This window comes from Camelina sativa, chromosome 20 (assembly GCF_030686135.1).
Source record: "Camelina sativa cultivar CO46 ecotype springtype chromosome 20, ASM3068613v1".
Classification (NCBI taxonomy): domain Eukaryota; kingdom Viridiplantae; phylum Streptophyta; class Magnoliopsida; order Brassicales; family Brassicaceae; genus Camelina; species Camelina sativa.
In genome coordinates, this window is record NC_141899.1 from 14,695,503 (window position 1) to 14,766,564 (window position 71,062).

Consider the following 71,062-nt stretch of genomic DNA (forward strand, 5'->3'; position numbering starts at 1 on the left):
TTGACATTACCAGAGCAGGGAGAACCCCATATGCTTTATACAAATACATCTAGAGTTGGTTTAGGGTGTGTGTTGATGCAGCATGGGAAGGTGATTGCCTATGCTTCGCGGTAGTTGTGGAAGCATGAGGGCAATTATCCTACTCCTGATTTGGAGTTGGCTGCTGTAGTTTTTGCCCTGAAGATTTGGAGATCTTATCTTTATGGTGCAAATGTGCAGGTGTTTTCAGATCATAAGAACCTGAAGTATATATTCACTCAGCCTGAACTAAATTTGAGACAGAGGCGGTGGGTGGAGCTTGTGGTAGATTATGATTTGAAGATAGCTTATCACCCTGGTAAGGCTAACTTGGTTGAAGATGCTCTGAGCCGGAATAGGGTAGCTTCGGCACAGGAGCAGAAGATGGAGTTTCTGGTAGGAGAGATCAGTGCGTTGAGGCTGTGTGTTGTGTCTGAGGAACCGTTAGGTTTGGAGGCGGTTGATAGAGTAGATCTTCTCAGCAGGGTGCGGTTGGCTCAGGAGAAGGATTTGGGGCTGGTGAATGCCACTAAGGATGTTGATTCAGAGTATCAGGTCTCAGATAATGGTACTATCTTGGTTCACGGTCGGATTTGTGTGCCCAATGATGAGGATTTGAGGCAGGAAATCCTGAGAGAGGCTCATGCAAAGCAAGTTTTCTATTCATCTAGGAGCGACTAAGATGTACCGTGGTCTAAAGAGGTACTATCACTGGGTCGGGATGAAGAAGGATGTAGCTAGTTGAGTCGCGAGGTGCGATGTGTGTCAGCTAGTGAAGGCTGAGCATCAGGTTCCTGGCAGGTTACTGAAGAGTCTACCCATTCCTGAGTGGAAGTGGGATATGATCACGATGGATTTTGTGGTAGGATTGCCAGTGTCTCGGACTTTTGATGCTATATGGGTCATTGTAGACCGGTTGACTAAGTCAGCAAATTTTCTGGCCATTAAGAAGACTGATGGAGCAGCGGTCTTGGCTAAGAAGTATGTGAGGGAGATAGTCAGATTGCATGGGGTGCCAGCGAGCATTGTGTCTGACAGGGATTCTAAGTTCACTTCAGTGTTTTGGAAGGCATTTCAGGCAGAGATGGGCACCAAGGTGCATATGAGTACAGCTTATCATCCTAGACAGATGGACAGTCAGAGAGGACGATCCTGACGCTGGAGGATTTGCTGAGGATGTGTGTGTTTGATTGGGGTGGCCATTGGGCAGATCACCTGAAGCAGGTTGAGTTTGCTTACAACAACAGTTATCAGGAGAGCTTTAAGATGGCTCCTTATGAGGCTTTTTATGAGAGACCATACCGTACACCGTTATGCTGGACACAGGTGGGGGAGATGAGCATGTTTGGAGCGGATTTTGTTCATGAGATCTCAGAGAAGATTTGGGTGCTCAAGCTGAACATGAAGGAAGCTCAGGATAGGCAGAGGAGTTATGATGATAAGAGGAGGAGAGATCTTGAGTTTCAGGTAGGAGACAGAGTGTACCTCAAGATGGCCATGTTGCAATGTCCGAACAGGTCATTCATAGAGACTAAGTTGAGTCCGAGGTTTATGGGTCCGTTCAGAGAGCTTGAGCGGGTTGGACCGGTAGCATATAGGCTTAAGTTGCCTGAGGTTATGCGTGTGTTCCACAAGGTTTTCCATATTTCTATGTTGCGGAAGTGTCTCCGTGAGGATGATCAGCTGTTGGCTAAGATTCCTGAAGATCTTCAGCCTAACATGACATTGGAGGCGAGACCAGTGCGGGTTCTCGAGAGGAGGATCAAGGAACTTTGGAAGAAGAAGGATGAAGGAACTTCGGAAGAAGAAGGTTCCTTTGATGAAAGTCCCACCAACATAGATTCGTCATTGAATCTCGAACAACCATCAGCCGTCTCCACGGCCTACACTCCTCCGACCGATTGACGGAAGGTCACCTCTAGGCGATAGACTCACGCTCGAGGCATTATTTGCTCTCGACTTTTTGGACTTTCCTTTACTCATAGGCCTAAACCTTAAGTTTTTTATTGGCTCCTCATCATACCTAAGTCTGCATGCCATAATGTTGGCTCCTCATCGGGCCTAAACCCGCATGCCATATATTAAAGGAAGTCCAATACTCTTCTCTCGGGTTGCCACCCTACAGCGCGCCCTCGGATTGTCATCCGAAGTCGATATACCATCCATACTCCCAAGCCACAAAGTCTCAGAATATGGTAGTACTAGGAGAACAAAAGTCCCCCAAGAGTCGCGAGCAAACAATTCTGAACACGTCTGAGTCCTATCCCTATCCAGGTTCCCTTCCTCTGGCTCGCGTAAAACATCGCAATGTCCTACCAACAACATATCCCCTCTCTGGGATACCTCATGACCACACAAGGATCATATGCATGCCACAAGACCAATAAAATTTCCTAAACAGGACCGCCATAAAGGCCAAACAAATTTCCTAAACAGGACCGCCACCAAGGCCAAACAAATGTCCTCAACAGGACCGCCACCAAGGCAAAACAAATGTCCTAAACAAGACCGCCACCAAGGCCACTCGTCCCGAAGGACCGCCACTAAGGCCACTTGTCCCGAAAGACCGCTACTAAGGTCACTCGTCCCAAAGGACCGTCACAAAGACCCCTTGTCCCGAAGGACCGTCACAAAGACCATACATCCCAAAGGATCGCCTCAACAGGCTCACTGGCTAAACAGCCCGCTACAAAGGCCACACAATTGGCTAAACAGCCCGCCAGAAAGGCCACACATCTGGCTAAACAGTCCGCCACAAAGGCCACACAACTGGCTAAACAGCCCACCACAAAAGCCACCCAATGTCTCAAAAGACCGCCACACACGGCACAATGACTCAAAAGTCCGCCACTAAGGCCACACAAGCCCCTCCAAGGCTCTTCACCACTAAAATGGACAAATTCTAACTCACATAAGACTTTCCATTTTTAGCACTTTCCACTTTTGGAAACTTCTTTTTCAGGAAACTTTCCTCCAAAAACCCTGCCTCACGGAAACTTTGTACCCCGAGCACCACCTCATCTTGTTACTGAGTCGCACAAACAACCATCCCAAGCGACCAAGTAAACAAGAGAGATGGGCTGGAATACTCCATTCCCGCTCCAGCCACGGATTACAGATGGGACCAGGCTAGACAAGCTCAAGTCCCGGCTTGCTTCTCAAACCACTTCTTAAACCTTGCCTTCATCCTCGCCTCTGGCTCCCAAGTCTGCTCCTCAACACCATCACAGTCCCAAAGGACTCTCATCAAAGGAATCTTCTTCTTCTGAAGTTCCTTGATCCTCCTCTCGAGAACCCTCACTGGTCTCGCCTCTAAAGTCATGTTAGCCTGAAGATCTTCAGGAATTTTAGCCAACAACTGATCATCCTCACGGAGACACTTCCGCAACATAGAAATATGGAAAACCTTGTGGAACGCATGTATAACCTCAATCAATTCCAGCCTATATGCTACCGGTCCCACCCGCTCAATCACTCCGAACGGACCCATAAACCTCAGACTCAACTTAGTCTCTGTCAATGACCTGTTCGGACCCTGCAACATGGCCATCTTGAGGTATACTCTGTCTCCTACCTGAAACTCAAGATCTCTCCTCCTCTTATCAGCATAACTCCTCTACCTATCCTGAGCCTCCTTCATGTTCAGCTTGAGAACTCGAATCTTCTCTGCGGTCTCCCGTACAAAACTAGGACCAAACATGCTCCTCTCCCTGATCTGAGTACAGCATAACGGTGTACGACATGGCCTCCCATACAAAGCCTCATAAGGAGCCATCTTAATGCTCGCCTGATAACTGTTGTTGTAAGCAAACTCTATCAGGTTCAGGTGATCTGCCCAATGGCCACCCCAATCTAACACACATATCCTCAGTAAATCCTCCCGCGTCTGGATCATCCTCTCTGACTGTCCATCTATCTGGGTATGATAAGATGTTAAGTAAAGTAAATATTTTTAATATGAATGATACTTTTTAATATTTTTTAAAGGTAAAGTAAATATTTACAAATCAATACTTTTGATTGTTTGATATATAAGTCTATAACCAAATAGCTAAATTAAAGCTTAATAAATGTAATAAAAGAAATAATTGTATCCAAATAAATGTCATGTTTTAAGACTATCATTCATATCTATAAATAGAGTAAGGATATTCAATCGGAGAATAAAACATAAACTAAAAGTTCTTTTTTCCTTCACCAAAAAAGAAAAATCAATTCAAAAGTTTAAAAGCATATAAAAATGAGAAAACTTAACATGTTTATTGTGTTTCTTGTGGTGATCCTTGTCAGGATGAGTGAACACATCCCATCATTTACTGTAGAAGTAAGCGAACCAAAAACACTATGGAATCAATGTGTTGTCAAGATTAGCCCAAAGTGTGCATTGGATGCAATAGCTCAAGTTTTCATGAATGGAGTCGTCTCAGATGCTTGCTGCAAGGAGCTTGTGACAGAAGGAAAAGAATGTCATGATACACTTATCAAATATATTGCCGACAGACCTAGTTTGATTGCACGTGAAGCCCAATATTTGAAAAAAGAGATGATTTGTGGGTTCATTGTGTTTCTATTACCAAAACCTTATAGATGGCTTAATGTTGTATGATTAAATGTTTTAAGATAAGACATTTATTTAAATAAAATTATTTCTTTCTCCTTTCTATATTGCTTTTAGGTTATGTAAACTCTATATATGTTGAATAAGCTTCAACATTGCTTGCAGCCTAAGATGCCTCTAACAAGTCGGTTAAGGATATGATAGGCAAAAGGAAAATATCTAGTTCAAGAAGTATTAGGAAAAGAGAAGTTTTCCAATTACATGTAGGGTTAGATTAGTCGAGTTATGACTATAAATATCTTGATCGAGCTATGATCAAAGGTATGAGCTTTGTGTTTAGTTTTGAGAGAGTTTCTAAACATTAATAAAAGAAGAGTTGTTCTTTTAATCTAAGCTTAAGATTCTATATTTGGTATCAGAGCTTTAGGTTGAAAACCAAGAGAAAGCTTTGACGGTGAAGGAGAAGAAATCGCCGAGCTATGGCAGAAGACTCCACCGCCATCACGAACGTCAACACACGCAAGGAAATAATTCCTTCGTCGATCCAATGTCCCACGCTCAACCCATCAAACTACACGGTTTGGTCTATGAGGATACATCATATGCTGTGAATTCATAAGGTCTGGGAAACAATTGATCATGGTTCAACTGATCCTGACAAGAATGATATCGCAATACGGTTGTTGTTCCAATCGATTCTGGAGGCGTTAATCTTGCAAGTTGGCAAGCCAGGTTCAGCAAAATCGATGTGGGAAGCAATTAAAACACGTCACCTGGGAGCAGAACGTGTTAAAGAAGCTAGACTTCAAACCCTAATGTCCTAGTTTGAAAGAATCAAGATGAGAGACACAGACACCATAGATAGCTTAGCTGGAAGGTTATCGGAGCTAGCATCAAAAGCGAGTACTCTTGGAGAAATAATTGAAGAATCGAAACTTGTGAAGAAGTTTCTCAATAGTTTACCAAGAAGCAAGTACATCCAGATAATAGCCTATCTTGAACAAGTACTTGACTTAAATGCCACAGGATTTGAAGACATTATCGGAAGACTTAAGACCTATGAGGAACGGATTGTCAATGAGGAGAATCACGGAGAAACTCAAGGCAAGCTGCTATACGCAAATTTCGAACAAAATTTCACGGGAACCAGAGGAAGAGGACGTGGAAGAGGAGGCAGAGGAAGAGGACGTGGCAGAGGTAGAGGTACCACACAAGATCGGACAAAACAAGCAGATCAAAATCAAACAAAAGAAAAGAAGGATAAATCTAAAGTGATTTGTTATCGGTGTGACAAACCTGACCATTATGCATCTGCATGCCCTGAAAGACCACAACACACACAAGAAGCAAATAAAGTGGAGACGAAAGAAGCCGATACATCACTTTATCTGCATGAAGTTGTGTTCTTAAATGAAGAAAAATTTATACCAAAGAATTATGAAACCAGAGCAAAGGAAGAAGGAGTCTGGTACCTTGACAACTGTGCGAGTAATCACATGACCGGTATCAAAAAATATTTCTCAGAGCTTAATGAGAACATCAAAGTAAAGGTTAAGTTCGGTGATGGTTCATGTGTTGAAATAGGAGGCAAAGGATCGATTCTATTTCAGAGCAAAACAGAGGAACAAATACTTGTCGCTGACATCTACTACATCCATGAGCTGAAGAGCAACATCCTGAGCTTAGGACAAGCCACAAAAGCAGGATGTGATGTAAGAATAAACTTTACACTTCATGATCCTGAGCTTAAGACAAGATTACTTTACACTTCATGATCCAAGCGAGAGGCTTTTGGTGAAGGTCATACGCTCAGCCAATAGATTGTATAGAATAAACTTGAAAATTGGCAAACCGATATGCTTACACGCAAGCATAGAAGACGAGAGCTGGAAGTGGCATGCGAGGTTGGGACATATAAGTTTTAAAACAGTCAAGATGATGTCCCAGCAAGAGATGGTCCAAGGATTACCAGAATTCAGAGAAGAAAAAAGATTGTGTGAATCATGCTTAGTTGGAAAGCAAGCAAGGCAATCTTTTCCTAAATCATCAATGTTCAGAGCTTCAAGACCTCTAGAGCTCCTACACGTTGATCTATGTGGTCCAATAACACCACCAACCATCGCTCAGAACAGGTATATTTTCGTCATCATAGACGATTTCTCAAGATACATGTGTACAATCTTGCTAAAAGAAAAGAGTAATGCATATGAGAGATTCAAGGTGTTCAAAAATTTAATGGAGAAGGATCTATGGAAAGCAATCATGACTCTTAGAACTGACAGAGGAGGTGAATTCACTTCAAAAGAATTTCATGATTTTTGTGATACAAGTGGTATCAAAAGACAGCTCACGACACCATACACACAACAACAAAACGCTGTTGTGGAGAGAAGAAACAGGACATTGATGGAGATGCCCAGAAGTATTCTCAAGGCTACGAAGGTACCAAACTATTTGTGAGGAGAAGCAGTACGCCACTCTACTTATTTGATCAACAGAATACCAACGAGAGCCCTTGAGAAGATGACTCCTTACAAATGTCTAAAGGAGAGAAAACCGAGTCTATCACACGTAAGAGTTTTTGGGTGTGTAGCATTCGCTAAGGTTGAGGCAACAAATCTTAAGAAGCTCGACGATAGATCAAAACCACTAGTTCACTTGGGGATTGAGCCAAGATCCAAGGCATACAGACTTTACAATCCGATAACGAAGAAGATAGTTGTGAGTCGCGGTGTGGTATTTGATGAGAAATCAAGTTGGAGCTGGAATAAGACACAAGAAGGACCAAGTAGGGATCCAGGAATGTTCTACATGAGATGGGGAGAAGTGATAGATGCAGGGGAAGGACCTGCAATAATCAACAATGATCAAACTCATGATCATGACGAAAACAGAGGTGATTGAGAACATCTTAATGAAGAACAAGAAGAACAAAACGATGATGATGAAGATTCTCTTAACGGAGGTAATGAGAACAATGAAAATCATCAAGAAGTACAACCTCAGCTAAGAAGATCGGGTAGACAAGTAAATCAACCATGTTATCTTGCTGATTACGTGCTTCAAGCTTCAGTAGAATGCGAGAGGCTTCTGTTGTCAATGAATGATGAACCAAGTTGTTACGAAGAAACATAGGGCTCATCAGAATGGAATCAAGTGTGCAAAGAAGAAATCGATTCAATTAACAAGAACAAGACATGGTTCTTAATCGATAAACCAAGTGGCATGAAAGTTATAGGTCTCAAATGGGTTTTCAAAATCAAGAAAAATGCAGATGGTACTATCAACAAGTACAAGGCGAGACTTGTGGCTAAGGGATACGTACAAGAATCTGGCATAGATTTTGATGAAGTATTTGCACCAGTTGCTCGATTAGAAACCATAAGACTGCTGATTGGACATGCAGCCTCACACGGATGGGAGATTCATCACTTGGACGTGAAGACAGCCTTTTTACACGAAGAGTTAAAGTAAGATGTCTATGTCGAGCAACCAGAAGGATTCAAAGTAAGAGGAGGGAACACAAGGTATACAAACTTTCAAAAAATTTGTATGGCCTAAAACAAGATCCTCGAGGTTGGAACACAAAACTAGATCAAATAATAAAGGGAATGAAGTTCCAAAAGTGTACTAAAGAAAGTGTAGTATATCGTCGTGAAGAGGGAGAGACTCTTCTTATAGTTGTTATCTATGTAGATGACTTGTTTGTGACAAGAAACACTCTCAAGGTCATAAATGATTTCAAGGCCGGAATGTCAACAAAATTTGAGATGTCTGATCTCGGAAAGCATACTTATTATCTCGGCATCGAAGTTCATCAAGGAGAAGATGGAATCAAAATTAAACAAGAAGGTTATGCAAAAAAGATACTAAGAGAAGCAGGTTTAGAATCGTGTAATCCAACCAAAGTACCAATGGAATTTGGACTTAAAGTTTCAAAAGCTGAAGATGAGGAAGAGATAGATCCTACACGCTACAGAAGGAATGTTGGATGCTTAAGATACTTGCTACACACAAGACCGGATTTGGCATTTGTTGTTGGAGTTGCTAGCAGGTATATGCAGAGCCCGCAGAAGTCACATGGAGTAATGATGAAGCACATACTACGATATCTAAAGGGAACAGTGGCATACGGCTTGAAATACAATCGAGGAGGATCAAAGAGTATCATTGGATATAGTGACAACAGTCACAACATTGATCCAGATGATTGGAGAAGCACCACGGGCCACATTTTTTGTCTCGGAACTACACCAATTACGTGGTGGTCGCAGAAACAGAGTACGGTTGCTGTAACGCCCCCGAACCGTCCTATGACCACGCAGGCCAATGGACAGCCACGGGACGCCACTATGGGAACTGCACCGAGGTGGTCCAGTTGAGGGACGGAAGCTGCAGACTTCCCAGCCGGTCCTCCCTAGCACAATTCCACCCGCAACCAAAACTACTTAGGCTTGGCAACCCTTGCGGCCTAGTGCGTTGTGTTGACCCGGACAGGGCCGAGTACCATTCGCAACTTGCCATGTTTTCCCCGAAAACCGAATATATTACTTTAATAATTTATTACATTGCAAATAAGTCATCAAAGCAATATACATAGATAGTCGGAAAATTTTACAGTAATCATTTAGGAAAATATAGGGTTTTACAAAAAACACAGAAAACCCTATCTGGTACTCTAATGTTTGCTCCAGCTCTAGACTCACTTAGGCTCCCTGCAAGACAAAATAATATCATGAGTAATCTAAGATTACACAGTGAGCCTGGGCACCCCTTTTTCCTAAACAGGATTCTACTTTCCCCATCCCGACTACCCCAGCAAGCAAAGAAAACAAGCAAGGCAAACTAGAAAGCAAGTAATCAAAGAAACACAACAGAAACAATAGCAGAAGCAATAAACAACAAACAAGCGAGAGAGGTTAGATCAACCCGACTCGACTCGGACGATCTAGACTCGCTACTTACGAAGAAAGACGACTAAAGGGAACAACGACTACTTGGACACTTTAGACTCTTAACTCTTACACGACTCGCAAAGATGACTAGAATAAAACAAGGGACACTTGAATACTCTAGACTCTTTCCTCCTATCAATCAAACAAATTAAGCATGCAAGCTAACCTCATCCAATTTTATGCAATAAAATTGCAAATAAACTTCACCATTTTAATCATGCATGCAATCGATTTTAAGCAAGAAATATTGCTAGTAAAATCCACTAAGTTTCAACATGCATACAATCCCCTTAACCAAATTTTAAGCAATCCGATTTACTTAAAATGCATCCAAATTCATCTCGCATGGTGATTCCTAGCTCAAATTCTATGTGCATTTAAACATGAATCTAGCATGAATCCTACCATATTTCGCATGCATCAAATTAAACTGATTCTAACATGAATCTAGTCTACATGCAACAAGCAAAAGGGAAACTTGCAAAGATCAAAAGATCAATGAAGCCCCTATATGCATTACCGCAGAACTCACCCTTACGCAACCGATGATGACCGGACTTAACTGCACCATGGATCAGACAATCTTCTTCTTCGCGTCAAACAGCATCCTGCTCTCATCCGCTTTCGTCCGTAACCACCGTCTCTTCTCGGCTCGCTCTTGACACAAACAGTGTCTCCTTCTCGGCTCACTTCGACGCAATCATCGTCTTGCTATCGTCTCTCTCTCGACGCAAGCAGCGTGTCGCTACGGTCTCCCTCTCGTTTCTCTCTTGGTTTTGAGAGAAATAAAAACTTTATGTGTTTGAGAGTTTTGAGAGGAATGAGAGTAAATGAGCAAATGAAGTCTCAAGCCCCCTATTTATAAGCTCGACCTCCCCTTCTTCTTTCCTTAGTGCGGTTTGACAAATGGCAATTTTTATGTTGCATGCGGCGCGTGCATGACACTCCCCAATCTCCAAGCAACATTTTCCTTGCAACACAAAATTCTCTCTGCATGCAAGCTAATTGGGCAACATCGTCCGACATATTCGGCGTTTCTCGGCATTTCATGGTCTCGCTTGGACACTCCTCTCGGTCATCGCTCGGACACTATCGGTCCTCTCGGCAATACTCAGATAGTTCTCTCGGTCTTCTCGGACAGTTCTCTTGATCCCTTCCGGACGTCTCACGATCTTCTCGGACATCTCTTGGTCCTTTCTCGGACTTCTTCCGGACGCCTCGGTCGGCTCTCGGACTACACTCGGACGTATCGGTCTGCTCTCAGACATCTATCGGACGTCTCGGACCGTACTCCTCGGACCACCTGGACATCTCTCGGACATCTCGGTCTTCTCTTGGACATCACTCGGACATCTCTCGGACGTCTTGGTCTTCTCTCGGTACTTAACCGTCTCTTCCGCGTATGCCATTTTCCACATAAACCGTTAACTTCCAATCGGTCTCAAGGTCTCAATCGCACATTCGGTCACTTCGGTCTTGGCTCGGCCATCCTCCGACTCGCGAATTTTTCCTCAGACTTCCTTCAGTCATTCTTCTTTATTCTACTTCCTCTTCCTTCCTAAGTCTTTTCCGTGCCATTTTCTCGAACTTTTATTTTGGGATTTTGGCCCTTAGTGAGGGTCACTACAGTTGCTCTGTCACCATGCGAAGCAGAACTTATGGCTGCGACGGAGGCAGATAAACAAGTTATTTGGCTTCAAGATTTGCTAAGTGAGATCACGGGAAGGAAGACTGAGCAAATCACCATCAAGATTGATAATAATCTGGCGATAGCACTCACCAAGAATCCAGTTTTTCACGGTAAGAGCAAGCACATCCATAAACGCTATCATTTCATACGAGAATGTATCGAGAGAGAGCTAGTGAAGCGGAGCATGTACCAGGAACGGAACAGAAGGCTGATATCTTGACAAAGGCTTTGGCAAGGATTAAGTTCAGTGAGATGAGAAGCTTGATAAGTCAGTTAAGGATATGATAGGCAAAAGGAAAATATCAAAGTCAAGAAGTATTAGGAAAAGAGAAGTTTTCCAATTACATGTAGGGTTAGATTAGTCGAGTTATGACTATAAATACCTTGATCGAGCTGTGATCAAAGGTATGAGCTTTGTGTTTAGTTTTGAGAGAGTTTCTAAACAGTAATAAAAGAAGAGTTGTTCTTTTTATCTAAGCTTAAGATTCTATAATATATGGGTAAAATTTCAAATTATATCAGTTTCATATATATATGATTACATATAAAAGTATATAACTCCCTCAAAATCCTTAGAACTTTATTCTTCTTGTTAGAATTGAGGAGAACAAAAATTATATGTAACTAGACATGTCAAAAAAAAATAACTACAAGAAAAAAAAAACACTATAATTACTAGTCATGGATAAATATAAATAGACAGTCTTGCTTAGAAACGGAGAAATAACTATATGTGAAGAGAAATTGCTAAATATTCAAAGATCTCAATAAAATTATTATACAAATCTTAATATAGATGAAGTTGTGAGATAAAAGTCCTATACCCTTAAAATTAGACATAACTGTGATTGCACATTTTTTTTCACACTCTATATTGTGTAGTATATACATTTTGTTAGTCTACATAAACACAACTAAATTAAAAACTCTTAAGACTAGCAAAATGAACCAAAAAATCCATAAGAGAAACACAAATTCAAAGCCAATAATGGTAGAGAAAACTTTCTCTTTCGGAGAATTAAAACTCTCTTGTGCCTACTAAATTGCAAAACAGTATGTTCAATAACTTGGGTAGCATTTCAGATCATATAATCGGTTATATAAATTAAAATATAATTTACTGTAGAAAATTATTTTAAAAGTATGTCTTTTTAATGTTTTTTAAAGGTAAATCTATACTATTTAAAGGGAAGCATTTTTAATAAGTAGACATAAATTAAGAGATTATTACATGAAATGCCACTGAAAACAGAATAAGGATATATAAATTGTATATCCAAACAGATATTAGATGTGATAAGTTTAGCAAAAAAAAATCGGAGCCAAACAAACTGATATTTAAGTGTATTATCCGATAATTGAGGTTTGCGTATAGGGATAACATAAAACTGAAAAAATAATTTAAGGAAAACAAAATTAATTTCTACTGAACACAAAAATAGGAACTACCATCTACACTATTAACAATGACAAGAGAATCTCCTAATCGGCACCAATATAATGTGATTTTGTAAAGGTAACCATATATGGATACAATTTTATTCTATGAATCTACCATAATCTTTAAATTAAAAAAAACAATAATTAATTATATTTTCCGCATATTTAGTACTTACCACAATAATAACAACTATAATGATATGTAATTCCCTAAATCTTTCATATCATAAACTGTGATTTTAAAAATTTAATCATATATAAAACCATTGATATATTAATCACAAAGTCAAAATTCCAAAATTTAAAGAATATTACCTAATATGCATATCAAGATTGTATAATAATCCATATATACTTCGAATAACTTTATGAGATTCCTATTTTGCTAAATTTATTAATTACGAATACGTTAATATCTAAAATTTATATACTCTCCAAAGTAGTTCTATTCAAATCATCGTAAATTTAGGAACTTACAAAATCTTTTGTTAAAGAATTTTATTCAGAAAATATATAGTTTCATTTGAATATATAGAAAATTAGGTGAATGAATCTCAAAGAATATTCTGAAACCGACGAACCTATCCTATAAATATATAAATCGTGTGAATTAGTGATCTATATCACTCTTAATTCACCAAGAACTATCACATATATCTCCAGAACCAAAATTATCTCACAATAGAGATTTAATATAAAAAATGAAGCACCAGCAACCAGCAGTAAAGTCGTCAAACATTTCAATACGTTTTCACGCGTTACAATAAAGATACTCCATATGTAGAAACAATACACTACACAGTTAGGAGAATCCTCTCTAAATTGTTCTTGATGATAAAATGTAAGTCTCTATATATGATAAATTATATAATCAATTCTATCTTTCTTATAACTTACTAACGTTATATGTTTTTATGTTGTTTGTTTACAGAGAACAAAAATGAATTTTGAAGTGAATAAGACAACTGAGTATAGCTTCTGAAGGTTACACTTATGCAGTATCTTATGAACCAACAAAAGAATTTTTATTTTTTTCATTATTCTTGTGATTTTAATTAGTTTTTGACTTTTTGTTCTTTGTGTTTAGTTTATAACTCATCCATCATCATCGTTTTTTTCCTTTTGTAGAGTTCATGGAACAAACTTTTCTATTTTGTTCTATTAAAAATTATAATTGTTTGTTAATTTTATATACTTATCATGTATGGGTCATGTAACTTAATTAGTGTCTATGGTAAGTCCTCTAAACATACAGATGAACAAAAAAATGTTTAATATATCAAATATGGGTACTTTCTTGAATCATCAGACTGTTTTCTATTTTTTTTTTTGGCATCATTAGAGATTAGGATTGATTGCTCAATCTTTTGGTAAAACACTCCTTATTATAACTTAATCATGTCATATGATATGTCTTTAAATCGATTTCTCTCTTTTATGTATAAATATGTAGGTCCCGTAATATGTATGATATAATTTTCTGTATATAGCAATCATAACTTTGGTAACAATATCTGAGATCTTGAAGAACAGTCGAGTGATGGACTCGCATCAGAAAAGAGTAAGTCAATTACTCAATTCTCTCTTCTTAATTACCATCAATCTTTATGTAAACCATTATCTTTCTTTTTTAAATCAAGAATTTGTTTCCTCTTTGGTGTTGAACAGTAGAGGTGTTCACATCAACCGTGTCAATGAAAATTAAACCAACGGAATGATGGTTTAATAGGTAAACGCAAGTTTTGTTATTGTAAGAGGAGAGGTTTCAATAACTGCATACTTTTACTGACATTCTTTTGGGTTTGAAATTGTTGTTTATTAAGATAATGGTTGGAAATTAAATCATACAAGTGACACCAAATACCAACGACAAGACTCTGGAGAATGGAAGCGGTTTCTAGAGACCGTAACAATGAAGAAGAAAAACGATTTCTCCTTTACTCTGTTTTTTTTTGTGACATATCAAATATGATACTCTTAAATATGATCGTAATTGTTTGTTTAGCTAAAAATATAATTCTTCACTTTTGCACCATTTAGCAAGTGTGTGTTTTGAATCTCTTACATATTCCCATATCATTTTTCTTTGGAAGAAAAATATTTTCTTATCTATTGGACAAAAATATACAATCTCAAATAGATAAATTTATATTATTAAAAGAAGCATTTTCTCTACTATTACATGTCCACTTTTTGGGAAAAAAATACAAAAAAGCATTTTGGTCAATACAAAAAAAAAAAAAATAGCACAACCATTACGAGGTAAGACTATCAATGTGGGTTTGTCACAATTTAGGTCATGAGATTAGGAATTTTAATTATTATTACAGATTTTATTCAATTTGATAGATAATTTTGAGAAAAATAAAGAAAATTTGTATAATGTCCACTAATTTGTAAAATTTAAATATTCAAACAAAAAGTACATGAAGTACGAATATCTCATCTAAATCTTCTACCTATTTCTTTATCTATTGGACTAAAATATACAATCTCGAATGGGTAAAGTATTATTAAAATTACTTTTATGAAATAGAATAAACATGATATATATGGAACATGACGGATTTTTTTCTGTCCTGATATAAACATTATATTTTTGTCTAACTTTTTTTTAATTGTAGTTATTTAGACTTTTCGTCTAAAAAAACATATATGATCATTCTTTTCGTCTAAAGAAACAAAACTATATCAAATACTATACTGATACGAGTCTGGATTATAAATTTTACTAATATTCGTTAAAAATATGTTTATAAACATTACCCCGCGCATACGTAATATATTGCAAACTGATAATAACCTTAATTTTTGAAATTAATCCCGCACGTATGTGCAGGTCCGAATCTAGTTAAATATTTACAAATCAACGCTTTTGATTATTTGATATATAAGTTTATAACCAAATAGCTAAATTAAAGCTTAATAAATATAATTAAAGAAGTAATTGTATCTAAGTAAATGTCATGTTTTAAGACTATCATTCATACCTATAAATAGAGTAAGGATATTCAATCGGAGAATAAAACACAAACTAAAAGCTTTTTTTCCTTCACCAAAAAAGAAAAATCAATTTAAAAGTTTAAAAACACATAAAATGGGAAAACTTAACATGTCTTTGGTGTTTCTTGTGGTGATCCTTGTTACGATGAGTAAACACATCCCATCATTTGCTGTAGAAGTGTAACACCCCGATCACCACCTCTTAGTGGACCCCATGTCCAATCTAAGTCCATTGGCCCACCTTACTTAATGGGCCTCACGTCCTTAATGGTGAATATGTTATCGGATGTTCTGTTTAATGGCTGGTTTGTTATGTTTTATTTGTGTTCGTATTCTTGATTTGCTTGTGTGTATAGCTCGTAGATGGGAGGATCGCTTCACTGGGTATTTTTGATAATACTCACGCATCTCATTGTGTTTGTGGTTCAGGTAATGAATGTGTAGCGTGGAATCATGGCGATAAGGAAGAGAATGATCTAGGGTCTCGGTTATGTGTTGTGGGTCTTGGTTATGTGTTATTTGTTGTGGAAACCTTGTTAGAAGCATGTTAGGATGATGGATTTAATTGGTTAGGATTGATATTGTATTTATATTAAATTGGAGTTGGTTTGGTTTGTCTTCCGCTGTGCATGTTGATTTGTTGTTGGTTTATTGTTTGGGTTGTAATTAAGTATTATGGGGTATTTAATTATATTATTATTAAAAAAAACAGGTCGAGTTGTTTCAGTTTGGTATCAGAGCCCTTACGGTTCTAAGATGGTTAAGTGGATGGTTTAGAGCGGCTTAGGAATTTAATTGGTTGAATTATCTTCCTATTGCTTGATGCATGATGATGTGTGATGAAATTGATTATGAGTATTTAGTCAATTTGTTGTGGTATGGAGTCCTAGTATCATCATCTTCGAGCCTTCAATGAGATTCCACGGTAAGTTGTTTTATGTGTTGTTAGTTGTGTATTGTTTTTAGCTTTTGTACGGGAGGTGCAGTTGGCTAATGACAAGTTGTTGGAAAGTGGTGGATCACGCCAGTATCGGGAAATACCGTTAGCGGTGACTTGTGAAAGTGGATGTATTGCAAATGGAGTTCGTTTGGATTTTTGACTTGTGTGTCATGTGGAAGGAATTTGCGCGGGACTTCAAAAATTGGAAAGTTTCTAAAAATGGAAAGTGTTTCGGGAGGTAGAAATTCTCCATTTTTGGAAAGGGTGCGGGGGGACATCCAAAGTGTTTGAGATGTTTAGAGTGAGCCCTGGGGGTGGCCATGACAGTGGTGATATTCTGGGAGAGATTATGGTGTTGGTAGGACATTGAGATGTTCTACGTGGATCACGGGGGCTGGTCCCGGTTGGAGAAATGCTTATAGACGTTATGACCGTTTGCTATATGGACGGGGGATCCTGAACAACTCATGAGAAGATGGGGGTTCTCCTGAGGGGACAGGGGGTTCCCTAGATACCCATAACTCGAAGGACTGCAGTCCTGAGGGTGGTAGAGGAGATGGGGGTTCTCCTGGTACCAAGATCTCGAGGGTGAGACCTGAGGGTGAGACGGTACTGCTCAAAGACGGAGGGTCTGAGACTGAGATCGGTATGGCTTGAAGATTGCGACCTAAGAGCGGATGAGTTGGGGGAAAAGGGTCAATAACGTGGGGATAAGCATTGTAACTGGATGTGGATTAAGGAGATTGATGGGGGTTCAATCTCAGATTTCCTATTGTAACCGGATGTGGATTTAGGAGATTGATGGGGGTTCAATTTCCAGTTTTCGGTTGAGACCAGATACGGATCTCGGGGTTGATGGGGGTTCAATCACGGGGGAGGAGTTTATGTGTGTTGACCGGGAGGTTCAGGTTTATGCTGGTCAGGTGGGGACCTGAGGGTGTGGCCGGTGTGCTTACTGGTGTTGCTGGAGGTCCAAACAGTGCTGTGAGTGTGGCAACAGGTTTTACTCAGTCCGAGATGACCGTATTGCGGATTTACTAACAATGTTGTTGGAGAGGATTTAATAAGATGATTAGTTCTTATTGAATCTTAATGTGGAATGGATTAAGGTATTATGCAATTCTGGAAATGGAAAATTTCTAAAAATATGAAGTTTCTAAATATGGTTAAGTGTTAAGGGAGTTAGATCTTTGTTATTTATGGAGAGTGCCGTTGCAAAAATAAAATAGAAAGTTCTAGAAAATGAAATTTTCCTTAAATAGGAAGTTCCAGAAAAGGAAAGTTTCTATAAATAGAAAGTTCTATGAATAGTTAGGACTTGTCTATTTTTGGAAAGGGGACGTGAAATGCCTGGAGTGGCGGGAATATTTAGAGGTTGACCTGAAGAGTGGTCATAGATGAGATAATCAGTTCTCATGGATTTTTGATTGGTGGTGTCACGGTGCTATGAGATATGCGGGTTCTAAAAACGGGAAGTTTTATGAATAGTTAAAGCTTACCTATTTATGGTAATTGCGGTTGCAAATAAATAGAAAGTTTTATGAATAGTTAGAACTTGTCTATTTTTGGAAAGGGCCTGTGTAAACACCAGAAAGGTTGAGAAGTTCTAGTGTGGGTCTTAAGAGTGGTCATGGGGTGGTGATATTCCGGTGAGGGAATATGGTGGTTGGAAGGACATTGTTATGTTTTACGCGAACCACGGGAGGTAGTTCTGGTCGGGAGATGCTTATAGACGTTAGGACTTGTTTGCTCATGAGGAGGTGATTAGTTCTCCTGAGGGGATGATTAGTTCCCCTGGAGATGATTAGTTCTTCTGAGGGGATGATTAGCATCATTAGATAGATAAAAATGGGATTAACAACTTTGTAGAAGAAATCAAATGCAAAAACTCAATAAAATCAAAGCTATCTGGATTACAAAGTCTCAAAACGTTTAGGTGGCTAGGTAAACCTTAAGGAAAAAAACAAAAACGAGATAAGAGATGTCTTGGGTAAAGACTTAACAAAATGTATATATAGTCAGACATGGAAAGCCCTAAAACACAAAACGACAAGGTAAAGAGTCAGTTTGGGAATCTCCTGAAGTGTGTAAAACGGAGCGTCTCCCTTCCTGACATTTGCGATCGAGTCGGTGTGCGTCCAGTGGCTCGATCGAGATGGCTCGAGTGAGGTCGAGTGATGAGCGTGGAGGCTGGCTCGAGTGAGGTGGCTCGAGTGATGGCGCGAAGGTCAGCTCGAACGGTGACTCAAAGGTTGGCTCGGACGGTGACTTGAAGGTCGGATCGAACGGATGGCTCGAAGGTCAGCTCGAACGGATGCGTTTCCGACGTCTCTTAGATACCTGAAATACTCCAAAATGCACAATGTATGCAAGGATGATGCAAAAACTACCTAAAATCCCATCCCAATACCCAAAATCGAGTTCTCACCTAGTCCTACTAGTCCGGATAACGTGAACTAGAACTACACAGGATCCTACTCTTGTCGGTTAAAACCTAACACTTTCTAGCAAGCTCAACTCGGAAAAGGCTTGACACTCAAGAATATAATTGTCTTGAAAGAACAATTGGTTAAGGGTGCGGGAACTGTTCCAAAGATGGGAATCAGCTACTTGGATTGACAAGGGTGGTAAAAAGGTGAAAGACAATCCAAGTATGTATATGGTATCCATGAGTTCAACTTCAATGCATAACAATATAATTGCAAGTTAGGATTAGGTTCAGATAGATAGGGAATGATATCAATTCAAAACATGCTTCAATCAAGACTAGAGTGCTATTTCAAGAATTCAAAGCCTGGTTCAGTCTTACATTTCAAGTTCAATCAACATGCATCCAATAACTAATAACAAGGGCCTTGATCCTATCCTATTGAATTCAGCATGCTACCAAGGTTACAATCATCATCAATCCCTGTGCTAAATGCAATAATCGTATATGAATAACACTAGACTCAATCCTAATATGCAAGTGCAAACTACATGAACACACTGTTTTTCTGGAAATTTTCGATTTTTTTCAAATTATTATGGTCTTTCTATGCAAATAGATGGATGCAGACTCAAACATGATATGATGCAAAATTTAAAATAAGAATCACAAAAAAACAACATCATATACATCATCTCAAACCCTCCCCAAACTTAAATTACACTGTCTCATGTGTAAGAAAACTTTGCAGGAGGATTTAAGAATCACAACACAAACAATGCATGAATGAAATGATATATACGAAGGAAAGGTAGGAATACCTCAGTAGTAGAAGAAAGAGTCGGAGCTCGCTCAAGGAGTCGGTGCGTGAAACTGACTCTGTCCCTCACCTTGTTCGGGATTCGCAGGAGTGACTTTAGCTGGTTGGTCTACTTGCTGCTCAACCGCTTGCGTGTCCCTCGCCTTGTTCGGCTGCTCGCACACTGCATGTCATCGACCCTGGACTCACCATGGTCTGATACCAACACAACTATCTCCATAGGCTGATAATCACATTGATGTTCGATCTGTTGCTCAACCCCGTAATTGGTGCAGTGATAATGTAGTGGGGGTTGTTGTAACAGTGAGTGTACTGGTTTAGTTCTCATACATGCTTGTAACGTCTAAACATCTTTTGCACTGTAATGAATGCTATCAAATGACAGAAAAAGCATTTTTAATTCCATACTTTCATGATTGGTCACACAAATTGATTACTCCTTATACTAGTGTTTGTTGTTTTTATTCTTCCTATCAATTTGGTTTTTTTTTTTGTTATTGAAGTCGAATCTTCGATTTGGAATATTGAAAAGAAGATAGACTTCTGCCTCTTCAGATTCGATTCAGACTTAGGACAACGTTGGTGTTGCTTCTGTTGCTTTTGGAACTTCTTACTATCATCTTCACCCTAACGATGCAACTCTCCTCTGGGATCGTCTTCCTGTACGCTTCTTTCTCTCTTCTCTTCTCTTCTCTGAGACTTGCTTTTTGTGTCTTGTTTTTGATCACTCGTTTTTGTAATCGAGAGGATTGATGAGCATAAGGGTACTTACTCCATTGTTCCTTTGCTTCTTGCTGGCCTTATTAGCATTTTATATTGGAGGTAACTCAAATTCCTTAAAACTCTCAACTGGTTTTTAATGATAACATATTGAAGTTAAGAGTAAGCTGACATGAGAGGCTGTTATATTACAGGTTTTTCGATGACATTAAACCATATGCTTTAGTACAGTTTGTTCATTGCATTGTCATTCCCTTGGATGGTTATTCTTTTACCTCCATTGTATACACATTCTACGTATTGGCTTTGGGCTGCAGGTTAGTGCTAAGGGTTTGTGTTGATATATATCTTCAGTTTGCTTTTGCAGTTATAGCTTTCTTACCTCTGGTTCTTATTCTAGATTCAGTTGTGGGATTAATCAGTTTTTGTAGCTCAATTGAAGAGTTGTAGTTAGACTGTTGAAAATTTTCTTGGGAGTTAACTCTTAGTTTGTTGTTTCCTTTCCTAGGTTGATATGTTTTCGATTTCACATACAAGATGTTACTCGTGGACTGGACCAGGGTCTAGGGGGAAGAATCTGATTATATCCAAGTGATGCTCCTTCAGTCACAGAAATTTAATTCTGGCATGGTTTGTGATTTTTTGTGTTCAGATTGATATCTTGAAATGATTGCAGAGAGAAGCATTCTCGGATTTGATGAAACTTAGAGATAAACAAGAGAAAGTGGAGCGGGTTTTATGAAACTTAGAGATCCATCTTCTGTTGCAGGTTTTTATTTCTATATTGGTTGTGTTCTTGCTTTTATTATATTCAGCATTCGTATTGTTTGGATATCTTTTGATGGCAAATATTAATGTTTTGATGGTATCTTTTGATGGCAGATATTAATGATTGGTTGTTTGTTGTTGTTATTCCTGTTGGTGCATAGGTACAATCATCTCTAACCTCGCAGATGTGGTTCTTTCGTCTCTCTACAACAACAAAGCCAAGAATGTGTTGCAGGTAAAAGACTCTTAACCGTCATTGTTTTAATATGTGAATTCCATTTTTGCAGTTTTTCATACCATCGAGCAGACTGCAGAGTATTCTAAATTGATGTTGGTTATTTGCTTGAGCTACAGGCTGTGAGGAACATTGGCTTTGTTGCTGAACTAGTGATGAGTGGAACGCCCATTGACGGCAAAAAGCTTGAAGCTTTGTTCACATCTGATGCATGGTTTGGTTCATTGCAATGGTTTTGGTCATTTGCTCTGTATCTCTACACATTGTTTAGTGATTTTGAGATTGAATCACATAAATTTTGACACTATTATAAACTTTTTGTTTTTGGGTTTCTTTGGTAAACATTGAATTTGAGTATTTCTTTTTAAGAACCCCCAAATTTAACAATCTTCAATGGACCCATCATATATTAAAGTTTTTTAAGAAGTTCTTAATTTCATTTTTTTCAAAATTAAGAATAAGATATGTTTTAAGATACTTTGTTTAAATTCTTTGATGGCAATGCCCTTAGATGGCTATATTCTTCGTTCCTTTATTTTTGTTTTGGTTACAACACAAATTCACCCAAAAAAAAAAAAGACTATTCAAATTTTAGAAAAAACATATAAACATGAGAAAAGTTAACATTCGTATAGTTAATATCTACAAATCAACTCTTTTGGGTCAATACGTCCCAACATTTTCCATAGACATAAGTGAATCAAAAACAATATAGGATTAATATGTTGTCACGATTAGCCCAAAGTGTGAAGTAGATATACTACCTCAAGTTTTATGAAATGGAACCGTCTCGGATTTTTTCTGAAAGGACCTTGCGAAAGAATGAAATATATATATATATATATATATATATATATATATATATATATATATATATATCATGACAGGCTTACCAAATATATTGCTAATAGATTTAAAATACATTGCAAGTAAACCCAAATACATTATTTGAAAAATAGAAATGAAAAACGATACGTTTACCTTTTTCTCAGGTGATCGAGAGGCATAAATAAATAGCCATTAAGTTTCTGTCTAAAACGATTATTCCAACATCACCATTAAGTTTCTGTCTAAAACAATGGGGATGAATTTTCTTGATTTACCGGAAGAATGCATCGCCGTTGTGATATCTTTCACCAGCCCCTATGACATTTGCCGTCTCTCTGCTGTCTCTAAATTACTTCGCTCGATAGCCGACTCGGACGCCGCTTGGGAGAGGTTTCTTCCCTCATATTCTCGTATGTATATCAATAATACTTTATCTAGTTTTTCGAACAAGAAGCTCTTCCTTTGCTTATGTGAATCTCCTCTTCTCATCGGCGATGGAAGAATGGTAATTCACATTATAATCTGTTCTCTTTTGTTTGTCAACAATATGCCTTCTGTGTTTTTATTTCCTTTATATACTGATTCTAGAGACTGATTGTTTAAGAAGAATGTGATGTGGATGAATGATGCACTCAATCAGTTGAACAAAATTTCTAAAGTTTTCTTTGAAATCTATATATGTAGAGCTTTTGGATGGAAAAGAGAAGCGGGAAGAAATGTTGGATGTTGTCTGCAAGGAAACTAGAAATTACTTGGGTTGATAGTCGTGAATTCTGGATATGGATGTCGACTCCGGACTCAAGGTTTAATTAGTTTCATCTCCATTTTTTGCTTCTTTTCATCTAAATCTCTTGGTGTTGATTATGATTAGTTTATAACAGGTTTAAGGAAGTTGCGGGGCTTCTAGCGGTGTGTTGGTTTGAAATCCGAGGCAAGATAAGCACATCCCTTCTTTCCAAAGCTACCATTTATGGTGCTTACCTTGTTTTCAAAGAACAAGAAATGAGAGCCTTTGGATTTGAGTCTCTACCTTTGGATGTAAGCTTTCGATCCACAAGAACCGACGTTTATAACGATAGAAGAGTGCTTCTTGAGTCAGGAATGCAAGAGTCTAGAGAGGATGGGTGGTTGGAGATTGAACTCGGTGAATATTATGTTGGTTTTAATGAGGAGGATCTCGAAATGAGTGTCTCGGAGACAAGAGAAGGTGGTTGGAAAGGTGGAATCATCGTTCAAGGGATCGAGATTAGGCCAAAAGAAGTGTTGTGATTCAGTAACTCCCTTTGCAAGTGAAATGTAGTTTGTTGTTTAATATAAAGATAGCAAATGTATACAATGCATACATCTACATTCGTCTTCTCATATCACTGTAATAATCATGCATAGTCATAGATGATGCATGATATTGGAATATATATATACCGGAAACGGATACACGAAAGTGTTGATCAAGTTATCAAGCCATTTGTATTTCTTTTTTTATTTGTCATGAATTTTCTGTGAATATAATCGGTTAATAAAGTATACCGGAAAAAAAGGCAACACTAAGGGAGGAAGTCGAATATGCAAGGTCAAAAACAAATTTGTTGATGTAAGGAATCGACAATATAAATAATACGAATATTATTGGGGATAAATCAGAGCTAGTCCTTTTATTAACGAAGCAAGAGTTTACAGAAAATGACAATTAAAGTGCTAAGTGCAGTTAATACGAGAATAATTGCTCGTTTATCTCTGATTGCCAAGATTTCGGATCTTGTGCATGATAGTAACATCTGGTATTTATAGTGGGTCGTTGACCTAGGGTCTCTTCTGCAAATAATGATTTTGCCTTTGCGGTCAGATGGGTTGATTTTATGACTTGAAGCCCTAAAATCTAAAGGATCTTCTGTTTGGGCCTCACCAAATGTTGGGGCAAAGCCCATATCCAACAAAATTACTATTATTAATTATGGAAATCATCCCATAGTGTGACGCGATTCTAATTCCAAGATTAATTGTACCTTCTTCTCACTCACACCACTCAAGAACCGAAGTTAAGATCCAATCCACCAGGCCACCACAGTCTTGCAATGTAAAAACTAATACAACGCTTCCACAGAAACCGAAGGAGCTCATTTCAAAAGAATAAATGGTACACCTCCTCCTAAGCTCCTCTGAACATTTGTTAGATAATGGGAAACACGAAGTCTAAAATTAACAGTGAAAGGCTTAACATTAAACCAAAAAACAAAAACCGTGAAAGATCGCAACAATTGAAGTCTACCTATGATGATTGGAGTCAAAATGTTTTGGTGGAACATCACATTAGGTAAAGGTAAAATCCCGTCTCTTTTGGATTGTTTGTCGATGGTTGTTAGCTTGTCATCCCATCAAATGATTGTTTTCAACAAACGATCCATAGCATCCTTGAACACATTGACTAGATGTATCTTGTCATAGAAAAGGTTGATACTAAGGGATAACAGTTAGAAGAAATGGTGGAGTAGTTAAAAGCAAAAAACGATAGCGGTAAACAACGGTACAAAATTCGATGGCGGTATAGCCATCCTATAATATGATGAGTGAAACTATTCCTTAATAGAAATGGTTACAAACTTACAATATATATAGGTTTTGCCTTAGGGTTTTAGTCAGACACTAACTACACTTATATAGCCTTTATCTACATTTCTCCTTTACACATCCTTTCACTATATTTATCTAACTCTTTGGTTGAATTGTTTTTGTCCCTTTTTTAGTTCGTTTAATTTGTAACTATCCAAACGGTACAGTTACCATTGTGATAACATACCTGAATCTATGGACCAAACTCGTCGCTGGCCGAATTCTCAAACTTTTCGATCTATTCTCGATTTAAACTGAGTTAACAAAAAAATGTTAAAGCACTCTTCTACACAATCAGAAAAATAAAAGCAAAATAACCATTTTTCTTTGGTTCGCAATTTTTCAGTTCGTAAATCGTAGCACCAAGCTTTCCCTTGTTTCTACGTCTGAATCATTTGTTCTTAAATGAACATGTGATTCGGTCCACTTTCCATCATGTCAGTATACTTTTTCACAAAATACAAAACCCCAAATTTTTAGATTTTTTTTAAGCGATAGAATAAATAAAATCGCCATAATATCCCTTTCATTAAAAAACAAAATGAGGGCATCTTTCGACTTGAAGGACACATTTATAATCAACAAGATCCAAAGACACACAATTATAGTAGTACTTAATCTCTTCATATCAAAAAAATCATTTGAGTTTGCTTGACGACTTTCATTAAACACATATATCGTATACACTTTTTAAATTTTTATTTACCTTTTTCATATAAAATGCTGACTGACTGAAAATATACAAAACTACCCAAAAAAAAAAAAAAAAAAATGAAATATCCAGTTTTATTGTTTTGAACGTTATAACATTTATTTTGTATAAATTATATACTCCCTTTGAATATATCTTCATACTTATCCACAATGTTCATTCGTTATCTATCATCAATAATATATGAATCTTTGAACTCTCTTATATAATATTATTTTAACGTTATAAACCATTTTACAAGCTTTGTGTTTCATATTTCTAATAATTACTTACTATATAACCAAAAAAAAATCAATCAAATAAAGTCAAATGAATAGAAATTGAATTTTCCAATTTAATAACATAAACTTCATTAGAAATTACAGCCAAGACGAAGAAAATTCGAAAACTCTTTTAATAAAAATAAAATAAATAATCAGAAATTCAAGAGAAAAGCGGAGTAATTTGGAGCTAGTGAGGATGAGTTATCGTTACGAGGCAAGGAAGATTCAGCTCGGCTGGTGGTTGGAGCTCTGACGCTCCGGCGGCGACTTGTGGGTCGTAGCGGGAGGAATGTGGCGGTGATGCGAGTGAGCGCCGCCGTGTATTCCTCAAGCAACTCAGCGGCTATAGCAACTGTTATCATGATGATTTCAAAAGATGCTCTGATGATGATGATTTGCTTTGACGTCTATTTAAAGAACTCTCTAAACCTTTTTTTTATATTTATGATCTTGTGTAATTTGCTTGCAAGACAGGACAATGTGGTTACCTTTTAAGAGATGGTGTCTTATTTATAGAGAGTCTTGGCTCTGAAGCTAGTGGCCATAAATTTTGGTAGGTTCGTGTCATAAATTATACTAGCCGTCAGATCTACCGACTTTATTGAATTGAATTATTAATTTCACTATTTTGTTTTTTCTTATTCTTGGGAGTTAGGATTCGTCTTTATTTCATTTATAATTTAGCATCGGGTTTTTAAATTTTGCCAAATTATATAAACAAGTTTTTTGGTAAGAAGTTTTATACAATCCATCATAAGTAAGCCAAAATAAGTAATACATGTCTAAAATTTATACACATTATAAACAATCTTGGATCGTAGGAGCTAACAATTGAAGAATAGAGCATTTACGTTAGAACGTAGTATATCTTGATTAACAAATGATTACAAGAACCTAGCTAAGCGTTTATGGGTTTTTCTAATAATGATAAAACAAACAGTGGCATTTGAATTAAGAACAGTTCATTTTCTTTATTAATTAAACTTTTTGTGATGGTTTTAATTTAATACTTTATATTGTATTGCAAAACTAAATAAAGATCATAAGAAGTGCTAATTCTAATTAAACTGATTTTATTGAAACAATGACGATGTATCATTAAGTAGGTAATAGAAATGGTGGGATGGGCAAGCTGAATGTGACGCTATGATTTGGGCAATGCAATTAATGTTGATACGGTGCTACATGATGAAGTTGCACATCGGGATATAACTATCTCCATGTGGCGTTATGAAATGATTTTAAATCATTAGAGAGATGATTCAAATAAGCAAATCCGAAATATAAAAACAAACATTTGGTAATCTTGTTGTTTGTAGAGACGTTTGAATGAGGAGAAAATCAATGTTATCGATTGAAATGCGTTATAGAAGACGCTAGGACTGACTAGTGTAACTTATGTAGTCCGATCCTAGAGCAGCAGATGCCAAACTAGTGCATCCGATTTGGTAACTACATTTTATTACGATATAATTTATATGGAATGAAAATATAAGTAAAAGTTTGGTCGACTTAGGCACCTGAGCTTAAACTCAGAACCAGGAAATCTCTTTCAACATTAATCGTTACCAGTAAACAATCAAATTGAATAGTCTATTCAAATAAATATTTGCCAATAATTAGTCCAACGACTTGTATGATTGTAGACCCTAGGAGAAATAAAGACATCCTGCGTGATGTGTTACATAAATGAATGCTCATGATGTTATTTATTTTGTTTTAAAGGCAAATAACAAATGTTCTTTGTTATAATGTTTTTTACTTCTTTTAGTAAAAGTAAAACGTGTAGCTAGCATTCATGTTCAAACTAAATTTCTTATTCATTTGATAACGACTTTTTTTAGTTTGAATGATGAGTTTCCAAGACCGAATAGTTGGGACACCATGAATGTATTATGCTAGAATTTATGTTTTTGTAACACAATCAATAATCTGCACTTGTGTTGGTGGATAGATAAGGGCCGTGGCTTTATGGGAAAAAAAAAAAAAAAAAAAACTCTTCCGCAACCCGTCAGTTTCAAATCATAGCCATACAAAATTTTGGCAAAAGTTTGGCCAAAAACATGTGGTGGCAAAACTGATAATAAATAGTGATGTATAATAATAATTTTACCATGTAAAATAGTGTGTTTTATCGAAAAATAATTAACATGGTGTTAAAAGCTCATGTGAAATCCATGTTCTTTAAGAGAACACAAGTGACGAAAAAAAACAAGTTCTTTACAATATTTGTATCCATATCTTTTACCAATAAATAGTAGCATTTGGCTATGGAATGAAAATTCGCTAAATTTTTGTCAAGAATTTAAGTAGTTTAATAAGTAAAAAAGAACTAAAATCAATTTAATATTTTTATATATCAAGACTTTGAACTTTAAGGTATTAACAGTTGAAGTTTTGGAAATTATCACACACACAGCTGTAAGACATTAAATATGTTCCTAAAAAATAATTTCAATCATAATACATCTCCCAATTCTGTGTTTTCATCTCCAACTGAAAGAAAAATACCGATTAAATACATGAAGAAGCGAGGATGAATAGCATGTTTGCAATTCATAACACAATTTCTCCATATTACCCATCTTTTAGTTTTGGGTTGGCAAGCAATCTTTCTTAATTTTTTATCCTCGGACTTTTCCTTAGTCTCAGTTGATACACATTAATCATACAATGATCTTGTATTCTTGTTGATGTAGGCAACATTGTGTTTCTCTATCAATGACTAAAGCCTCCGTAACAAATCTAGTTATTGAGTTTAGTTTATAAGTGTCACCATAAAGATGTTACAGCTGATTTTCGTAACAAGCAGCCAAAATTTACTAAAGTTAGTATGGATGACTCTACGAAGCTACTAAAGTTGGTATGGATGGCACGACGAAATTGTTCTGGAAAGACGTGACCATGCGTCTATTGCTAGTAATGAATCAAGTCATGTAATAGATTTTAGCTTATACGAAAGTGTGGCCATAAAGATGTTGCAGCTGGTTTTGTAACAAGCAGCCAAAATGTTACTAAAGTTGGTACGGATGACTCTGTGGAGCTACTAAAGTTGGTACGGATTACAAAACAAAATTTTTCTGGAAAGACGTGACCATGCGTCTATTGCTAGTATTGATTCAAGTGGGTTTTAATATCGGGAGCTCTCTACTCTCCATAAAAAAATTCTCAGATGCTTTTCTTATTAAACTGAATTTTGTTATTAATTATTTTAAATCAAAAAATTACGGAAAGACTTTCGCGTCCTTTACAAATCAAATATATTACCGATCCAACCAGTTTAAATGGGTTAAAAAGATCCAAAAATACTCAAATCGGGTTAAGTCGATAAAAACTCGAAAAGTAAAAGTTTTTCTTTTTTCTACATCGTTGTTGTCGAAGAGAAAACCCCAAGAGAAACCGGCAATTTCAAAATCCTTCTTTTCAATAGAATCAAAATCCTTAATCGGCGATTTCTTTGGGTATTTGGATCTTATTCTTCTCTTCTTACCTTTTTTTGTTGTGGTCGAGTGATACAGTAATTCAGTAGCATAGAGACACGTGGAACTTGGTTATTGGTGGAAGTAAGAGAAATTACGTGGAGGGTTGCAATTGGAGCTAGCTGAAGTTGTGGAAGACTTAAAAAGGAACTGTTCATCGTCTTCTTCATTATGCAAAATCTGAAATTGTGAAAAACTTGTAAAACTCTAAAAATAGTTTTGTATTTGCTAGGTTTCTCTCATCTTGAGAACTAGCTATGTTGATTCTGTGCTTTCTATGAACATCGGATCGATTGGTTACGGTTACGGTTCGTTCGTGAATTGATTTGTTGTTGATCGTGATTTTAACTGTTACAAAGGTATTAGAGCTGTGTCATCCTCGGAATCCATGGCGGAGTCAAGAGCGGAGATGAAGGTGAATGAAGCTATTGTTCGTGAAACAGCGGAATCGTTAGGGATACGAGTAAAGAAGCTTCATCGGAGAATTTCCTGGGAAGAGTTTAACGAGAGATGGTTCAAAGGACTTTGTATGTTCTGCGATGAACTAGAAACTCCAGATCACCATTTGCGTCACAAGAATTCAGGTATTCTCATGATGGAATCTGATGAAGATCAATCTCCTAATGATAAAGAATTGACTGAAATGGAGGTTGTAACAGAAGCAAACGCAAAGGCAATTTCAACAATTGTTAAAATTGGATCCAAATCAGTGGTTGGTGAAACAGATTCTTCAAGTGAAGATAGGAGTGAAATGTGTACAGAGAAGGAAAGAGAAGTGAAAGGCTGGATTCAAGAACAAAGGGAGAATCATTCAACAAATTCAGTTCAGCAACCTAACTTGATTCCGCAAGTTCTTAAGCAGAAGGTATCAGTCTCTCAATTGGAATTTAGCCATAGGTAACCCGTTAAATCTCTGGATGTTGATGATGATTTGTCATTTGCTATTATGAGGACACATCACTCTGAGTTAAATTCTGACCTTGAATATGCTACTACTGGTGCACCCCAAGTGTTTGATTCAATGCCACTAGGAGAAAAACTGTTGAGAAATGGGAAAAGGAAAACGTTTCCTAAGACTTGGTGGTTCAAGTTCAAAGACATGTCACCACCACGAGAATTGATACAAGAAAATTTGTGGATTCATGAAGCAAATGTTGGTACAAACTTGAATGAGAGTCACACCGGTCATAGGGTTGGTATGTTGCTTCTCCCTAAATTGCTTGTTCATGACAATGAAGTGACTATGTTACCACCAGCAAGATTACGAATCTGTGATCATATCCGTAGTTTATCTCAAGCTAACCATGTGTGGAAGCCAGGTGGGTTACTATGCGTACATGATAAGTGGGATTGGATAAGTAAAGTGCACTCTGGTGGTATAATTGAGAAGACCGCGCATAGACTCTATGGGACAAAGATGTTTTCTTCGCCAGATTCTCAGAACTGGAAACGGGAACGTGTTACTTTAACTATGTACTCTGGTGTTGGTCTAGAAGAAGGGAAGCTTGGGTTAGAGATCTATGATTATGAGCGTAAAAAGCATATGTTGTTTCTTGTCAAACGAGCTAATCATGTGTGGGAACGCGGGAGATTACTACCTACACATGTTGTTGGTGATTTTCAGGTCATGGAGATAGGAGTTGTGAAACTCCACAACACATGGCTTGTTTTTCCTTATGGTTCAGCACCACGACCTCCAGAAGTTAATTTTTCAGGTTTATGGTTTGCATATGGCCGTGGGGTTCAAAGCTGTGTGGGGCAAGTTTTGATTCTTTTGGTTTCTCTTCTCGCAACTATTATCCACACAGAGGATTGGTTAAATGAAACAGGAGAAGAAATGGCGGACAGATTCAAGTGGCTGTTTCAAATGTCGATTATGATGGAAGAAGAGCCAGCTTCTGTGAAAATTAATGAAGCAATCTCATCACTCATTTAATATGTGGTGTGATGGCCAGATTCTCTTGTTTGGTGGAACAACCAGACCAGCCTATTCAGAAGTTTTCTATGTGGGCTATACAACATCACCTTACTGTCATGGATGGATATGGTAGTGAACTTACTGTTTGTCAAGTTGAATGTTTTGTTAGAGAAGAGTTTGTTAAAAAACTGCAGCCAGGTCTAGATATATCAGTGAGGGACGAGATAAGTGAAAAGAAATGCTTCACTTATTCACATAAGGCTGAGCGTGTTTGGGAACCAGGGGGATTATCCGCTAAAGCAATCCATTGGGACTGGCCAAAACAAGGTTCTGTTGTACAAGGGCGATATGGACTGCGGAGGCAAACTTTACAAGCCCTGCAACAGTTGATTACATTTGGTGAAGGGCCATTGCAAATCAAGCACAAATGGCGATATAAGTTTTGGGAACAGAGTGACAAGTGGACGAAGCTCTTTTGCATCATGAGATTGGTTGTTTACGAGCTTGGAAGTAAGGTCCAGACGGTTGCAGCGATGTATCAGTGTGTGGATCCACTAGTTCAAATGGAATGTCCCAAAGTAGAACGAATGGTTGAAGTCACACAGAGCCAAACCTTTGACCCTGGAATCAAACTTGCATCACTCTTGACTTTAAGAAGTCAGAGCTGTTACAATGGTTTCAATCAATTTGACTCTTAAGAATGTGGAGGAAGCATCAATGTGCAAAGGAAGTTTACATGAACCTTGAGGTCAAGGTTCTGCAAACAGGGAAGATTTGATACAGTAATTCAGTAGCACAGAGACACATGGAGCTTGGTTATTGGTGGAAGTAAGAGAAATTACGTGGAGGGTTGCAATTGGAGCTAGCTGAAGTTGTTGAAGACTTAAAAGGGAACTGTTCATCGTCTTCTTCATTATGCAAAATCTGAAATTGTGAAAAACTTGTAAAACTCTAAAAATAGTTCTGTATTTGCTAGGTTTCTCTCATCTTGAGAGCTAGCTATGTTGATTCTGTGCTTTCTATGAACATCGGATCGATTGGTTACGGTTACGGTTCGTTGGTGAATTGATTTGTTGTTGATCGTGAGTTTAACTATTACATCGAGATTGCCGATTCTATGAAGATTTCATGTCGATTGTTTTGTAGAATCGGAAATTAATGTAATCATTTTTGTTCATGTTTGTTTGTAGGTTTGTGGAAAGGAGGAATGGCTAAAAAACAAAACGCAGTCCTAAGTGAATATTCAAAATCTACAGAACCAGATATCGCTAATGAAGATAGAGAAGAATCGCATCCATAAGTTGATACTGAAGGAGCTTCCATCACTGGAGAATATTCAACGGTATATAACTGAACCCACATGTGAATTACTTAGTAAAGGATTTGGTATAACTCGGATGATTTTGATGTTGTACATTTCTAAAAGTAAAAGGTACAATTGAGTAGGATTTGGTATAACAAGGATGATTTTGGACCCCTTTAGACATTTTAGTAAGTAAAAGGTACAACCCACTAGGATTTGTTATAACTAGGATAATTTTGTACATTAGAAATTTCTGAAAGTAAAAGGTACAACTGAGTATAACTCGGTATAACTTGTTTTTGAATGCAGGATTCTGATGAGGAAACATAAGTTTTACAACCACTTGACATGTTCTTCAAACCTAGTGAATATATGAAACTGTTCAAGATATCAGCTAAGTGCTACATTCATAGAGCAGTGAAACTGTTGCAGAGCCATCTTTCAGATGATGAGCTCAAATGGTTTACGGAGCATCCTCAGTTCAAATATTTCTTCCATATGCATAGGTATGCAAACCATAAGATGCAGGCTCTGTGGATGATTTTTCTTTGCACAGCATGCTTAGATAAGAAAAAGGAGTGTTGGTTTATTGTGAACAGGGTTCCAATCCGGTACTCTCTCACCGAAATGGCACTCATGTCTGGATTGTATTGTCACGAATATCTAGCCTACTATGAAAGTTTGGGTAGTAATGTGTTTGTTGGGAAGCATTTTTGTCTAGGGGCAACGGTACAGTTTCACGAGCTGGAGCCAAAGCTACTGTCAATGAAGAAATCTTCTGATGACCGTGTAAGAATGGCAGTCCTCTATTTTTTTATGTAGGGTCATAGTAGGAAAGGAAACAACGGGAGAGGATGCACCATCTGTGGAGAGTTTCTTTTACCGAGCCGTAGGTGACCTAGAATTGTGTAAATCATTCCTGTGGGGGAGATTTGCACTTGATGCTAATATGAAAGACCTTTTTCATATTATGCACTCATGTGGAGGAGTTGTGGGTCGACAAAAGGTGTTTCCTAGTTTTGTTACTTCTTTAGAGGTAAAGTATTCATCTCTAGCTTCTTCTTTTTTATTGTAGATCAATTTATAACTAATTTATAACTAATATTTGATTGATTTCTGTTGTGAATAGCTTCTAGGGTATGAAGCTATTCCAGCTCTGAAGAACAATTTTCAAGAAATTGTTTGAGAAGCAAATCCTGAGTGTCCTCGAATGTGTAAGTGGAAGTTCAAACCAAGTCATCTTAAAGGTTTTTCAATATCAGATTTGTATGATACTCTTAGTACAACTACGGTAAGCTATTTGTAAATATAAATTACATTACGTATTAAGTATTGATGCATTATGGTTATATTTAAAAATGATTCTTTACTTTTACAGGAGATTTAGAGTATCATGTATCCATCTCCCGATGAGAAAGTTCTTATGAAGAAAATCATGGATCACGATTGTGGATGGAACGATGTGGATGATGCAATTGCAGACGGTTGGACAAAGCGTCTAGTTAAGGAAAAGAAGACAATATGTTTTGAAAATATGCATAAAGCAGATGTTGCTAGCCGAGCAATTCAGCCTAATCCAGATGCAGGTAATTTGGCTCAGAAAAATATTGGTCAAACAAAGCAAGGTCGGAAGAAGGTTGCTCGAACCAAGGTGGCTCTGAAGAAGGTGAATAATGGATTGGATGAGGTAGAGAACCGATTGTTGAAAGTGTTGAATAGTAGATTCGAGAAGATGAATGCGAAGTTTGATTATCTGGATACAAGATTGAAAATTGTGGAAGAGAATGTGAAACAGTTGAAAGAGGTTGCTGAGAATGTAGCGAATTGTGGGGATGTGGGTGAGGATGAAGAGGTTGCTGAGAATGTAACATATTGTGGGGATGTGGGTGAGGATGAAGAGGTTGATGAGGCTACTAAGAATGTAGCGGATTGTGGGAATGTGGGTGAGGATGAAGAGGTTTCTAAGGATGAAGGGGTTGCTGAGGATAAAGGGGTCGCTGAGGATAAAAGGGTTGCTGAGGATGAAGTGGTGGTACAACCATTGGATTGTGAAGAGAGTAAAGAGGTGGTGGGTGATAATGGAAAAGAGGTGGGTGAAGAGGGTGAGGCAAGTAACAAAATCAAGAACACTTACAAGAGAAAGATAAAGATGAAAAAAGGAGCAGAAGAGGTGGGTTAAGACGATGGAGAGATGGCTACAACAAAGGTGCAGCAAGTAAGCAAGAGAAGGAGGAGTCCTGTTATGACGAGAGGGCTTACCAAGAAAATGTGATGTATGTTTGTAAAACTGGGTAGAACTTGGGTTTTCATTTTGTATAACTATGTTTGTTTGAAAAACTCGGTACAACTGGTGTGTTGTTTTGTTGTAAAACTCTGTCAGTTTGAAAATGTTGGTACAACTTTGGTTTTTTTGGAATAACTATGTTAGTTTGAAAAACTGGGTAGAACTGCTGTGTTTATTTTCTTTTGGAAAACTATGTTAGTTTGAAAAACTTGGTTCAACTGGTGTTTTATTTTGTATAACTATGTTAGTTTGAAAAAATTTGGTACAACTGGTTAAGGAAAACCTAGTTTTACGTAGTTGGACAGTAGTTTGAAAACATTATTATTTGAAGAAAATACTTAGGAAACATCATTAAACATTTTAAACATCATTGACCGAAGAAAATACTTATTTAACATCATCTTTAGTTGACTAGGAAAATACATATATAGTTGTTTGTAGTTGGACAATGACAAAGAAAATGCATATAGTTGTCTTTGATTGTCCGTAGTTGGATAATGACAAAGAAAATGCATATAGTTGTCTTTGATTGTCCGTAGTTGGACACTGTCAATAGCAACCCCACCATTTCCCAATCACGACCATGATAATACAACCAGATAAGACTAGTACCATACCCATCATTTTGTTAGTTTCCTTCCTCTCGAGGCTCCTGTTCCTTTCCATCTTCAACAATTCTTCAAGAACACCCACTTGAAAATCCAATTGTTCAATCTCGTTTATCATCGCCTCATCTACCCACTTAAACACATGGTCGCTGTTCTCAAGCTACAGTTGAAAATTGTAAACATTATAAATATTACCAAGAAGTCCATAAAAAACCGAAACTATTATCTTCTTTGTTGCAGCATAGGCACACCGAAAGTAGCGTCGAAAAGGATTCCCATTCGTCCTAGATGTTTTTTCAACTACGTTCTCACCACACCAACACAACTTTGGAATTCCTGGAACTCTAACTCTTACGCGGGTAGAGGTTCCAGTCGAAGATGCAGAGACATGACTCATTGTAACACCCCAATCCAACGTTGTGGACCAATTCCTGTTTGTGTTGAAAAGAAATCCAGCCCATAAAAGCCCAACTTCTCTAATTAAAAATACCTAAGTGTGTGTATGTGTATATATGTGTACGCAGCTTCGTTCTCGTCACCGCAGCTTTTTGTCATCACTTTCATTGATTTTAACCTGAAAGATCATAAGAAAATATCGATTCTAAGCCTCAATCATTCCCCATAGTTGAAGTTGGAGGTTACATATATGGTAGTATTGTGTGTTCCCATCGAGAAAACAGAGAAGTTTAGTTGATCGTCGCGTTTCCACCATCTAACACCGGTTTCATTAAGGTAAGACATATCTTTCATGGATATATGGTCTATTCCATTGAATATGCCTCTATTGGTTACTGAGATTGTAATTTATGGTTCCACAGTTAGTTTTGGTGAAGAAGAGGAATTCAAAAACATTGTCAAGTAGGGGTATTGGCGACCTGTTTCCCGTTGGATCTGAAGGACCCAGATCACGCTTTTGGTGTTGTTGGATAGATCCTGCTGCAAGGAAGACGTAGCAACTTTCGGTTCCTCATTACAAGGTAAACTCCATTCGCAGTTCAAGTTGCAAGTTGGTGAAAAACCATTGTTTTCTGAACCCAGAAATTAACCAAGTGTAAGAATCAGTTTTCAGTTTCGACTTGAGGATTTGGTGGAAGAATTCCGGCGTTATCTTAGCACTTCAAGTCAGTTCGACGGTTGATAAAGATATAAGGAGTGTTAGGGAAGCCACCTGAGCTATCATTATCACCAGAAAAGGTAACCCTTAGCTTCTGCGTTGGTTGCTTGTCGGTCAAGAATCATCTGCTTCTGTCAAAACCCAGAAACCCTAATACGTGTTGAACTGTTTTTCTTCTGCTGCAAGTTTCAGATTGTTGCTAGCTGCTCCATCCTTCTTCCTTCCAGTTCTCACCAGCTCAAATTCAGGTGAGGGTGTGATCTGTGGATTTTGAACACCAAACTATTTTGACCGTAATCGTGTTATGCTTGGTTTAGGGATAGGTTGTTTGATTGTTTGTATGATATAGGATGATTAGTGATAATATGTCTATTAATGACAGATATGTGTTACGTGAGTGTTTGATATTCATATGTGGATGTATGACCATTAGTGTCTGCATGAAGAAAAAGGATGTATGACCATTAGTGTCTGCATGAGTAGAGTGGATGTATGACCATTTGTGTCAACATGAGTAAGATATGTATGGTCAATGGTGCCTGCATATGTTACAAGTTGTTATATGATATTGTGTGGTGGCATGATTCGATGTTTTAGATGTGAGTTGTGTTTAGTGAAATATATAGGTTATATGTTGTCGAGGAAGCATGTTTGATTATAGCTTATTCTTAGACTTTGTGTATGCGCTTGCTGGTGTGCTTAGTTTTGTGTTGACAGTCCTGTGGACAGGCGGGATCGTTCTCACTGAGTAAAACTTGTTTTACTCACCCCTCTTTTCTCTTTCCTTCAGGTCAGGTTTGATTAGAGAGTTTTACGCAAGTCGTCGGAGTTCTTTTGGTGTATTTGAGGGTTGGGGTTTCACATTTTTGGTATCAGAGCGGAGGTTAAAGTCAAGCCGGTGCTGACCCGGAAGGCTAAGTTATTTGTTAAAAAAAAATGGTTAAAACGATTTTTTTTTTAAAAAAAAAGAGAAAAAAAAAGTTTTTCTAAGAAAAAGTTTTCAACATTTGAGAAAAGGGGGCTTGGGGATTTAAAAAAAAAAAAAAAAAACACCAAAGAGCGAGACTTGCGTTTAGAATTCGTGTAAAGTTTCAGTTTCAGAATGGTTCTTATGTTGGATCTTGTTTGAACAGAGAATGGCACCAAATAGAAGAGGAAGGCGTCCTGCAAATCCCAGAGGAAACCAAGGTGGTGATTCACCAGCTAATGAGCAAGGTCAGCCACAAGTAGGAGAAAATCCTGTTGCCGCTCATGCAGAAGAGATTGCTGCAACTCGTGCAGAGATGCAAGAGCTCCGGAACATGATGCGAGAGATTTTGGATCGACCTGTTTATGCACCCCCACCACCAGCTCCTGCACCTCGCCAGCCACCACCTGCACCCCCGGTTGCTCCACCTCAGCCACCAGCAGGATTTCAGTTTTCTTATTTTGAGACAATGAAGCTCATGGGTAATGTGAACACAGAGTATTTCAATGGTGGAAATGATCAGGTTAGGGCTGATGATTGGAAGCAGATGTTGGAGAAGAATCTCAGGTCAGCTAGATGTCCGGTGGAGTTTAGGACGGATCTTGCAGTGCATTACTTGCGTGGAGATGCAGACAATTGGTGGAGGAATGTTGAGAGGAGCTTACCTGTTGGTTATGTGCCTACTTGGGAGGATTTCTTGGAGGAATTTAATAAAAAGTATTTTCCTCAGGAAGCTATGGACCAGCTGGAATGTGAGTTTCTGGAGCTTCGTCAGGGTATGATGATTGTTAGAGGGTATGATGCTGAGTTCACTCGTCTAAGGAGGTTTATTGGGAGAGAGTATAGTGAGCAGGAATTGATTCGCAGATTTATGAGGGGATTGAGGGCTGATATTCGTAACCATTGCTCTGTTCGAGGTTGTACTAGCATGGTTGAGCTTGTTGAGCAGGCCGCTACAGTGGAGAGGGGACTTGAGGAGGAAGCTAATGACCTAAGGAATACTCAGCTAAGGGAAACTAAGGGAAGGGAGTCACAAAAGCGAGTTTTGAACAACCAAAAGGATGAGAGAATGTGGAATCAAGCCCCATTGTGTGACACATGTGGAAAGACACATTCTGGAGCGTGCTTGGCACACATGGGAGTGTGTTTCACGTGTGGAAAACCCGGACATACTAGGCCCGACTGTCTGGAAGGACGAGATACTTGTCATCGATGTGGACGTCCTGGTCATGTTGCAAGGAACTGTAGAACGTCATGGGTGGGACAAAAACAAAATAATCGAGATGGAGAGGAACTGTTACCATTACCAAAGAGGCAAGCACAAGGGGCTCATGTATTTGTTATGGGGAATCAAGAGGGCGAAAAACCCACTAATGGCATGGAAGAAGAACAAATGAGGAGTTAAGGCCGTAAAATGTTGAAGCATATCGGATAAAAAAAAAATAGCTTTCCTTCGGTTTTCCAGCTCATTTATTGGATTCTAAGAGGTTGATTTTTTTTAGCTTTAAAACTAGTGAGTTTGAGACATTATCTGTTACTCGATTCTTTAATGGACAACATAATTTTTTTCAAGAATTATGTGTTCAAATCTCAACTCATTAAGAAAGAAAACAAAGTACATCAAGGAATGATGAATTCAAGGACGAATTCTAATTAAGTGCGGGAGAATTGTAACACCCCAATCCAACGTTGTGGACCAATTCCTGTTTGTGTTGAAAAGAAATCCAGCCCATAAAAGTCCAACTTCTCTAATTAAAAATACCAAAGTGTGTGTATGTGTATATATGTGTACGCAGCTTCGTTCTCGTCACCGCAGCTTTTTGTCATCACTTTCATTGATTTTAACCTGAAAGATCATAAGAAAATATCGATTCTAAGCCTCAATCATTCCCCATAGTTGAAGTTGGAGGTTACATATATGGTAGTATTGTGTGTTCCCATCGAGAAAACGGAGAAGTTTAGCTGATCGTCGCGTTTCCACCATCTAACACCGGTTTCATTAAGGTAAGACATATCTTTCATGGATATATGGTCTATTCCATTGAGTATGCCTCTATTGGTTACTGAGATTGTAATTTATGGTTCCACAGTTAGTTTTGGTGAAGAAGAGGAATTCAAAAACATTGTCAAGTAGGGGTATTGGCGACCTTTTTTCCGTTGGATCTGAAGGACCCAGATCACGCTTTTGGTGTTGTTGGATAGATCCTGCTGCAAGGAAGACGTAGCAACTTTCGGTTCCTCATTACGAGGTAAACTCCATTCGCAGTTCAAGTTGCAAGTTGGTGAAAAACCATTGTTTTCTGAACCCAAAAATTAACTAAGTGTAAGAATCAGTTTTCAGTTTCGACTTGAGGTTTTGGTGGAAGAATTCCGGCGTTATCTTAGCACTTCAAGTCAGTTCGACGGTTGATAAAGATAGAAGGAGTGTTAGGGAAGCCACTTGAGCTATCATTATCACCAGAAAAGGTAACCCTTAGCTTCTGCGTTGGTTGCTTGTCGGTCAAGAATCATCTGCTTCTGTCAAAACCCAGAAACCCTAATACGTGTTGAACTGTTTTTCTTCTGCTGCAAGTTTCAGATCGTTGCTAGCTGCTCCATCCTTCTTCCTTCCAGTTCTCACCAGCTCAAATTCAGGTGAGGGTGTGATCTGTGGATTTTGAACACCAAACTATTTTGACCGTAATCGTGTTATGCTTGGTTTAGGGATAGGTTGTTTGATTGTTTGTATGATATAGGATGATTAGTGATAATATGTCTATTAATGACAGATATGTGTTACGTGAGTGTTTGATATTCATATGTGGATGTATGACCATTAGTGTCTGCATGAAGAAAAAGGATGTATGACCATTAGTGTCTGCATGAGTAGAGTGGATGTATGACCATTTGTGTCAACATGAGTAAGATATGTATGGTCAATGGTGCCTGCATATGTTACAAGTTGTTATATGATATTGTGTGGTGGCATGATTCGATGTTTTAGATGTGATTTGTGTTTAGTGAAATATATAGGTTATATGTTGTCGAGGAAGCATGTTTGATTATAGCTTATTCTTAGACTTTGTGTATGCGCTTGCTGGTGTGCTTAGTTTTGTGTTGACGGTCCTGTGGACAGGCGGGATCGTTCTCACTGAGTAAAACTTGTTTTACTCACCCCTCTTTTCTCTTTCCTTCAGGTCAGGTTTGATTAGAGAGTTTTACGCAAGTCGTCGGAGTTCTTTTGGTGTATTTGAAGGTTGGGGTTTCACACTCATCTTCTCTTGCGAATTGCTTCTCAATCCCCCAAATCTGAAATCTTCAGCCTCTTGATCTATCCACTCTCTCTCTCTCTCTCTCTCTTCTTCTATCTTCTAATGGATAAATGGAATTAATGTGCGAGATTTGTGGGTTTCGAAGTTTTAATTGGGTAGGGTCCGGGTATTGGGGGAAATCTAAAATTTTTGGGGGAAATCTGAAATTTTTGGGTAGGGTCTCAAAATTTTCAAAAAATTTCAAAAAAAAAAAATTATGGTCAAACAAAAAAGGACCCGTCAATGTTGTCTGCCAGGTGGCTCCACAAAGGAGATGTTGTTTGCTAGGTGGCGCCGCAAAAAATACACTCGGTTGTTCCTAGTTTTCAAGTTGTATTTGCTTGTACACGGCTGTACATTTTGTTAATTTCGTGTATAATCAGTTATATTGAATTAACCTAGTAATTTCTAGTTGGACCCAAAAGTGAAATATATCTAGATTACATTTTCAATGTTTTTTTAAAAAAATTTACATTAAAACATCAGTTTTATGTGATTTGTAATGTATTGGAGATAGCAAGAAGAAACGCATCTTAAAAGTATAAGGTCTTTATTGTACAAGAATGAAATTTATGAATATTATCCTATTAAAAAAAATTGACTATGCTTGTTTTAGAAGATTAATCACATATTTCACATATAAGCTTAGTGAATATGAACATATATCACCCATTTTTAACATTATCTAGTGAATACGAATATGGTCGTAGTTGTACTAGTTGTTCTAAGTTGTACATATATTTTTGTACAATGTGAATTTATTGGGAGCTATCCTGCCCAATAACCCCTCTTATTTAACCTAGTTCACACAAAAAACACGTAAATATGAAGATTTATATGAATATGATCGTAGTTGTACCATTAGTTGGTCTAAGTTGTACAAACTGAATGGGAGCAAAGTCATACATAGTTCTACAAGTATGAAATCAGTTGTACCAAGTTTTACAAAAATATTTAAACTAATGTTCATCTTGGCTATCGACACCATCGTCTTCGCTACCTCCCTCATCTTGGCTACTCATATCGACTTGTTCTTGGCTACATCCCTCAGGGCATCTTTATTGGGGGAACACTTTTGGGTGTTCTTAGAGTAAAAATATTATGAAAATAATGTGAGATCATTAGTTTAGATCTTTTGTTAAGAAGTTTGTTATTGGGAGAACATGTTTAAGATCATAAGATTTAATAATATAATAGTCTTAAACATATTACATTTATAAAAACTTTAAAAATAACATTTAAATTGCAAACTTATAAAACTTTTACTAAAATTCAAAATACAATATCAAAATTTTATGAAACAAAAAAAAACATTAAAGATAAAAAAAAACAAACATATTACTTAATTAAAGTACACAAACATTTTATTTAATTAATAAATAGTTTAATGTCCAAATTTATTTCATATATTCTCAATCAAATCCTCTTTTAATTTGTGAAAAATTGTTTGCAAAAAATTGTATCCATTCACAGCTGGCCACATCAGCTTAGATCTGGACCAAGATCAGTTCTACATCAAGAACTGATCTTGGTGTTCTTCTGCACTATTTATAATTTTAATGGGCTAAGAACACCTCTCGTGTTCTCCCTATAAAGATGGCCTCAGACCTCTCAAACCAACGATCTAAATTTCTTCCGAGTACTCGCTTATGCTTTCTGCGATGTTCTCCAGATGCACGTTTTCTTCTTTCTTGAGTTCTTCCTTTTATTTTCTTTTTTGTAATTTGGAGGTAATGCATACAACTCTTGTTCGTCACTTGGAACAGTCCACTCAGACTTATGCGGCACTGGATAAATCGTCCTGACATATCCCAAAATCCAGAACTCTACTAAGTAATAGTTGGTGCACAAATCATATAAATCACGTACCTCCGTTGTTCTACCTTTTTGTTTCAATAAATTCATGGCAGCGGCTATTGCATGGACACAAGGGTACTTGTCTAAGTCAAAATAGCGGCAACTGCAACTCTTATTTCTCAAGTCTACCACATAATTCTTCCCATCGCGACCAATAACATTGTACTCTAGCTGGAAGGTGTTTAGCTCAGTCACTGGTAGCTTGCACGCAACCTCACATCTTTTATGTATTAAGTTCTCCACAAAAGGAACTAGTTTATGTGCATTTGTTCTAGCAGCAGATTCTTTCCTATGTTTGTTAAACCATTCTGCAAATTTTTTAACAATTGCATCAATCATAGGTAGCAACGCATACTTCATTGCATCCTTAAAAACAGCATTCATAGACTCCATGGAATTGCTGGTGTCAATGTTGTACTTTAATCCAGGAAAATAAAACTTTGCCCATTTTTCACTTTGGCAAACTCATCAAGGTATGCGGCTGCCTTAGGGTAACTCATCCTAAAATCTTGATATTGTACTTCGAACTCGGCTATTGTATAAATAACAGCAATTTCTCTGAAACTTGCAACAGCTTCATCTCTCTGCCAGGTTGCAACTTTTGTTTTCACATTCTGCAACAAATGGTAGATACAATGGCTATGTTCACACCTCGCGTACACCACACTCACTACCTTGAGCAGGTTTACATTTCTATCTGAAATAAATACCAACTCTTCACTATCATACTTCAAAGTGTTGAAAAACCACGTCTAACTATCCTCTTTTTCACCATCGATTACAGCAAAGGCTATCGGATAATGGTGATGAACCGGATCTTGAGCTGTGGCAAAAACTAGAGCACCACCATATTTGGTCTTTAGGAAAATAGCATCCAAAATAATCACTTTTCTCACACTACAAGAAAATAGAGTCATAGCTACACTAAAATTTGTTGCAATAACTCCATATTCTGTTGTAAATTTGAAAATGCAATAAAATTGAGACACATTTTCTATTGTTGCTATATGAGCGTTGCAAATTGGTATTTGTTGCACATATATTGCAAAACTTGCAACAAATAGACTCCTTACTATGTTGTCGTATTAATGCAACATTATTATGGTAGTAAATTTGTCATATAATTGTAACGTATGTTTGCAACTTCCATTTGTTACAAATTATTGCCACAGAAAAATATAGCAAATATTATTACAAATTTCCAACAAAGTAATATATTGCTATATGTGTTGTATTAATGCAATAATATTTATGCAGCAAATTAGTGGTATAATCATGACGGTCTAATGCAACTATATATTGTCGTAAATAAATGCTACGTAAAATATAAAGCAAAAAATATTGCAAATTTTTGTAGTAATTATTTTTAAATATACGCTCGTCGCATATATTTTTTGACGATGCTCACAACTAAAAATGTTGCAAAAATATTGCCACTGCAATTTTTATTTTGTTGCATTATTACAATGATATATAGTCATAAATGTTTGTAACATTAAAATGAATCACAGTATTTTTCTATATTTTTGTTGGACACATGATTTGTTAAATTATAATTTTTTATTTAAAACTTTCTTTTATTAAATATATATTATGATAGGAAAAAACAATGAAAGAAATAACGAACTTTATTAAATAATAAAATATTAAAATATTCCAAAATACAAAAATTAAAAATAATAGAAAAAACCAACCATAAATAAAAACTAAGTTCAGAATAAAAACTTAAAAAGCATAACTAAAAAGCAAAACTAAAACAAGTAAATGAAACTTAGTTGTTCGCACCATTAGAGGATTGACGGGAGAACAACATGTCAAACATTTTCTCTAATCCTTCAAGCTTATTGAGTCTCTCCTTGATTTCTGCATTCTCTTTATAAAGCTCTTCCAACTTTTGTTTGATAGCCTCATCAGTTTCCACATTCTTTCAAAAGTGGCTGCCACTCCACCGTTGACTGAGAGTTCATTAATAAGAGCTCCTAGTCCAAACACACGACCGTTTGTTGCCTCCACAATCTATAATATATGGTAAAAAATTTATGAGACAAAACATTTATGATAAATACTTGGAAATCAATAGAAGTTTTAAATATTTATTTTTACCTTTAAATATATTTCATTCTTCTTTTCTCGAATTAGCTCTTCTATTGCTGTTACCGGGATATCATCAAGAAGAATATAATCAGCTATATTCTTCTCAAATCCCTCAATGATCTGCTTTGCCTTTTCATCGACAAATGATCCATCTGATTTCTTGTGTGTCTCTTGAAGAACATCTATGTATGATGCATCTCCATTCTTTTCTTTCTACAAAATATCAAGAAAAAATATTATAGTAAAATGCTAAAAAAATAATTCTTGAATAATAGTATTGCTTACCAAAATGTCTGCAACTTTGGCGTATGAGTGTGAGCCTGCTCGATGCTTGTGAGGTCCCAAACCATTTCGGTCAGACATCCGGCTCTTAGAAGCTTTTTTACTTCTCTCCTTAGCTTTTTATGTTCCCCAATAGCCTACAAGAGCTTTGTATTGATCATCAAGGATCCAATATGGCTGTTGAGTGTTGACCCCTTTCTTTAACTCGGCTAATCATATCAATTAGCTTAGTTGCAGCACATTTGTGAAACATTGTAAGCACCTCATGTTCAATGATGGGATTCCATTTGAATTTTCTCTGAAAAAATATTAAAAATATATATTATATAAAAGTGGAGTTTTATAACGATTTCTAGAAAGGAAAATTTAAAAAAAAAAATTACCCTAAATATGTTAAACCATCGCTCCTTAACAGCTATCAGTGTTGTTGAGTAGTTTCGATACGGACCAGGAAAATCAGATCGAATTATTTTTCTTATCTCAGTGGTGATTAGAGAATCACGTTTAAACCTACAAATGAAACAAAAAATAGTTACAGAAACGATTTAAACCTACAAATGAAAAAAAATAGTTAGAGAATCACGTTTAAACCTACAAATCAAAGAAATTGTTATTTTTTCTTACCACAAGGCTCCATTCACTCTGGATGAATTAAGAACACCTAAAACAAGAGCACCTCCTTGAATTTGAGCTTCATTTTCCATAGGATTCATCTAAATATATTTATTTGAAATAATAAATTAATTAATACTAAAACAAAACTTACACTTGCAGAACAAAAAAAAAGTTAAACAAACCAAAAGCTAATTACGTAAAAACGAAACATAGAACTATCACTCAAATAAAAAAATCGGTTCCTTAATGCAAGCTCCCAAAGCAACAAATAGGTACTTGAACCTTTTTTGGTCATCTAATACCACACTAGTTTTTGTACCATGATTCACCTTCCTTAACATGTACAAATATGAATATACCATCTTGAAACTCTCTTCTAGACAACCACGAACATCACTAAAAGCTAGTCTTTTCCCTCTAAATGCAGTAGAGTATGATACATCGACACCAACTTTTCCTTGGACAAGAGAAATGAGTTCCTTAGGAGCTGGAGTAACAAATTTACCTGGATAATCTTCATGCAAAACGGATGCAACTAATCGTGGTGTGCCTTTCCTTTCCAATCCTGTACTCGAAGTAGTCCGAGAGCATGAATGCATTTGTCTGTAGACTCTTACTGAAAACCGAGTTGAATTCTTAATCTTTGTAACTCGTAAATACCATTTACACCCTTCTAATGATTGAAGATATCTTACCACATACCGTTTCTTGTCTGAGTTAACAATCACTACTCCAAAACATCCAAGATGTGAAGCTTTATCAACTAAATCTTGCACTGTTTGCTTGCTTTCAAATTCTTGACCTAATTCCAGACCAATACCATCTTCCCACGGCTCTAAAAACTTTACACTACCAACTTCACAAATACCATTATCAATGTCGTTTTCAAAATCTTTGTCCTTGTTGTTATCAACACCCCTCTCCACATCTCGGATAACAACATTTTCTTGCACCACCAAAGTCCCTTGTGGTTCTAAAGGCTCTGCAAGTTGCAAAGGCTCTGCAAGTTGCAAAGGCTCTTGCGGTTGCAAAGGTTCTTGCAGCATCAATGGCTCTTCCGACTCCAACTGCTCTTGCGACTCCAAAGGTTCTTGTGACTCTAAAGGCCCTCGCGGGTCTGCCTGTTCCTTGCCTCTACCACTTGAAATCAGTTCATCATAATTCGCACCAACTGAACTTCTTTTCTCTATTCTTGAAATTTGCTTCTGTAGTGTAACTGTTTCCAGATCTTTGATGACTTCTACATGCAACACACTTCTACGTTGTTGTTGATCCAGCGAGGTTAGATAAACATATAAATCTTCATCATCACAAATATATGTTGGTGTTTTAGTAACCACGACCAATGGAATGTAACTTAATTTCAGCTCCTTCATAGATTCATCTATCCCAATCTTTCGGCCAATCTTATCCACTAACATCGAATAGGTTATATCCTCTACTGATGATGTCCTAAACGGTATACCATACAGGCCACCTTCTCTTGGAATCCATTGATATTTTTCTCCGGTCTTGATAGAAAGGTTGCTCATTGTTTCTTCCTGAAAAATTAGAACACTAAATGAAATAACAGTTGTACATTTAAGAATCCCAGTTGTACCAATTATACCAATTCTTACAGTTATACCAGTTATACAATTTGTGACCACAATACCTAAAATCCACTACGAATCAAGGTTTAATCAACCCTCTCAGTCCATTTAAATTAATTAATCGACCTACAAATACGACTATCAAACTTATAACTGTAATCCTAGTTTCCAATACAACACACAAAAACCGACTAAAACATAGATGGATGGAGTTGTAAGAGAAGCAGATGTAAGCAAACTAGTAAAGAAGGAGAACTCACCTGTCTGAAACTAATGTGGAATCGATGTTAGAGAAGAACAAAGACGTCGTTCTTGGGTTTAAAGCAAGCTTCGCTTTCAATGGGGTCGAGATGCCCGATGAAGACGATGGATGAGGGGGATGGACTGTGATTGATCCAATATCTCGCTTGTAATTGGTCCAAAATCTCGAATATCTCGTTTCTGATTGGCCAAATTTATTCCCAATTTATTTCTAATTTATTAATCAATTCAATTGTAAATTGGTTTTTTCTTTTGGTTTAGTATCGGTTTTGGTAAGGGTAAAGTTGGATTATTGTTATGTCATTAAGAGCATGAGAGTAGAGGAGACTAATGGAGAATACTGAGAATTTTTGTTGGAGAGTAGAGAGCTTTCTAGATTTTAACCCGATTCAAGTCATGTTCTTAAAGACGTTTTTAGCAAAATTAACACATCTACTATATTTTTTATATCTACTAGGTATAAAAAAAAAAACTATTTTGTTCTTTTTTTCTATCAACAATAATAACATAATCAAATAATAGATTTTAAGATTATATTCTAGTAAAATTGTATCAAACAAAATTATCAACAAAAAAATTAGTAACTATGTGTAAATATATTATGTATAAATATTTCCTCATTTCAAAGTTTAAAGAACTATAAATAGAAGCTATATATATATATATATATACATAAATAAATATAGCTAACAAAAATAAAAAGAAAATATGAAAATTTAACCAAAGACATTTTATCTTGAAAGATAAATAAAGAATCAAATTTATAATAATACTGGGTAGGAGTTACATTTGAGTTAAATATAGAATTACACATGACATTAAATGTGAGTTAATTAGAAATACATTTTTTAATTTGGTTTGTTTTTTCTATGAAAGGAATACCAAGTAGCTCAATGAAATTTTAAACTTACACATGATTTGGTTTTTTGTTGATATAAACTCATACATAAAAAATCCAAATTTATATTATTTTGTAAGTGAGAAACTAAATTAGTTTTCTTATAACATCATATGAACTTTAATCTAAAGATTTTTTAAAATCCCAAGAAAACTTCTATCTTTTGGTTTCTCTTTTTTAATTTTCACTCATCAATTTATATTTTAGTGCTAGATTTCATACTAATAATTTTATCTTTAGAGAGTTTAATTAGCTGGTATTTTTTAAAAATTATATTCTTTTTCTATATTATACTCCATTTAAATTTAAGTGCTATAAGAGAATAGAGAATTAGACATGGATCTTTCAACCTCATGACCTTGTGGCATGAATATAGTAGAAGAATATTTAAAATAGATTACTTATAAGATGATTGATGATGATGATCGTGCACCCCTCCCACTCGACCGTGATCGCTGCAGACTCCCATGTTGATGACTGGTCAGAACTGAAAGCTCCAAAGGTAGAGCTCAAAACTCTCCCTTCCGGACTCAGGTACGTTTTTCTGTGAACTAATTCTACTCATCTTGTCATAGTGAATGCTAGGTTGAGTGATGATGAATTGAGGTTGCTAGTAACTGAGCTTAAAAAGTGTAGAAAGGCTATAGGGTATTCATTAGATGATATCAAGGGTATTTCACCTAGCCTTTGCATGCATAGGATCATTCTTAAAAATGAGTCTTATGCTAGTATAGAACCCCAAAGAAGATTGAACCCTAATCTGAAAGAGGTAGTAAAGAAGGAAATCCTAAAACTGCTTGATGTTGGAGTTTTCTATCCTATCTCTGATAGTACTTGGGTATCTTCAGTGCACTGTGTACCTAAGAATGGAGGAATAACTATAATCAAAAACGAAAAAAATGAGTTAATCCCAACTAGGACCATCACAGGCATAGGATGTGCATTGATTATAGGAAGTTGAATGTTGTATCTAGGAAGGATCATTTTTCTCTGCCTTTCATTGATCAAATGTTGGAAAGATTAGCTAGTCATCCCTACTACTGTTTCCTTGATGGGTATAGTGGATTCTTCCAAATCCCTATCCACCCAAATGATCAGGAAAAGACAACCTTTACTTGTCCTTATGGCACTTTTGCCTACAGACGTATGCCATTTGGTTTGTGTAATGATCCTGCCACCTTTCAAAGGTGCATGACATCGATTTTCTCGGATTTGATTGAGGTGTCAGTGGAAGTGTTTATGGACGACTTCTCTGTATACGGTTCCACTTTCTCCTCCTATTTGTTAAATCTGTGCAGGGTATTGACGAGATGTGAGTAGACAAACATGGTCCTGAACTGGGAGAAGTGCCACTTCATGGTTGAAGAAGGGATCGTTCTAGGACACAAGATTTCTGAGAAAGGAATTGAGGTTGACAAAGCTAAGATTGAGGTTTAGGGTTTACAGAAGTTTTTGGGACATGCTAGGTTTTACAGAAGATTCATCAAAGACTTCTCAAAAATTGCAAGACCATTAACCAGGTTGCTGTGCAAGGAGGTTGAGTTCGAATTTGATGCAGCATGTCTGGAAGCTTTCAGCAAGATCAAGGAGGCCTTAGTTTCAGCACCCATAGTACAAGCTCCGAATTGGGAGCATCCGTTTGAGATTATGTGTGATGCTTCAGACTTCGCAGTTGGAGCAGTTCTGGGACAGTGTATTGACAAGAAGTTTCATGTCATCTACTATGCAAGTCGCACTTTGGACGAGACTCAAAGAAGGTATGCTACCACAGAGAAGGAACTCCTAGCAGTTGTGTTTGCATTCGAAAAATTCAGGAGTTATCTTGTGGGTTCGAAGGTCATAGTGTATACCGACCATGCTGCTCTGAGACACATCTACTCGAAGAAGGACACCAAGCCAAGACTGTTGAGATGGATTCTGCTTCTTCAGGAGTTTGACATGGAGATTGTTGACAAGAAAGGCATAGAAAACGGAGTTGCGGATGTCAAGAATGAGGATTGAAGACGCAGTTCCCATAGATGATTCAATGTCTAAGGAACAACTTCTGGTCGCCCAGGTTTGTGAGCAGATGCATGACGCAGAGGTTGAAAACCTCAAACTCAATTGTATGGTGATCACTTCAGACACTGCACCATGGTATGCTGATTTCGTAAATTACAAGGTTTGTGGAGAAGTTCCTAATGACATGGATCCATACAGGAAGAAAAAGTTTTTCAGAGAGGTCAACCACTACTTCTGGGATGAACCCTATCTTTACAAAAGAGGTTCTGACGATCTGTTCAGAAGATGCATAGCAGAAGGGGAAGTGCAGGGAGTGCTTGAGCACTGTCACGGCTCCACCTATGGAGGTCACTTTGCCGCATTCAAGACAGCTCAGAAGGTTCTTCAAGCAGGTCTTTGGTGGCCAACCTTGTTCAAAAACGCTCACAGTTTCATCACCAAGTGTGATGCTTGTCAGAGGATGGGCAACATCACAAGGAGGAACGAGATGCCCCAGAACCCGATCCTGGAAGTAGAGATATTTGATGTTTGGGGTATAGACTTCATGGGACCTTTCAACCCTCCATCAAATGGTAATGTCTATATTCTGGTGGCAGTTGATTACGTTTCTAAGTGGGTCGAAGCCATTGCCAGTCCTACCAATGGTCACAAGGTTGTTTTGAAGTTGTTCAAGAGTATAATATTTCTAAGGTATGGGATACCTAGAGCAGTGATCAGTGATAGTGGAACTCATTTCATCAACAAAGTGTTTGAGAGTATGCTGAGAAAGTATGGCGTCAAGCACAAGGTGTCTACTGTGTATCACCCTCAGACCAGCGGACAGGTTGAAGTTTCGAACAAACAAATCAAGGGTTTTCTCTCAAGGATTGTTGGAGTTTTGAGGAAAGACTGGTCTGTCAAGTTGGACGAGACTCTCTGGACATACAGAACATCGTTCAAGACACCAATAGGCAGAACACCATTTCAGTTGGTATATGGTAAGGCATGTCATCTCCTTGTTGAGGTTGAGTACAAGGTGCTTTGGGCTATCAAGTTGTTGAACTTGGATATTGATACAGCTCAGGCTAAGAGGACTCTTGATCTACATGAGTTGGAAGAAATAATACTTCATGCCTATGAGAGCTCAAAGATTTACAAAGAAAGAACCAAGAATTTTCATGATAAGAAAATTGTTGTCAAGGAGCTCAAGGCTGGAGATCAAGGCCCTTGTTATTAGTTCTTTGATGCATGTTGATTGAACTTGAAAATGTAACATTGAAGCATGTTTTGAGTTGACATCATTCCCTATCTACCTGAACATAATCTTGACTTGCAATTATCCTGTTATGCATTGAAGTTGAACTCATGGATACCATATACGTACTTGGATTATCTTTCTCCTTTTTACTACCCTTGTTAATCCAAGTAGCTAATTCCCATCTTTGGAACAGTTCCCCGCACCCTTAACCAACCCTTCTTTCAAGCCAATTGTATTCTTGAGTGTCAGGCCTTTTCCGAGTTGAGCTTGTTAGAAAGTGTTAGGTTTTAACCGACAACAGTAGGATCCTGTGTAGTTCTAGTTCGTGTTATCCGGACTAGTAGGACTAGGTGAGAACTCAATTTTGGGTATTGGGATGGGATTTGTGCAGAAAAGTGAAGAGTAAAAGAGAAAACAAAAGGGTAAAGATTCTTTAGGAGGGAAATGCGTTTTCAAGGTTGACAAGTGATGTGTGTGGTTTTTCACTTCAAATCTTTTACCTTAAAAGACCACACAACTGCTGAAAGTGTACAGCTAATCGGTAGTAGTATTTAAGGATCGATCCCACAGAGAGAGAGTTGTTGTTCGACCAAATCCAACGGAAGTAAGTAAGGCTAGGACTCAGTAAAAAGGGGGGGGGGGGGTTTGTTGTTGTCACGGTAAGCAAGGAAGTAAACGAAAAATAAGAGTGTAAGTAAAATGAATCAAACAAGCGTTGGGCATCAAGGGGAATCGCAGGGGTTCAATGATCTATCTATCTAGGAAAGTTTAGGGTTAGTTTGTTTATCTAAAACTCGGACTACGAAACACTAATAAACCGTTAACTTAAAGTTCTCAAGCTAACCGTCTAAGATCACTACACCTTGTAACTCAACTGTCGCAGGCTACGACGCATAGATCAAAGCATTTAAAACAGGTTCGAACAACATCCGTGGAATTCAATAGGTAAGGGGTATGTGCTTCCTACGTCTCCCCACACATCTAAGCTAGGTCAAGCACACATGCAAGCTTTTGGCAAAGCACACACACTTTAGATCATAGTTAGTTCATGAGGCTAACTTAAAGCATTAAGCAAAGACTTAGAATTAAAGCATAGAATAAACAGAATTTAAATCTAACAAACCCTAAAAATTGCCACCTAAACTAAGATCATCTCCCCCCTTTGATTTATCCCTTTAAACCCAACTAGAAAACTACTCTAGCATGTTTAAGGGAATCATCAAAGCAAGGTTTAATAAACTCATAAACATAAAAGAATAAATAGAGAAAAGGGTTTTAGATATTACTTCAATGATTGTCAAACAAAGTTGTAGGATCTTCTCCCTTAGAAACAAGAACAAAGTAAATAGAATAAAAAGAGTTGGTGGATTTCAAGGGCTTCAAGAGAGGGACGAGAGAAGGGTCTGGACGTCGGCTGCTCCTCTGGTCGTGTCTCTTGGCTGCTCCAATGATTGCACACTCTAAACCCTAGGGCTTAGAAGAGTATTTATAGGGTTCTGTCTAGGTTTAGGGTTTTGTAAAGGTAGAAACGTCTTCTCTTTATAAGTGCATGGCAAGGGGCGGCGTAGGAAGCTTCTAGAACGGTGGTGAAGGCTTGGACTGGACCGCCGTGGTGGTCGGTGGTCAGGCCTTCAAATAAAAGCCCATGAGCTTGATGGTTCCTTTTAAGGTTGGTTTAAGGTACGTCACGGTAAATTGGGCATATCTTCCGGATAGTTGGATGGATCGACTTGATTCCACTTTGAGGAGAAAAATGACTCTCTCATCTTTCCATAGACACCAAGTACGTGGAAATGTGAGTTCTGGAAGTTCTTCAAACGTTGTTCGTACTGTAAAGCTCTGAAACTTTCCTAAAATGTATTTTCCTTGCCTTTTGGTCCTTTTTGCTATAAAACCTGTAAAACCTTATTGAAACCTAAAATAATTGATAATAGACATTAAAGCCTTGAAATCATATCAAACTCATCCTAAATGCATATTAAAATTATAGCTAAAATGGATAAAATAATGATATTATCAACTCCCCCAGACTTTGTCTTTGCTTGTCCTCAAGCAAATAATCAAACTAAATCATAGAATAGAGGTTTTGAAAATACTGGGAATTCACTTATCTTTGGGGATATTGTCTTTGCACTCTTCATCTCCTTGACATTAGGAACTTCCATTTGTAATCCACCATGAGAGTCATCAACTCTCCTTGATCCCACAATTCTTAGAGTTTCCAGAATCTCCATTGTCATCTCTTTACATTGATTAAGCAATAATAAAAAAGTGAAATCTTACCAAGGGAAAATTGATCAATGGCTTGCAGACTCTCTTCAAGCCAAGACTTTCTTCATATGATTCCTTTCCTCTCCCTTTTCTCACTTCTCTTTTTCTTTTTTTTTTTAAATCAAAGATGTAGGCGAATACCGGGGTCATCGGTAATTTACCTACCCCTCGCTTCCAAGCTTTGTGTGATCATTTGAATCAAGAGTAGAATAAAGAGGTCACAGGTTATCAAAATCATCTCATCTTTTATTCTTTTTTTTTCTTTTCTTTTTTTTTAGTATTGAAGGGAAGAGAGAGGGGAACATACTTTTGAAGAAGTGTAATGTCTTGTGTGGCTTGAATGTAGAGATCTGGTCCAATGTATACCAATTCCCATGGCTTGAAAATTAAGTCCGGTTTAGGTCCTATAAAAATTAGAGACAACGTTAGATCATCTGAATATCCATCGAATAGGGACTTGGGGGATTGTTGAGTCGGCTTACAGTCTTTCCAAACTTTGGTTCTGTTGTCAAGCATAATCAAGAGTCATAAGAGTGTTAATCCAAATCAAATAACCCATTAGAATAAGATCATAATCCCCTACTAGTTTTGACTCAATAAAAAAAAATGTGACTCGATAAAAATGTCAAATTATTGATGTAAAAAGTGGAAAAAGGTTTCAAGTCAACAAAATAGAAAGCAGCATTAGTATAGAATGGAACATCCTTCCCCCCAGACTTAAATCACACCGTCCTCGGTGGGAAAAAAAGAAAGAGATGAGGATTAAAAATCATAAGGAAAAGTGTAGGGTTTAAGAACAATGTCACCTTGATTGAATGTGTTTGTGTTGACTCTTAGACGTTTGATGGTTTGCCCAAAAATTATCTAGAAGTCGGCTGTGGAATGAAAGTGGTGACTAACCGTTTGTACTTCCTTTGGTTGCTTGACATCGAATTTGAACTAGGCTAAGTTCATTCGAATTCTATTTGATATATCTCTAAACGCATCCTCCTTGAAACAAAAACCTAAAACCATCAATAATAATGAAAAAAATAAAAATAACAAATGCATACCTAAGTAAAGAATGGTATGGTTGGTGGTAAGGATGGTGGTGGTTCGGAGTTGTCTCGCGGCACAAGGATGAATGGCCGTGGACATAGCAGCAGGTACGGTGGTGCGGTATGCGGTGCAGGACATGGCATCGGCTATGGCTGGTATGGCTAGTGGGGACTCTCGGCATCATTCACATGAGGATTGTGATGATCCGTCGCCTTCGGCTTGCTTCGGTCAGGTTGAACATGGCCGGTCAGTAGGTGGTGCTTGCCACTAGTCATGGTGTGCATTGCCAATCCATGAGTCTTCTTCTTCCTTCTTTTTGGCTTTTCTGTTTTCTATTTTTTTTTTGTGTTTTTTTTATTTATAAAAACCTGAAACTAAAATGCAAAAATATTAATAGCAAAAGAAAATAAATCCTAAAAATAAAAACTTACTAGCTTGGGTTGCCTCCCAAGAAGCGCACTTGTTTAACGTCGTTGACTCGACTTTGGTTGCTTTCTCAAGCAGGGTGAGGAGAGTGGGTTGTCCTTAGACAAGCTCTCTGGATCTTCCTCGATCAAAGCAATCGGGTGGCTCTCTTGCATAGTCTTCTTCTTTACACCTTCGAGTTGGAGGGTTGAAAGGTTTAGCCTCATTGAAAATGTCTCCATTGATGTTGGTGAGAGTCATTCTTCGGTTAGGCCAGTCCATGACGGCTCCAGCGGTGGCTAGGAATGCTCCTCCAAGGATAAGTGGTGTAAACCTCCCTTTCTCAGCATTGATGACTTGAAAATCGGTTGGAACATTGCAGATTCCAACTCTCACATGAATGTCTCGCACCATTCCTTCGGGTATTGTGAATGAGGAGTTGGCGAGTCCTATGCGTATGTCCGAGGGTTGTAGGTGTCTCAAGCCAATCTTCCTTGCAGCATCGGTTGACATGATGTTGATACATAAACCGGAATCACATAATGCATCTTCGAACGTAACTCCATTGATAGAACAAGTGATGAGAAATCGGCCAGGGCTCTCCACTTTGTGTAGTGTTCGCACTTCAAGTTCCAAAGCTTTTAGGAACAAATCTGTAATCTCTTCTACTGATTCTCTGCTTTCCAAAAATAAACGAGCAATATCATGTTGGCACCAAGCATTCATGAAAGACGTACCAAGGGGTAAAGCTTTGACAGCTTTGTTGAACTTCTTCAAGTCTTCCTCGCTAATGCGTCTTCTACGCCATAGGTTTTGTGTCTCGGCTGGTGCGTCTGGATAGAGGGATAGTCTTGCCTCTCTAAAGTGATCCTCCACATGCTCTTCGGTTATATATCTCTCCATGAAAAAACGTTTCAATGGGAACTTGCTCCATGCTTCTTCGAATGAGATGTGAGGTGGAATAGCTTTGATCAAAGTCTTAAACTTGTCTCTTGGGGGCTCATCCCATCTAGAGACAGTTTGAATATCTCCAAACTCGGCGGTTTGGTGTTCCTCTCCTTCTTATATAATTGGCTCAGCTTCTGGTTTTCCTTGTTAAGGGCTAGCAAGATCGGATCCATCAACTCCAATGGACTCATCCTCATAATCGGTTTCATACTCCTCTTCTTCTTCAGCGATTTCTTCTTCTTCTAAACCTTCTTCGTCTCGTGGTGGTGAGGCTTCAAGATTTGTTACAGCAAAACAATCCTTGTTAAGGATCGAAACTACTTCTTCTTGAGATATCTCTTCAAATCAGGTTTAGAACTCATGGTCTCCATCATATCGAAACTTGTAGTTTGTCTCTCAAAAAATATTTTTCAGGTTCTTCGGGTTCTTAAGCAGCTTCCTTCACGTCGAGATATTGTGGAGGAGGGTTAGGGTTGTGTCTTGTTTTTATAGGGCCAAGAGTTCCTTTTCCTAAAAGGAAACATGAAAGTTTTCCTTTTTCATCAAGGATTTCCTTTTTTCTTCCTTCCTCTTCTCCATCGCTCGGGTTTTCTTCTTTGGTGTGTCCAGCAACACACGAGATTGAGCTCTCTAGATTCTCCTCAAGAGACTTGATCCTCTTTTCCATGGCAGCTTGCTTAGCTCCAATGTTAGACTCAAGTAGTGGTACAAGAAAACTAGTGAACTCTTCGGTTAGAGTGTCTCCCAAGGTATCAACTTGTTTACCAATCTTTTCCACTTTGGTTTCGGTTTTTTTATTTCTCTCTTCATACTTCTCCATATGGTTGCAAAGGTCGAGGGTCTTGTTAAGAATGGCTTCGGAATTGTTGAGCAACGGCTCTCCAAGGCTTTAATCTTCAAGTTGCAATCGCTAACATCCTTAGCATTCTCCCTTATCTCCTTTGATTGTTGAACTTTTCCTTCTTCAAGAAAAAGGAGCTTCCTCTCCAAGGCTTCAGCAGTTTCTAAATTTTTCTCCTCTACTCTTCTAACTTCAACAGCAAATTCATCCATTCTTCCCGATAGATCAGAATGGATTTTGTCGAGATTTCCATGTATCATCTTCACAGTCTCATCTAGAGTGTTTGTCATCCGACTTATAAAGTTCAATATCATCTCTTCTTCAGCTTTTTGTTGAGTAGACTCACGAAAATTGTCTTGGTAGACTTGGTGTGGAAGTCGGAAAGGATCTCAGTATTGGTGTGAGCGGTTTAAATTGGTTGCGGCTCTCCTTGGATAAGGTCTTTGAAAGCGACTTGGACGGTGACATGGGACAGGTTCCCAATCTTCATAAACTTCAAATGGTGCTGGAGATGGTCGGGCTCTAGGGTTACCTCGGTTGAAATCTTCTTCATGGTGTTGGTGTTGTCGAAAATTAAAATTTTCGGGAGCTTCTTCTCTAGGGATCTGATATGTCATGCAACAGTAGAAGTCTTTGAGCTCCTCTTCTCCATCTTCTTTAGCAGCTGATATATCATAGGACTCATCATTCTCCATTGGCAAATCTTCATATTCTATAGCTCTCTCCTTGAAATAATCTTCTTCCTCATCGGTTGGGTAATCTTTTTCTCCAGTCCACTCCTTGGACTTGTTAGGATCAGTAGGATCATCAAGTGAGGCTCCATATCCTTCTTCAGCATCAGTAGGTTGATATAGTTGATCATCACTCCAGTTGTTGCACTCACCGGATTTGTTAAGTAGGGTTTCTACTTTCCACTCAAGGCGGCTCTCGATGGTGTCAATGTTGTAGCCTAAGTTGATAAGCTTGGTACCATGATCTTGTATATCTTCAAAGTTGTTTGAAACTTGATTGTTGATGGCATTGATTGATTCCTCCAGGCGTGTAACGTCCTTGGTGATAGTCTCGAGTTTAGCTCCAAACTCAATGGTCATCTTATTCAGCTTAGCATTAAAAACTTTATCAGCCTCCTCTTGACTTGATATAAGTTCTTCTATCATCTTCATGAGTTTGTCTTCATTGTAAGAGCTCATTGAAGTGATTGGTTTTCGATTGTCATAGAAAAAGTTTTCATTGACATCGACTTGCATGACTTCTTGCGGATCAAGGTAATGGTCCGTTGCAAAGCATGGCACGTCCGCATGGTACGGCGTGTATGGGTGGTCAGCTCGGCAGTAAGCTGGTCCCATAGGTGCTCGGCCTTGAGGTGGTCGAGTGAAAGCACTGCGACAAGGTCGCCTAAGTGATGGTACAATGCTTGGTCGAGAGTGACCAATGCGTGAACCTTGCAGCGAGTGGGCTTGCGGACTGGATGAGTCTCCATCCGTGGCTCGGTAATGTGACATCAGCTCAGCAATTGTAAGTTTCTCAAAATCTCTTGGGAGAGCGTCGAGGTTAATCCTCAAGGTCTCCTGAAACAAGTGAAAAACAAAAAGAAAATTAAACAGCAAGGTGTCCTAGACGTTACTCTAGTTCCTAGACTCTTGTAAACAACAATCTCTCCCTGGCAACGGCGCCAAAAAGCTTTGATGTGTGTGGTTGTTCACTTCAAATCTTTTACCTTAAAAGACCACACAACTGCTGAAAGTGCACAGCTAATCGGTAGTAGTATTTAAGGATCGATCCCACAGAGAGAGAGTTGTTGTTCGACCAAATCCAACGGAAATAAGTAAGGCTAGGACTCAATAAAAAGGGGGGTTTTTGTTGTTGTCACGGTAAGCAAGGAAGTAAACGAAAAATAAGAGTGTAAGTAAAATAAATCAAACAAGCGTTGGGCATCAAGGGGAATCGCAGGAGTTCAATGATCTATCTATCTAGGAAAGTTTAGGGTTAGTTTGTTTATCTAAAACTCGGACTACGAAACACTGATAAACCGTTAACTTAAAGTTCTCAAGCTAACTGTCTAAGATCACTACACCTCGTAACTCAACTGTCGCAGGCTACGACGCATAGATCAAAGCATTTAAAACAGGTTCGAATAACATCCGTGGAATTCCATAGGTAAGGGGTATTTGCTTCCTATGTCTCCCCACACATCTAAGCTAGATCAAGCACACATGCAAGCTTTTGGCAAAGCACACACACTTTAGATCATAGTTAGTTCATGAGGCTAATGTAAAGCATTAAGCAAAGTCTTAGAATTAAAGCATAGAATAAACAGAATTTAAATCTAACAAACCCTAAAAATTGCCACCTAAACTAAGATCATCTCCCCCCTTTGATTTATCCCTTTAACCCAACTAGAAAACTACTCTAACATGTTTAAGGGAATCATCAAAGCAAGGTTTAATAAACTCATAAACATAAAAGAATAAATAGAGAAAAGGGTTTTAGATATTACTTCAATGATTGTCAAACAAAGTTGTAGGATCTTCTCCCTTAGAAACAAGAACAAAGTAAATAGAATAGAAAGAGTTGGTGGATCTCAAGGGCTTCAAGAGAGGGACGAGAGAAGGGTCTGGACGTCGGCTGCTCCTCTGGTCGTGTCTCTTGGCTGCTCCAATGATTGCACACTCTAAACCCTAGGGCTTAGAAGAGTATTTATAGAGTTCTGTCTAGGTTTAGGGTTTTGTAACGGTAGAAACGTCTTCTCTTGATAAGTGCATGGCAAGGGGCGGCGTAGGAAGCTTCTAGAACGGTGGTGAAGGCTTGGACTGGGCCGCCGTAGTGGTCGGTGGTCAGGCCTTCAAATAAAAGCCCATGGGCTTGATGGTTCCTCTTAAGGTCGGTTTAAGGTACGTCTCGGTAAATCGGGCATATCTTCCGGATGGTTTGATGGATCAACTTGATTCCACTTCGAGGAGAAATATGACTCTCTCAGCTTTCCATAGAAACCAAGTACGTCGAAAAGTGAGTTCTGGAAGTTCTTCAAACGTTGTTCGTACTGTAAAGCTCTGAAACTTTCCTAAAACGTATTTTCCTTGCCTTTTGGTTCCTTTTTGCTATAAAACCTGTAAAACCTTCTTGAAACCTAAAATACTTGATAATAGACATTAAATCCTTGAAATCATATCAAACTCATCCTAAATGCATACTAAAACTATAGCTAAAATGGGTAAAATAATGATGTTATCAACAAGTCTAGTATAGGATTTGGGTTGAGCAATGTTAAAAAAAAAAAAAAAAGTTATTGGTTCTGCGCATAAAATGAAAAGTTTAGACAAGGAAGGGAAAGTAAAACACGTAAGATGTCTAGAATTCAGAAAAGAAAAGAGAGAGAACCATAGTGATTAAAAAAAAAAAAAACATTTCTCAATCCGCTAGAATGATAATGTGTGACCTCCTCCTAAGACTAAGTGCAAAGAATAAGAGAATGGGTTTATGGAGAGACATTGATGAAGGGTAGAGATATGACCAACTCCGGGGTTAGAATGTTAGAGCTAAGTTTCCTTGGGACCTTTGGGTAGACAGGATACTACTCTTTTATATATCAGTTGGTTTCAACCTTTAGCCTTCTCTTAAGCTCAACTCCTTTCATGAGAGAACCTTGCTATGTATTGATGGAACCACTTGAGAAGGAGACCACATTTGTCTCTAACCTTTTACCATAACCAAATGAGTTTGACAACATTGCATAGCTTGATTCACGGTTCTCTGTTAATGAATGTTAAAGGGAGTGATTCATAGGATTGCATGTGTAAATTAAAGAAATAAAGTTCCTTCACCATGCATCATAGAACTAAAAACAAGGACCTTGAATCTAACTATTTTATTCAGCATGTTTTAGGTTCTGAGACCCCATCTTCACACCTCTCTTCCATACTTTGTTCTTGATTGTTTGCTTAAGGGCAAGCAAAGAATAAGTTTGGGGGAGATATGTCTATATTTTTCCTCTCCTTAGGATGTATTTGTCATGCATTTAGCTAGGATAACTAGTTGTTTTGCATCATTTTCTATCCTCTTTTATACACTTTGCATATTTAGGTAGTACTTGCATCATCCTTGCATACATTGTGCATCTCGGAGTATTTCGGGTATCTAGAAGACGTTGGAAACGCACCGGTCAAACTACCAATTGAACTACCAGTCGAACTACCAGTCGAACAACCAGTCGAACTACCAGTCAAACTACCGGTCGAACCACCAGTCGAGCCACCGTTCAAGCCACCAGTCGAGCCACTCTCGTCGCTTCCGCCGAACTCATACGCTCGAGCCACTCTCGTTGCTTCCGCCAAACTCACATGCTCGAGCCACTCTCGTTGCTTCCGCCGAACTCACACGCTCGAGCCACTCTCGTCGCTTCCGCCGAACTCACCAATCGAGCCACTGGGCGAACTCACCAATCGAGCCACCGGATCCGCCAACCACTCCACCCCGTTCGAGCCGTTCCACTCGAATGGGATTCAGCTTTCGACGTCTTCATCAAAGTTGTAGGGAATTGAGTCATCTTTCCAATGCAATTTATTTCAAGCTAATCGGAGGTGTAGTTCAAGATTTATCATTGTTTTAGTGGATGTGTATACACCCAGCTCGAGCCAACACCACTCTGGGTCGAGCCAACACCACTCTGGGTCGAGCCAACACCCCTCCACTCGACCCAGCTCGACCGACGCACTCCCAGGACTGACGACACTCGACTTGGACAACCCGATTCCCGAACCGACGTTCTATCTTGTCGTTTTATGTTTTAGGGCTTTCCATGTTTTTTGATAAATACATTTTGTTAAGTTTTTACTCGGATATCTTTTATCTTGTTTTGTTCTTTTCCTTAAGGTTTTACCTAGCCACCCAAAACGTTTTGAAACTTTGTAATCCGACATCTTTGAAAATATTTAGTTTTTGCATCTGATTTCTTTTACAAAGTTATTCATCTTGTTTTTATCTATCTAATGATGCTTGATTCAATGTCTTCTGAGTTTGTATCGTTGATGCTGATTTCTAGATCCGAGTAGTGTTAGAGATCTTGAGGATGGGATAGATTAGGTGGAGGATTTTAGGATGTAGGGTGTTTAAGCTTTGATTTGTATGATTTCCTTCTGGACTAGAGTTAGAAATACTAGTTTCTCTCTGATCAATTGGAACTAGGTCTTAGACATTTCCACACCCAAAAGGTGTTTGATGAAATGTCCGACCAACTAGTACCAGAGACTTACATTCCTAGCCTAAGAGATTAGTTGTCTAGGATGTTTGTTGACATGAATGAACTTGTTTGTCATGCCTGTTTGATCATGTTTCTCTAGTGAGAGCTAGGTTTGGAAGTGGTTGAGTCTGAGTAGCTTCTATCAAGAAATTGGATTAGCTAAGTCGTGATGTTCATTGTTTAGGGATAGTTTGCTTGTGGCATGTTAAACACTCTGTAGACTAAGATACTCCACCGACATCAATTACTCCCATCCTTAGGACTTCTATCTTTTGATTGATATTGCATTCCTGAGACCGTTTTTCATCATGCCATCTAGTTCTTGTTTAGACTCGATTTCATTTTTACTCACGTTTACCTCTTGTCATACATTTTCGTTTCTAGTTCTGTAACTCATTTCCGTTTTGCATTCTGATCATTCTAGGATTGTGAGAGATAAAACCACTTTTTGAATTGGCTTGACTCTGGAATTCTTGATTGCTAGCAACATCCCATTTGGATGACACCTTAAGTACTACAACACATAAGGTTAATTGAGCCTGCTAGGACACACAAAAATCCTAGTATCAATTTAAATACAATGAAGATAAATCTTTTAAAACATCTAAAACAATGTAATATATATATATATATATATATATATATCTGACAAACTCCAAAAATATAGAATTGAGCTTTTACAATGAAATTTGAATTGATTTCTTAAACACATACAATAACAACAACAAACACACACAAAAAAAAAAAGATTTGAGATATAGTTGAAGAGGATGAGAGAAGGAGAGAATGAAAGAATGAGAGATCAAACATCTAAAGCAAAGTATTAAGATGCTTTCTTTAGTTTGGTTCCCTTATTATGAGATGGTTATAACCAAAATATTATTATGATCATCAAAATTCTATTATACATATTAGAATACATATGTATTTTAAATCAAAATAATATAATAAAACAAAGAAGAAAAGAAGTACATAAAACAAAGAAACAATAAAATTCAAAACAATGTAAAATATATAGTAAACAAAAAATATAATCAAACTCTTAAATGGGGTTTCAACCTATGCAAGAACATTATAAAAAACAAAGAAAATATTTAGGATTTGAGATATGGTGGAGGAGAATATGAGAAATGTTATTTATAGGATAAAAATGATGGAAGTTACAGTTCTAAAATAATTAAATTAGAAGAGTTACAATTATAATTAATAGTGTGTTTAAATGAAAATGAATGGAGGAAAAAAAGTCAATTCACAATTTATGTACTTTCAGGTACAATTTAGTAGTAAAGAATGAATTTAAATTATGCATTAATGTATATAATTAAATGTGTTGTTTAGTGATAAGCTCAAATTTACCCTAGAGCTACTCTCTCAAATTAAGAGATCAATGCAGTACTTAGGGGTCGAATTCCACAAGGACTCAAGACTACACAATAAATTATAGAGTTTTATAATTAAGCTAAACATATTAATTTCAATTAAAATAAAAGCAATGCAAATTATTAAATAAAATTGTTTTAAATTCAGAAGATCAAAAAGCTAGGTCTAGGGAACTTCTCAGGTAATTATGAAATATTAAATCAGGAAATAAATAGATTCAAGCAATTAAGAACAGATCTAGAACTCTAAACACTTTTGTAAAATAAATCAGTTCTCGCTGCAAATATTATCTAAATTTAAAACCAGAAAATCCAAATCTCTTTGTAAAATTCTAGATTAAAAATCAGCTTTAAAAACAGGTTTAGATTGTTCACAAAATTACTAAATCAAATCAACTCTTGCCATAAGTCTTTTTCCTCTCAGGCACAAATATCGAGAATCTCTTAAGCGACTTCTGCTCTGACGCCGGCAAAGCTCCGGCTTGCCGGCGTTGGGTCTCTCTTTCTCCCTTTACTCCTACTTACTTGTCTAGCTTCCCTTTAGTCTCGTGTTGGTGCTCATCTCAATCAAACTTTCTGGTGAACCCCAGACCGACTCAATCCATATTCCTAGATCCCCTGATGCGGCAAGTAGACCTGACGTTTCTCGCAGCGCACAGATCTAATCAATTCCTCGCCTGGCTTGAACCTTTCTGCCTGGTGTGTAAGACGATGACTCTCGGTGTTGTCGCCCTCTGGCTAAGGAACTCATGTCCGCGAGAAGCTGAGATGACGAGAAGATCCAGTCGGAAAAGCTACGCATCAGACCGCCGTCTTCCCATCGCCACCCTCTGCTCAACCTGTGGGATTCTAGGGTTTCTGCTACTGGATCTGCATCCATTGGTAGGCCCAGTAACCTCAGCCCGGCCCACTATCAAAGCCAATAATCCATGCTCCCATTTTTTGAGGCCCAGGTCTGTTTCTTCATACTCCACACGAACGTGTTCCCTTGTGATACATCCGTTCCAACATCCTAAATGCATGCGGCCGAATCCTGTTTGTTCATTGTTTGATGAGTATGTGAAGTTGCTGTCCCATTGTCGACATTGCTTGTCTAGTGTTAAAATTTCTCTACCTAGATCGTTTATTGAGAAGCTTAAGTCAAGTTCCATTTCTTTAGTATCAATAATCTCTGCTGGATCAAGTCGAGGTTTCCTCGGTAGCAGAATGTTGGTGTCTTCAGAATTGCTGGCTAAATCTGTTTGTCGAGGTCAGCTTTATAGCTTTCTCCGGATGCCTGCCCTGTATAACCTTAGTTATGATTCGGATCCTTTAGCTTGCTTAAACCATTTGTTTAAACCCTTTGACCCCCTGTACCACCTATCGACAGTAGATCGAATGCTTGGATCTGTTGAATATTTCCAGGATCAAACTGTATACAAGCCTTGTGTGGAATTCATTTACCTCAATTGCCATGTGAGGGATGACCCACCTTCTCTGTTACACTCTGACTCCCTGTCCCTGCGATCCCCGATTATAGCTTCATCTGCAACCATGAGGTTTGCTCTTCAAATCTTAAAGCTTCCCATACGGTTAAACTCTCTCACTTTGGCGACCAAACTCTATGATCCCTTGTACCACCTACTGCCCTTAGATCGAAAGCTTGGGTCTGCTTCCACTCTCCAGGACCAAACTGATTACAAGCTTTGTGTGGAATTCATTTACCTCCATTGCCATGTGAGGGATGACCCACCTGCTTTGTTACGGTTTGACACCCTCTTCCTGCGATCCCTGAATACAGCTTCATCTACAAACATGAGGTATGCTCTTCAAAGCTTAAACTATCCCATACACCTGAACCTCCCCAGGTTGGCGAATAAACCCTCAAGCGTTCCCTCCGTGGAACACCCTTTTACAAGCTCAATTGCGTCATCTGCTAGAGCCGCTCATGACCACCTGTTGGTCGAGGATTTCGTGAAGCCTGACTTCAAGAACGAATCCACTCTGGTTCTAATAGACTTCTCAAAACTTTTTCTGTGTGAAAATCCTTTTGTTAAGCTCATGGAGCTCCTATCTTTAGCTTTCTATGTCTATTTTGTTTCATGCTGTAAGAACATAACCCTTTGTGGGTTTTAATTTGAATGAAAATTCATGGTTGTCCAAAAAAAAAAAAAAAATTACTAAATCAAATCTCTTTGCAAGAAGTAATTTTGCTCATCAAAAGGTTTTATCAGGAAAGTTAATTATATTCTCATATCAATTTATTTTCCTAAATTATTTAATTCTAAGTGATCAATCAAGAATTAATATGAAGAACAACCTAAGATGAAGATCTAGATAGATATTGAATCCTAAATAAACAGATCTAATAATTCATAAAAACCATATGAAAAACCCTAAACCTAACAAGCAAACTACTCAGACATAATCAATGAAGAACAAAACATCTTTCTGAATAATAAGCAATTGAAATTAAAAGAGTAAAAGGGAGTTCAAGGAATTCTTCTCTACAAAGCAGATCTCTCTCTCTCCAAAGCTCTCAAAATCTCACAGGATTGCAGGAAGAATAAAACTTGATAGAATACAACTCAAGGGTTTGCAAAAGCCTAAAAACAATATATATATATATATATATCCTAAAACACGTCAGGGACTTATGTTGCAATTTTGGAAGACTTTGGGGCAGAATTGTAAACTTCCAATTTTGTGATTCTTCATCGGCTGAAGAGGGTGTCGATCGATGCTCTTGATCTTGGTGTCGATTGATGCCCTTGTTTTGCCTCGAGTCCAAATCGATTCTTCGAGATTTATGCTCCAAAACGATCCAAATTGCTCCATTTCGCTCCATCTGTGCTAAAATCCTAGAAAACCTGCAAAGACTCCAAAACATCCTAGAAACACATTAAAAGACACTAAAAGACTCCTTATATCATGGTTAAAAACCACAAAAACCATGATATATCAACTCCCCCAGACTTAGCCTTTGCTTGCCCTCAAGCAAAACATAAGCTTTGACATGTGAAAGAGGTTTGAAAACAGGGAACTCACTTAACTACATTATGATTCTTTATTTGCACTCTTCATTTACCTGACTCAAGAACTTACTTCTTATACTTAACCATGATAAGCATCAACATTCCTTACTCAAATCCCACAATCCTTTGGAATCTCTGAAATCTCCATTGTCATCTCATTACATAAATTAAAGCAAGTACAGGTGAGTTCTTACCTTGGGTGTATTGATCAGTGGCATATGGACTCTTTTGAGGCCAATACTTTCTTCTTACATCTCCTTTCCTCTCCCTTTTCTCACTTCCAAATTTTTTTTCTTTCTTTTTTTTTAATCAAAGGTGTAAGCGAATACCGGGGTCATTGGTAATTTACCTACCCCTCGCTTCCAAGCTTTGTGTGATCATTTGACTCAAGAGTAGAATAATGAGGTCACTGGTAATTTACCTACCTCTCTAAACTGATCAAAATCATCTCATCTTTTATTCTTCTTTTCTTTTCTTTTTTTAAGCACTGAAGGGAAGAGAGAGGGGAGACATACTTTGAAAAATTGCACTGTCTTGTATGGTCTGAAGAAGAAGTCTAGTCCACTGATTTCCAACCCCAAAGTAAGAGATTAAGTCCGGTTAAAATCCTGATAAAAGTTGAGACAACGTTAGATCAATCAGATATCCATTGAATAAGGGCTTTCAGGATTGTTGATAAGGCTCATAGTCTTTCTAAGCTTCAGTTCTGAGATCAAGCATAAACAAGTAATCATTAGAGTGTTAGCCAAATAAGAGAAATCATTAATCAAGATCATAATTCCCAAAGATAAAAAGAAAAATTTTGAAAAATTTGACTCAAACTTTATGGTTTTGACTAACACAACTGAAACTCAAAAACAAAAACATAGTTAGTAACTAACCTCCCCCAGACTTAAACAACACTGTCCCCAGTGTTATCAAGTAAGAGGAAAGCAAAAATAAAAATAAAATAAATAAAAATCAAAATCAAAAGAAAAAGAAAAACCTACCAGTGGGTTGCCTCCCACTAAGCGCTTGTTTTCAGTCATTAGCTTGACTGTGCTGGAGCTCAGGCATCCAGTGGATCAGAACGTGGCATTGAATGCTTCCAAGAGAATGTCCTCTTCATCCAAGGTGGAGTATAAGCTTTAGGTGCATGAGGCTTGCAAATTATGCGAGGAACAGGACCAGGGCGGGATTTAGGGATGGAAGAGTTTCTTTTCATTCCTGCAAAATCATCAACAGAAGAAACAAGTGCTCCACAATAATCTCGTGGCTTGGTTAACTGTAAAACAGTCTTTGTACCTTTGAAATTCTTGTTGATGATAGGAGGAAGTTTAGGAGAAGGAGATGCATACCTTGGCCTTACCTGAGGGCTCTGGAGTGTGGATTGGTGACTCTTCTGTTTGGGAAGAGGTTTCTGACTTGGAACATCATTTTTGGACAAGCTTTGTCTCGGTCGTGGAGGGGTGTCGATCGATACCCTCTTGCTGGTGTCGATCGACACTAAGCCTGATGCTCGTGTTGCAGAAACTTTTTCAACAGAAAAAGTCTGTCCATCAATAGTAGGAGCCCTCCTCAGCTTATCCATCTCAAAATTCATTCTCAAACCATCCACATTCAGTGTTATGTGTCTCTTCTGCACATCAATGATGGCACCAGCTGTAGCCAAGAAAGATCTTCCTAAGATGAGACGATCTTTAGGCTCTGTATCATACTTCAGCCCCACAAAGTCAGTGGAAATCTTGAAGTTTCCAACCTTAACTGGAATATCCTCTAAAACAGCTTCAGGAGTTCTTCTGGATCTATCAGCTAGGATTAGAGAAATCTGAGTTGGCTTGAATTCTGTCATCCCAAGTCTCACAGCAACAAATGTGGCATCAAGTTGATACTGGAACCAAGATCACGGAGTGAGTGAGAAAACCTTCCTGCTGAGATTGAGCAATTAAGTACAAAGCTTCCAGGATCTGGTAACTTCTCAGCAGTCCTACACTGAATTACCGCACTCACTTCCTTAGAGACAACCACTTCCTGCTTTCTCTCCTTCTTCCTTTAAACAGGCTGGTTCAATAGAATTGCACTAACATCCTTAGTTAGCAAGGCTCCTTCTTCAGGGCTCAAACTATTGGATACCATTCTCTTCACATAGCCTTTTAGTGGTGGTGAAAGCTTTACTGCATCAATCAAAGGCATCTCAATCATCACCTTGTCCATCATTGCCTTGCATCTAGCTTCCTCAAGCTCCTGCTTGGACCTTCTTGGCTTAGGAAAAGGAATCTTAGGTTGGTACACCCTTTCAGCAGCTGGAACTTGAGATTTTGCAGTTTCTAGGTTCGACTAAGAGGAGTGTCGACCGACACCCAGGTGGTGTCGATCGACACCATCATCTGGAGTTGAGAGATTTGACAATTTTTCACCCTGTTCTGCAGAAACAATTTCAACATCATCTTCATACCTCACAGATATGGTATTACAAGCATGCTTGGGGTTTGATTCAGTTCTTCCAGGAAGAAAACCCTCTTGCCTTTTGACGGATCCAGCTGTTTGTGCAACCTGACTTTCCAGCTTCTTGACATGAATGTTCAAAGCTTCAAACTTCCCATTAAGATCAGTGTATACATTGTCAAGTTTCCCATTGAAAGTCACTGTCAATTGCTCCTGACCTTGCAAAAGCTGCTCAATCATAGTTTCCATCTTACTACTTTCAGCTGTTTTTGGAGGAGGAGACGGATATGAATTGTTGCCATAAGTCCTTGTGTACACAGTGCCCTGTTGCTGCTGCTGATACTCTGGCTTGGAAGTGTAGCCTGAAATGTTCCCACTGTAAGGCATGTTGCCTTGCTGATTACTGAATCTCTGATCCTGATTTCCATAGACAAAGTTGACATCGGCTTCTTCATTCCTTGTCTCAGGTTGTGGCTCAAATGTCTCAACTTCAGCAGCAAAGTGAACTGACTTCTTGCCCACAAGAAGATTATGAACTGAATCAAGCTTAGCATTCACAGAAGCTAACTGGTTTGAATCATATCCTCCATGTAATCTTTTCCTTTCAGCATCTGCTCTCTTAGTACTATTGCTAGCAGCTAAGTTCTCAATCAAACATTCAGCATCTTCTGGAAGTCTTGTCTTGAAATTCCCATGACTTGCAGCATCTAAAGCCAACTGATACTCCCATTCACACCTTCTGAAGAAGATACTTAGCAATTGAAACTTTGAGAAACCATGGTGTGGACAATCCCTTTGGTAAGCCTTGAATCTCACCCAAGCTTCTTTGAAAGCTTAATCTAGTCTTTGCTTGAAAGAAGACAGTTTGATTCTCAACTCATCTGACATTGCATCATCATAGAAGTAGTTGAGGAAGGCCACCTTGACATCATGCCAACTTGTCAATGATCCAGCTGGCAGCTGTTTCAACCACTAAGATGCCTCTCCTGCAAGTGAGTAAGGGAAAAGTTTGCAGAAGATGTAGTCCTCAGTCACCCCATTAGCCTTGATGCTAGTCACCAGATCCTCAAAATGCTCAATGTGGTCCAAGGGCTTCTCATTGGGCAAAGCAGAGAAAGGTCTCTGCCCAACTAGTTGAAAGTACGCAGGTTTCAACTCAAAGTCGTTCCTCTGGAATGGAGGAGGAACAATAGCGGACCGGTTCTCATACACCAGACAGCCCGGTTATAGTCAGCAATGGTCCTGATCAGATCCCGGTTTTGATCCTGTCTTCGAACCGGGTTTTGGACGTGGTTGGCAGTTACACTTCCGTCTGCAGGAAGGGGGTGTCGATTGATACCCTGTTGGTGTCAATCGACACCGTCGACACAATCAGCTGGCTCGTCGACAACAGCAATTTCAGCAATCACATTGCCCTCAGCATCAATCTTTTGGCCCTGCTCATTGCGCAAGTGGCCCTCTTGATCCCTCAAAGCACCATCCTCATCTCGCATCAGAATGATTGGGTTAACCATCTTCAGAGATTTGGCTGCTTTTCGGTTCTCACACTCAAGTTTTCCCAACTCTTGGTTTGAAAGATTCACAGTAGGACCAATCTTGTTGCTCCTTGTGTGAGGTCTAGGAGGCATGCACCTGAAACACCAAAGAGAAGAAAAACAAAAACGTGTAAGTAGAAAATAAAAAGAAAAATTTAGACAAAATCAAAAACTCAAATCTAATAG

At 37.9% G+C, this 71,062-nt stretch overlaps 7 protein-coding genes and 2 pseudogenes across 8 annotated transcripts; 6 read left to right on the forward strand and 3 right to left on the reverse strand.

The window, feature by feature from the left end:
* The first annotated feature begins 5,415 nt into the window (after positions 1 to 5,415).
* On the forward strand, positions 5,416 to 6,351 carry LOC147918876 (uncharacterized). The gene has a single exon (XM_087503753.1). It carries the CDS (start codon positions 5,416 to 5,418, stop codon positions 6,349 to 6,351), a length of 936 nt encoding a protein of 311 aa, XP_087359879.1.
* Positions 6,352 to 22,562: 16,211 nt separating this feature from the next.
* On the forward strand, positions 22,563 to 23,876 carry LOC104770928 (putative F-box protein PP2-B12). The gene is made up of 3 exons (XM_010495404.2): positions 22,563 to 22,908; positions 23,088 to 23,206; positions 23,285 to 23,876. The coding sequence occupies exons 1-3, from the start codon at positions 22,654 to 22,656 to the stop codon at positions 23,670 to 23,672; spliced, it is 762 nt and encodes a 253-aa protein (XP_010493706.1). The 5' UTR covers positions 22,563 to 22,653; the 3' UTR covers positions 23,673 to 23,876.
* Positions 23,877 to 26,032: 2,156 nt separating this feature from the next.
* Positions 26,033 to 26,466, reverse strand: LOC109131321 (uncharacterized). The gene has a single exon (XM_019242140.2). It carries the CDS (start codon positions 26,345 to 26,347, stop codon positions 26,138 to 26,140), a length of 210 nt encoding a protein of 69 aa, XP_019097685.1. The 5' UTR covers positions 26,348 to 26,466; the 3' UTR covers positions 26,033 to 26,137.
* Positions 26,467 to 32,988: 6,522 nt separating this feature from the next.
* Positions 32,989 to 34,864, forward strand: LOC109131196 (uncharacterized protein At3g43530-like; annotated as a pseudogene).
* Positions 34,865 to 35,518: 654 nt separating this feature from the next.
* Positions 35,519 to 35,974, reverse strand: LOC104772549 (uncharacterized protein At4g04775-like). The gene is made up of 2 exons (XM_087503754.1): positions 35,792 to 35,974; positions 35,519 to 35,737 (listed from the first exon to the last, which is right to left on the reverse strand). Exons 1-2 carry the CDS (start codon positions 35,972 to 35,974, stop codon positions 35,519 to 35,521), a joined length of 402 nt encoding a protein of 133 aa, XP_087359880.1.
* Positions 35,975 to 36,091: 117 nt separating this feature from the next.
* Positions 36,092 to 39,230, forward strand: LOC147918877 (uncharacterized). 2 transcript variants are annotated; one of them, XM_087503359.1, is made up of 5 exons: positions 36,092 to 36,309; positions 36,396 to 36,554; positions 36,640 to 36,771; positions 36,884 to 36,939; positions 37,825 to 39,230. In XM_087503359.1, the coding sequence occupies exon 5, from the start codon at positions 37,828 to 37,830 to the stop codon at positions 39,061 to 39,063; it is 1,236 nt and encodes a 411-aa protein (XP_087359485.1). In that variant the 5' UTR covers positions 36,092 to 36,309; positions 36,396 to 36,554; positions 36,640 to 36,771; positions 36,884 to 36,939; positions 37,825 to 37,827; the 3' UTR covers positions 39,064 to 39,230. The 2 variants fall into 2 exon arrangements, 1 of the variants encoding a protein (XP_087359485.1); XR_015592028.1 differs by lacking the exons at positions 36,092 to 36,309; positions 36,396 to 36,554; positions 37,825 to 39,230 and adding an exon at positions 37,482 to 37,556 and having other exon boundaries at positions 36,638 to 36,771.
* Positions 39,231 to 41,907: 2,677 nt separating this feature from the next.
* On the reverse strand, positions 41,908 to 43,198 carry LOC147918878 (uncharacterized). The gene is made up of 2 exons (XM_087503756.1): positions 42,690 to 43,198; positions 41,908 to 42,004 (listed from the first exon to the last, which is right to left on the reverse strand). The coding sequence occupies exons 1-2, from the start codon at positions 43,196 to 43,198 to the stop codon at positions 41,908 to 41,910; spliced, it is 606 nt and encodes a 201-aa protein (XP_087359882.1).
* Positions 43,199 to 64,923: 21,725 nt separating this feature from the next.
* LOC147918879 (uncharacterized) lies at positions 64,924 to 66,018 on the forward strand. The gene is made up of 2 exons (XM_087503757.1): positions 64,924 to 65,441; positions 65,751 to 66,018. The coding sequence occupies exons 1-2, from the start codon at positions 64,924 to 64,926 to the stop codon at positions 66,016 to 66,018; spliced, it is 786 nt and encodes a 261-aa protein (XP_087359883.1).
* A 4,095-nt stretch (positions 66,019 to 70,113) lies between these two features.
* Positions 70,114 to 70,214, forward strand: LOC147918880 (small nucleolar RNA R71; annotated as a pseudogene).
* The last annotated feature ends 848 nt before the right edge of the window (positions 70,215 to 71,062 follow it).

Coding starts and splice junctions, on each gene's coding strand:
- LOC147918876 (XM_087503753.1), top strand. CDS start 5,416: ATGAGAGACACAGACACCATAGATAGCTTAGCTGGAAGGTTATCGGAG.
- LOC104770928 (XM_010495404.2), top strand. CDS start 22,654: ATGGGGATGAATTTTCTTGATTTACCGGAAGAATGCATCGCCGTTGTG. Junction 22,909..23,087: donor TCATCGGCGATGGAAGAATG/GTAATTCACATT, acceptor CTATATATGTAG/AGCTTTTGGATGGAAAAGAG. Junction 23,207..23,284: donor ATGTCGACTCCGGACTCAAG/GTTTAATTAGTT, acceptor AGTTTATAACAG/GTTTAAGGAAGTTGCGGGGC.
- LOC109131321 (XM_019242140.2), bottom strand. CDS start 26,347: ATGATAACAGTTGCTATAGCCGCTGAGTTGCTTGAGGAATACACGGCG.
- LOC104772549 (XM_087503754.1), bottom strand. CDS start 35,974: ATGAGTCATGTCTCTGCATCTTCGACTGGAACCTCTACCCGCGTAAGA. Junction 35,738..35,791: donor CAAAGAAGATAATAGTTTCG/GTTTTTTATGGA, acceptor TTTCAACTGTAG/CTTGAGAACAGCGACCATGT.
- LOC147918877 (XM_087503359.1), top strand. CDS start 37,828: ATGGCACCAAATAGAAGAGGAAGGCGTCCTGCAAATCCCAGAGGAAAC.
- LOC147918878 (XM_087503756.1), bottom strand. CDS start 43,198: ATGGAGTCTATGAATGCTGTTTTTAAGGATGCAATGAAGTATGCGTTG. Junction 42,005..42,689: donor CCAAGTGACGAACAAGAGTT/GTATGCATTACC, acceptor CCCCCAATAAAG/ATGCCCTGAGGGATGTAGCC.
- LOC147918879 (XM_087503757.1), top strand. CDS start 64,924: ATGCGGCCGAATCCTGTTTGTTCATTGTTTGATGAGTATGTGAAGTTG. Junction 65,442..65,750: donor GCTTCATCTGCAACCATGAG/GTTTGCTCTTCA, acceptor GAACCTCCCCAG/GTTGGCGAATAAACCCTCAA.